The 71,799-nt window shown below is 39.9% G+C and overlaps 1 protein-coding gene and 1 pseudogene across 1 annotated transcript; one reads left to right on the top strand and one right to left on the bottom strand.

The window, feature by feature from the left end:
* Nucleotides 1–18,941: 18,941 nt before the first annotated feature.
* On the top strand, nucleotides 18,942–56,655 carry LOC142396105 (glycerol kinase-like; annotated as a pseudogene).
* A 5,004-nt stretch (nucleotides 56,656–61,659) lies between these two features.
* On the bottom strand, nucleotides 61,660–69,947 carry ddx18 (DEAD (Asp-Glu-Ala-Asp) box polypeptide 18). The gene is made up of 14 exons (XM_075479114.1): nucleotides 69,785–69,947; nucleotides 69,301–69,483; nucleotides 69,052–69,204; nucleotides 68,272–68,407; nucleotides 66,653–66,753; nucleotides 66,336–66,535; nucleotides 66,099–66,213; nucleotides 65,606–65,745; nucleotides 64,391–64,552; nucleotides 64,144–64,296; nucleotides 63,922–64,035; nucleotides 63,696–63,752; nucleotides 62,820–62,997; nucleotides 61,660–62,099 (listed from the first exon to the last, which is right to left on the bottom strand). The coding sequence occupies exons 1-14, from the start codon at nucleotides 69,888–69,890 to the stop codon at nucleotides 61,954–61,956; spliced, it is 1,944 nt and encodes a 647-aa protein (XP_075335229.1). The 5' UTR covers nucleotides 69,891–69,947; the 3' UTR covers nucleotides 61,660–61,953.
* Between the last annotated feature and the right edge of the window lie 1,852 nt (nucleotides 69,948–71,799).

The raw sequence follows: 71,799 nt of genomic DNA, 5'->3' as shown, positions 1-71,799 counted from the left end.
CTACTTTTTTTTTCAAATCAAGTCCCATATACAAGATAGCTGGAGCAGATTAGGATTTTAAAAGCTATTCATCATCATCTCTCTCTCTCTATGTATATATATGTATATAAATATAAATGTGATGTTTTCAAAAGTGTTGAATCACAGAGATAATTTTACAATACCTATGATTACTCTTGAAATGACAAAGAGTAGGAGGAACATTTCTTGAAAATAATAAAATGGCAAACTGCCTCTGCATTCACGTAACCCACAACTATACCAAACTCTTCCACAAAACTAAAAGATGCTGAGCACTATTACTCAGTTTTATGGTTTGCAAATACAATGCTTTAAAAAAAAAAGCAAAAAGAAATTATAATAGTGATATTGATTTTGGAGAAAGATACAAAATATATTTTAAAGTAGGTAGACAATGAGGGTTCAAAGTTTAGGTGGTATAGCTGAGGCGTTTGTTGTTTACAATGATGATGGATAGACTGATAGATGAGATCAGACAAGAGCTCTATGGACTGTGATTGCAATTCAAAATGTGATCTATAGTGAGGGCAGTGAGCAGGTTTACTCTGTATGTGTTGGGGAAAAGATGAAGTTAACAGGAAATGCCACACTAGAAGAAAGGAGCAAGGACAACAGAGAAAATTGTGGCTGCGCGATGAGTTTCGTGCCAAAAATAGTGATGTTACTGGAAGAAGTAAAATAAGTAGAATAAGTGTGAACATTTGTAATATGCACCCATAATTATTATATAATATAATATGATATTATAACCCATAATACTGTGAGCAACCATTCTTAATGTGACAGTAATTCATTTCACTTTTCTGTCAAATAGTGTTTTCCTGGTAAGGTCAGGAAAAGTAATTAGTAAGAAATTCTGGGACAAAACTTCCCTGGTTAGTGTGGTTTACTGTATGCTTGAGTTGTTTATATCTTTAGTCATATGTTAGCATAGGATTTACTGTCTTCATGGCATTCCTGACCCAATATAGTTTGTTAAACACATAATGTATACATGTCACAAACTGTAAAATGAGTAATAGATGCAAAACAAAAGTAATTTGGCAGCATTTGTCAAATAACTGTGTTAATGGAGGTGTGGCTTTCCTTTGTTTTTCTCAAGGTGATGATTTGTTTCCATAGAATGTTAGCGCCATGGATTACTTCTAAACAATTTCAAATTCTCAAGAACACACATATTCAAGTACTATAGCTGTGACATCGGTTAGAATTTAATGATCAGACCTTAAGAGGGAGATTGTCTTTGGACCTTTAAGAACACAGGAAGAAGTAATAATAATAATGTTCATACTTATTCTACTTATTTTACTTCTTTCATTTACATAACGATTTTTGGCCCGAAACTCATCGCACAGCCACAATTTTCTCTGTTGTCCTTGCTCCTTTCTTCTTGTGTGGCATTTCCTGTTAACTTCATCTTTTCCCCAACACACACAGAGTAAACCTGCTCACTGCCCTCACTATAGATCACATTTTGACTTGCAATCACAGTCCATAGAGCTCTTGTCTGATCTCATCTATCAGTCTATCCATCATCATTGTAAACAACAAACGACTCAGCTATACCACCTAAACTTTGAACCCTTATGTCAATCCACACCTCAACATTGTCTACCTACTTTAAAACATATTTTGCATCTTTCTCCAAAATCAATATCACTATTATAATTTCTTTTTGCTTTTTTTTAAAGCATTGTATTTGCAAACCATAAAACTGAGTAATAGCATCTTTTAGTTTTGTGGAAGAGTTTGGTATAGTTGTGGGTTACGTGAATGCAGAGGCAGTTTGCCATTTTATTATTTTCAAGAAATGTTCCTCCTACTCTTTGTCATTTCATGAGTAATCATAGGTATTGTAAAATTATCTTTTACATATTAACATTACATATTAATATTAACACTTTTGAAAACATCACATTTATATTTATATACATATATATGCAGCCATGAATGGCAGGAGTCTGTCACTAAGAGGGCTAAGTGGTTGGCTTATCAGTGGGAACAGTGAATTATTCTTTATTTTTGCATTTAGATCCACTTAAAAGTAATCAATAAAATATATATAGATGCAATGGGCTTCACAGGTTCTGTGCTCTGTGGGGGCTGCTGGGGGCCTGGGTCTTGGGGTCTATTGGATGTTCATGCACACACATTAATTCGCCTAGTCGCATGCTTGCTATGCAGTTGCTTTGTCGCCCTAGCCTGGGAATTCCCATGCTGCTTTGCGTGCGATTTCATTCACACTGCAAAGGCAGCCTGGAAACCACCGCCCTTATTTTTGCCTCAGTTAGGGAACCAATCACAGAATGGGGGGGGGGGCAGCAAGACGATGACGATGTCTATGCGCGACACCGAAGCTTGTAGAGTGTTAATCCAACATGGCAGCGGAAACAATGTTACCGTTCGATGCAGCCTTAGAAAGTGTTTTAAGTAGCTTAGAACGCAAGTTTACTTTTAAAAATAATCGTTAAACGCCATTGTCTTCTCATACACAGTAAAGCGTCTTCTTCTTCCTCGTCGAATTTCTGTTGCTCTACATACGTCATCTGGTATAAGTGATACAATTGGCTATGAATCGCGCGCAAAGCAGCATGGGAACAACCAGACGCCATTTGATAGACATTCGTAGCGCCCAATCAACGTCTCTAGGCATTTGTAAACCACGCCTCAAATACGACAAAATGCACACCTAGTTCCCAGACCACCATCTCATCGAGATGTGGACGCGTCAGCCAGGCTAGTGTCGCCCTGTGGTTTCAGGCTATCTGTTGTGTTGTATGTGCTTGCGGCTGGTGTTGTTGCTGCTTGTGCTATTTTTAAAATTTGTTTTATTTATTTATTTCTGTTTGTCTGCTTAAAGGTGCTCCTGGTGGTTCTCCGCCTGGAGGCCGTGGAATGTCCTCTGTAGCAGCTGGTTGTCTGGTTTTGTCTTGTTTTTCTTTAACTGTCTCGTTTATTTTTCTTTGTGTTGTGGCCACCGCCACAAGACAGCCCCATCCATAGGCCACCAAAGCTCTCAAATTAGCCAAACACATAGCTCCCCAACAACGGACTCTGCTCTCCGTTGTTGGTGAGGAGGCTGTGCAGCAGGAGCTCGATGGCGCTGTGCGAAACGAAAAAGTTTTCCAGCTGATTGCTGCAAAAATGGCAGAGAGTGGTTTCAACCGGATTAAAAATTGGACTGGATCGGGTTCCTCGCAGTCGGATTAAGACCCTGAGATAACTCGGTTGATAGTCACACTAAACGTGCTTGTTTATGGTTGGACTTTGCGTTCTGCGAATGCTCGAGATGTTTTCCCGGGGTTGTGACCCGGAAGGAGACGATATTACTGTTGTTGTCGCCGCTGTTGGAAAGAAATAAACAAAGTGATGGAAAATGAAAGAAGCAACACGCACTTCTGGACGGATGAACAGACTCGGTTCATGCTGAACATATTCTTAATATTTCTTGTAAATAAAACACTTAACTACAACTTTAGAATCCTATTTGAAACTGCTGGCTAAGGATAAGCGTAAATACGGGAAAATAGTTATTCACATCAAGGGTAATGACACCCGGTTACGCCAATCGGAGGTAACTAAAATTAATGTTGCATCAGTGTGTAATTTTGCCAAAACAATATTGGACTCTGTAGTTTTCTCCAGACCCCTGCCAAATCTGACCAGCGATGACATGTTTAGCTGCATGTCCTTCTTCAACCGCTGGTTGTCTAGATGGTGTCCAGCAAACAACGTGGGCTACATAGATATTTGGCAATCTTTCTGGTGAAAACCAGGTGTGATGAGGAGATACGGCATCCATCCCACTTTGGAAGGAGCAGCTCTCATTTCTAGAAATATGGACGAATTTATTAGTCATCTAAAAACATGACAACCCAGGGTTGAGGCCAGGATGCAGAGTTGCAGTCTTACACACTTCTCTGCAGCTTCCCACCTGCTGCTACCCCCCCAAAACCCCATAATGACTGTGCAAATCCAGAAAACCTAATAAAAGTTCAAACTATAAATTTAACTGAACAAAAACATAAAACTATTAAATGTGGTTTGCAGGATATCAGATCTCTCCTTTCGAAGTCTCTGTTAGTGAATGAGTTGATTTGTGATCATCATATTGATATATTTTGTCTTACAGAAACCTGCCTGCAGCAGGAGGATCATGTTAGCATAAATTAATCAACTCCTTCTTACTATTCAAATGTTCACATTCCTCGAACCACAGGCAGAGGAGGAGGAGTGGCAGCTATCTTCAGATCAGGATTTCTCATCAGTCCTAGACCCAAGATTAGTTTGAGCTCTTTTGAATCTCTGATTCTCAGTTTTTCCCACCCAAAGTGGAAATCACAGAAACCTCTTGTGTTTGTTGTTGTGTATCGTCCACCTGGCCCTTATTCTGAGTTTCTGTCTGAATTCTCAGAGTTTTTATCCCAGTTAGTGCTGAGTACAGATAAAGTTATTGTAGTGGGTGACTTTAATATTCATGTAAACGTTGAAAATGACAGCCTGAATATTAACTTTAATTCTATATTAGATTCCATTGGATTTTCTCAGCGTGTTCACAGACCGACTCACTGCCTTAATCATACTCTTGACCTTGTGCTCACTTATGGTATTGAGAGTGAACAGTTATTCCCTCATAATCCTATCTTATCTGACCATTTTTTGATAACCTTCGAGTTTACATTACTTGACAATACAGCTTCTGAGAAGAAATTTACATTCAGAAGGTGTCTATCAGAGGATGCTGTAACCAGATTTTAAGAATTAATTCCATCATCCTTTTCTCCACAGCCATGTGCAAATATGACAGAGGACGGCTACCTAAATTTTACTCCAGTAAAACTTGACTCTGTTGTTGACAGCACTACAATTTCAATGCATACAGCACTGGACAGTGTTGCCCCTCTGAAAAGGAAGGTAATCAGTCAGAAGAGGTTGGCTCCTTGGTATAATTCACAGCTGCGTGCTTTAAAGCAGGCTGCAAGAAAGCTGGAGAGACAGTGGCGTTCCTCTAATTTAGAAGAGTCTCAATTAGTCTGGAAAGATAGTTTATTAACGTAACGGAAGAGAATAAGAACAATCCCAGGTTTCTTTTCAGCACTGTAGCCAGGCTGACAAAGGGCCAATCCCATTTCTATTTTTCTACCCCTACCCCTTAGCCCTACCCCTCGCCCCTTCAATCGTAGGGCTTAGGTGTAGAACTTAAAACGTAACCCATAGTATTGGGACAGCCCTTCACACTCACGTACGTCATAAGTCCGCGCCGTCAGTTGTTACGTAACCAAAAGCGACAGCTTTAGCCAGAAATAAACAAACATGCCTGCTGCTGTGGTGTTCGCGCTCTCCTGGGCTATTTGTATATTTTTAGAAATATCTGCGTCGAATCCCATCAGGCGAAGGCATCTTCGACATCTGGGAGCATTGCTGGATCTTGTTACGGTATGTAGAATGAGAAATTAATGCAAATAACGCGTGTGAGTGAGCAGCTGGTAGCTTCCAGAGCCGGCGTGTGAATATGATAATGTGTGTTTGAAAGTGCTTCTAACTGTACATTTGTGATATCGTGTAATATAGAAACAATTTGCTTGTCTCGTTGGATTTGCTGATTTGGTCAACTGACTTGGTTGACACGCCTCTGCAGCATCGCGTGGACATCGGGGGCAGTGCCTCTGGACTGGCAGATCGGGGTGGTGGTCCCCCTCTTTAAAAAAGGGGACCGGAGGGTGTGCTCCAACTATAGGGGGATCACACTTCTCAGCCTCCCTGGTAAGGTCTATTCGATGGGGTACTGGAGAGGAGGATCCGCTGGATAGTCGAATCTCGGATTCAGGAGGTGCAGTGTGGTTTTCGTCCTGGCCGTGGAACAGCTCTATACCCTCAGCAGCATCCTGGAGGGGGCATGGGAGTTCGCCCAACCGGTCTACATGTGTTTTGTGGACTTGGAGAAGGCGTTCGACCGTGTCCCAAAAGTTTGGTCCGCATTGCCGGCAGTAAGTCGGACATGTTTCCTGTGAGGGTTGGACTCCGTCAGGGCTGCCCTTTGTCACAGATTCTGTTCATAATTTTTATGGACAGAATTTCTAGGCGCAGCCAGGGCGTTGAGGAAGTCCGTTTTGGCGACCTCAGAATCGGGTCTCTGCTTTTTGCGGACGATGTGGTTCTGTTGGCGTCATCGGGCCGTGACCTTCAGCTCTCACTGGAGCGGTTTGCAGCTGAGTGTGAAGCGGCTGGGATGAGAATCAGCACCTCCAAATCTGAGACCATGGTCCTCGGCCGGAAAAGGGTGGAATGCCCTCTCCGGGTCGGGAATGAGATCCTTCCTCAAGTGGAGGAGTTCAAGTATCTCGGGGTCTTGTTCACGAGTGAGGGACGAATGGAGCAGGAGATTGACAGACGGATCGGTGCGGCGTCTGCAGTGATGCGGGCTCTGCACCGGCCCGTTGTGGTGAAGAAGGAGCTAAACCAGAAGGCGAAGCTCTCGGTCAATCTATGTTCCTACCATCACCTATGGTCACGAGCTGTTGGAAAGCCTCGGGTTCCCCCCAGAAGAGCTGGAGGAAGTGGCTGGGGACAGGGACATCTGGGTTTCTCTGCTTAAGCTGCTGCCCCCACGACCCGACCCCCGGAGAAGCGGAAGATGATGGATGGATGGATGGATTGGTGCTATATAAATAAACTGGATTTAATTGAATTGAAAGAAGTTTACGATTGAAACCTGCTTAGACATGGATAAGTCATGTCTAAAATTCATTTCATAGCAAAATTTGTTCATATCTCCTCAAGAGAAGCTCATTGTTGAAGCTCAAGAGTGGCATGTCAAGAAGGAGAGAGGTGTATCTGAGCCAGCAAGCAACAGAAAGGCGAGTTTTTTTTGCTAGAGTAGAATGATAGCAACAGAATTGTGAACCAAAACAGTCAAATCATTATAACCTGCAATGTCTCGTAAGCCCACAATAGCCTTCTCTGCAGCTGCTACTGCTCGGAGGGAGCCGGGAAGACCAGCAGCCACAGGGTCAAATTTAGCAGAAAAATAAGTCACCGGCCGTTGCCTGCCCCCATGTTCCTGTAAAAGATTTTTTTTCGTCAAAAGCTTGAGTTAAAGGCTTATTAGGGTTTGGAATGCCAAGTGTAGGAACTGTTTGAAGAGCCAATTTGAGCTGAGTGAAAGCTGACTCAGGAGGTAGAAGTCCATTGAATGTGATCAGCTGACTGGCAGACCTTTCGTGAATAAGACTCCCTTGAGTAGTTAGGAATGAAGTTCCTGCAGTAAGATGTTACACTTCACACTGCCATTTAGATAGGCTGCATAAAAGGATGTCATCAACATACTGCAAAAGAGCAAAGCCTTGGGGTTGGTTGGAGAGGATCCAGGCTGGCTTAAAGGACAGCGTTATAAATAGTGGGACTTTCCCAGTACCAGTTAAAAGTCCAAGATCTCCCTTCAAAGTCAAAAGAAAACCAAAGCTGGCTGTCAGGGTGCACAGGGACAGAGAAAAATGCATTGGATAAGTCAACAAGTGAGAAAAACTGTGCATCTGATGGGATCAGAGACAAAATGGTTTGGGGATGGGCACAGTGGGAGCATGTGGCTGAACTGCAGCATTCACGGCTTGGAGGTCCTGTACAAAGCACCATTCATCTGGTTGGCCAGCATCTCTAATCTTTTTAACAGGAAATAATGGAGTGTGCACAGGTGATTTTTCACAGGGAACAATGATGCCTGTTTTCTGAAGAGATTCAAAAACAGTCTTAATCTCTTTAATCACTTCAGGCTTCAAAGGGTATTGTTTTTTGACACAGGCGATAGTCAGATTTGTTCAGATTAAGATAATGTTTCAGTCCTGGTTCTGTTGGATGTCAGCACTGCGTTTGATACTGTAGATCACAGAATCCTGTTGCAAAGGCTGGAAAACTGGGTTGGACTTTCTGGAGCGGTCCTTAACTGGTTCAGGTCCTACTTAGAAGGTCAGAGTTATTTTGTTACAATTGGTGGCCATGACTTGTGGAGTTCCCCAGGGGTCAATTATTGGACCTCTTCTGTTTAACTTGTATATGCTCCCTTTGGGTCAGATATTACAGAACTTTAACATCAATTATCACAGTTATGCAGACGATACACAACTTTATGTGTCTCTGTCACCAGACGACTGCAGCTCAGCAGACGTACTGTGTCAGTGTCTGGAGGAAAGAAACACCTGGATGAGAGAGAATTTTCTACAATTAAATGAAGACAAAACTGAGATCATTCTGTTTGGGAGCAAAGTGAAGAGTGTCAGCATTGGTAAATATCGGGCCTTTACAATCACTGACCAAGTTGGTAACCTCGGAGTGTTGATAGACTCAGATCTGACTTTTAGCAGCCACATAAATGCTGCCACCAAGGCAGCTTTTTACCATCTCAGAAACATCAACAGAATTAAAGGTTTTCTCCCAAAAAGACCAGGAGAAACTCATCCATGCATTCATCTCCAGTAGACTCGATTACTGTAATGCTCTTTTAAAGGGGCACTAGGTAGCATTTTCACCTAAAATTATAGCCTTCAGGAGTTTACCAAAGGTTAAACAAGTCAATGGTAAGCAAATGAAGCCTGTCTTGCTCCCAACAGGGGTCTGTATGCTGAAAATCCCATATGTAACTTCGGCAGGAGCAACCCGCTTCTGAAGTGTCGTGATGCGCGAGAAGCGTCGTTTGTGTTTACGGCACTTAGCTAGGTACTGTATGCTAGTTGTAGTTGTAGGCTATGTGTTCGCTTGCGTTGAAGAGCCAACACCAAGCATTTCATATTCTGCCTTTCACAGACTGAATATGAAACGTTCGATGTTGGCACTTCCCATCTTTGTGAAATTTCTCCAAGCGTGATCTTGTTCATCTACCATAGTGATCTGCGTTTTAGATCGTAAAGAGACAGGTGATGATGGTGCTCTAATTCCTCCTGAGTTCGAGACGTAGCCTAGCTTCAGAAATACACGGACTGACCTGATTAGAATAAGAATAGCGTTTTGATCCGAACAAGAATTGTTATCTACACATGAAAATGGATTCATAAAAAAAAAAAAAAGGATCAGACTGTAAAGGGATGTAACCTCTGATAAATAATATGATTGACAGGTAACGATCCTAAATAAAGACAAAATTAAAAAAAAAAGAAAATGGATTCATTTGTTCGGATTATGATTGTAATGGGAATAGTGTAGAGCTAGTCTGCGTTTATTGCGGCGTTTATGTTGGTAGTGCCTGCGCGCATCAAGATGTAACTTTTGTAAGTGTCTGCTAATACAAAGGAATCACTCCACGAATACGCCATGATGAGGGAAGAATCCTATTCAAGATCAGCAACAGTCCATCCATCCATCCATCCATCCAGCCATCATCTTCTGCTTGTTGGGTCGCGGGGGGCAGCAGCCTGAGCAGAGAAACCCAGACGCCCCTGTCCCCGGCCACTTCCTCCAGCAACAGGATTATAGCATATTATCTTGAGTTCTCTCTTCAGAAAATCTCTGATTATAGTATCTTACGTGGGCAGTCTACACTTGTGAATCAGATGACCTAACTGCACTGACTAAATAACACAACGGCAGCATTCGCCACGATGTTTAGTTAGTGGATGTGTATAATACAAAGGTGGGCATTTTTACGACAGTGTAGAATTTCAGGTTGACCAATAGAGATCGCTATACTGCCGCTAAACTACCTTGTATCCCTTTAACTGGACTTCCCAAAAAGAGCATTAAACTTCTGCAGTTCATCCAGAACGCTGCTGCTGGAGTTTTAATCCGGATTTAGAGATCTGAACATATCACACCAGTTTTAAAATCTTTACTCTGGCTTCCAGTCAGTCACAGAATAGATTTTAAAAGCCTACTGATGCTTTACAAATCCCAAAACGGTTTAGGCCCAAAATACATCTGTGATGTGTTCAGAGAAAATATAAACCCAGCAGAGCTCTTAGATCCAAGGACTCAGGTCAGCTGGTCCAGTCCAGAGTCCAGACTAAACATGGAGAAGCAGCATTTAGCTGTTATGCTGCAAACAAGTGGAACAAACTGCCAGTGGAGATTAAACTTTCACCAAATGTAGCCATTTTTAAATCCAGGTTAAAGACATTTCCTTTCTCATGTGTCTATGCATGAAATCTGCATGCTATCTTTTAACTTATCTAGACTGTTAATTGTTTTTTAAATCCATCCATCCATCATCTTCCGCTTGTCCGGGGATTGGGTCGCGGGGGCAGCAGCTTGTTTTTAAATAAATTTTAATTATTTTATTTGTTTCTCTTTATATTCTTTTATGTATTTTTAATGCTTCTTAGACTCCCCACTGCAATGCTTTTATTTTATGTAAAGCGCTTTGAATTGTTTTGAACATGAAATGTGCTATACAAATAAATTTAACTTTGACTTCATTCTTCATCAGGCTCTGGTGGGCCTGAGTGCAAGACAGGGTCCGGTTGAGCAAGTGTAGGTTGACAGTGGTGGGGGAAGGCGTCCAGGTCTGGATCAGGCACACAGAGAGCGCTGAAATCCGGGTACACAGAAGGGGAAACAGAAGAAGAAGGAGTTTTATGTTTAGTGTATGGAGGAGCTCTTTCAGATACAGAAGCATTAACAGTCTGCCCCCCTATTGCCCCAGTATTATCATTTCTTATCATATATTCCATATATTCAAAGTTTCATTCAATATATTCAAAGTTCCATTCAATATATTAAAAGTTTCTTTCCATATATTCAAAGGTTCACTCCAGATATTCAAAGTTTCATTCAATATATTCAAAGGTTCACTCCATATGTAGGAGCTATTTGTAAAGTTAGTCTTTGTTTTTTTGTTTTAGTTATAAATTTGATTAGCTAATTATGAGTAACTTTGTTTGATTAACTTAAGTGTTTGTTTTATTTAGATTAGATTTTTTGCCAATATTCTTCGTTAGTTATTTGTTTAGGATATTTATATTTGCATGGTTAGTATTTTGGTTTAGTTTTTAGTAAATGGGTCACACTGGGCACTTGAGGTTATTTGGGTAGGCAGGCACCCAGAGTACCAGCATGCACCTGGGTGAGCCTATGTTTTTTTTTATCAGCGCAAAGGAGGCAGCAGCAGCCATGGTTTTCTTTGTTCTTTTGTTTGTTTAACTATTTTGAAATAAATAATCAGAAAACGCAAGAATTCAGCTCGGACATTCATCTTCTTTTGCCTGCATTAAACCACATTCCCATGGTGCATCAGTGGCCTTTTGATGGCCACTACAACAAGTAAAAAAAAATATGGATTGATGATCAGCATGGATTGTTTATTTCAACACCTTTCGACATGCCTGCGGCTCAGATGAACACAAGTGCTCAGCCTTCTCACAAGAAACCGGTATGTAATACTAGTGCTGTAATGGACAATAGACAAACGAGTGGAGTTTGAAAGTCAGTATTTCATACCAAATAGGAAAAGTTTGAACGGCGCTGAATTGCCGTATGTCAGTGCACACTTTACACATAACTATCAATGGCTTCCATTCATAAAATTGCTCGACCTGCAGTGTGTGGTGGTGTTGTGTGTGTGATGAATTGGATCTAATCAGCCAATAATTTAATTGTTTTTGCTATTTTTATCTGCACGTTTGTCCATTGTGGATTTTGGTTGCTGCACAACAAGCAGTTTTTGAAGAATCAATAAAATGCCTGATGATATGCTGAAAGAGGTTGAAATGTTGCCAACTAAAAGGACATTTAAATTCACTTCTAAAGGATTGAGCTTCTATATAGAAATGAGCCCATTGTTGGCCTTGTTGCTTCCAACAAGCAAAAAAGTCTTTGGAAAAAAAATCACTGTGTTAATGGAATCAAATGAAAATGTCAATTTAGTGACCTTGGAGCCTGCAAATCTTGTCCAGTGTTGTCAAGACGCAAACGAGCAGCATGCATATCTTTTATAAACTTACCTTTGCCACAAGATGACATTAAAAGACAATGTGAATACTTCGAGGCAAAGATGATAAGGTTGAATGATTTCACTCAAACGGTAAAACAGTGGCTTTCCAAATTGGGTCATCCATATCAAAATCAAATCAAATTTATTTGTATAGCACATTTCATGTACAAACAATTCAAAGTGCTTTACATAAAATAAAAGCATTGCAGCAGGTAGTGGAAGAAGCATTAAAATCAGGGGCGATTCTAGGGTATTTTTAGTGGTGCCAAGGCACCACCGTGAGATAGCTGGGCACCCCTTGGCTCAGCACATTTTTAAAAAATCATATTATGCAAAAAACTTGCTCTGCCCCTGCGCAATACTTTGGTGCGACTGGCCAATCTGGCAACCTTGTGTGTCTGGCAACCCTGGCAAAATGTTGAGTTATCTTCAATATTTGTCTCAGGCTCTCTGTTATCCCTGTCAAGCCACAGTCTTTTGAAATGAAGAGGTCAAAATTGAATGTTGTAGGGGAAAACACTCCTCAAAGCAAAACTAATACGGCTCCAAAATTTATAAATGTACTAGTTCGCCTCAATTAGTGAGAAATAATGTGCCTCTGTGAGCACTGGGGGCTGGGCACCCCTAAAGACCAGATCCTAAAATCGCCCCTGATTAAAATACATAAAAGAATACAAAGAGAAACAAATAAAATCATTTAAATGAATTTTAAAAACAAGCAACAGTCAAGATAAGTTAAAAGATATGACATAAGTGTATCAAAATGTTGAATCTCAGGATCAAGGTGTCACTGATGAAATAAATCCTGACGATAGCGCTTCCAATGTGTCAAGTGTAAAGGCAAACTCTGTAAAAGCACTCTCAGTTATCACTTACCTCCTCGACCGCATCAGCGCGCATTCAAGCCCTGCAGGAAAGGCAGCGCTGATGCAGCGTGTTGCTGCGCTAAAAGGGAAACATTTAATCGATGCTAAAGAGGAAAAACGGAGGAGAAAATAGGAACAGCTGGAACTTGAAACTGAACTGGCTGCAACAAGCGCAAAACTGAAAGCAATACTATGTAACATTTCTACCTTAAAATAACAGTTTGAAAAAAATTGTGCGGCTAGAATGAGTTTTAATATTACGATTGGCCTGTCTCCTATGCCCTTCGGGGGTCTGAGTTGGAAAAACTGCGCTATGTAACTTTGCTGGACCGGCCCGGGAGCTGAGCGGAAGTACTTCAACTTGCTTTCTGGCACACCTACCGCAAAAACAAATAGACCCCTCTCACGCTCCCAGGTACATTTGATCACTCTTACCTTCTCGGTCGACATAGCTTGCACCTTCTAACTCTTCGCCGGTTCGTCAACAAACGTGAAACGTGAAAGCGAAAGGGTGTTGTATTTACGACAGTGTAACTGTACATTACCTCCAAGCCTGTAGGGGGAGCTCCATAATGGGCTTTTTGAGAAGTTACATTGTATTACTTTAATGTTGGGGGAGATTAATTCATCTGTGTGTGGCTCAAAACGTTCAGATGGGATGAACTCTTATTTTGAAAGGAACATTTCTCAAAGAGCAAATCTATTGAATCCTGATGCTGACATGTTTGTACCAGTAACCTTGGATGAAAAGGTGAATGTTACTGATGTGCCTGTCATACCTCAGCCACAAGTTGTTAGGCCTAAACAAAGCAGAGAAACCCAAAGGGATGAGATCTTTTTGGATGTTGGTGAACCAGTCAATTTGTATCGGCTGCTGATCAAAATGAAGCAGGACTGGTACAGCCTCAATGTCATGCTCTGACAAATGGTTCTCAGGATTAAATTGTAAACATTATGCAGAGACAAAATGACATCGCTGCTCTGCTGGTTCAACAAAATCTAAGCTCTGTCCTTCCATCAAGAAATATCCCTGTGTTTTGAAAATGGAGTGAAGGAGAAAACGTCTAATTGGAATGATCGTTTACATTTTCTTGAACAATACACCAGGGGGGAACCAAGGAACGGTGCACAGTTGTCAACACTTACCTTCAGAGATGGGATATAACAAGGCCAAAATTCTTCTAGCAGAGCATTTTGGAAATGAATACAAAATTGCAAGTGCTTATATGTAAAATATTCTTGACTAGACACCTGTTAAATGTGAAGATGTCTCTTTCAAAAGAGTAATACATTTGCATCACAAAATCGTTCTCCAGGAAAAAGTCAGAGCTCACAATCGCTTGGCGCTATTTTCTCTCCCTTTGTATCACTGCGTGCTGCCGACAGCCCGCCTGTTACGGTGTTTATTCTTTTGAACGCATATTGTTTTGAGAAACAAAATGCTTTATTTTTTAAACCCCAGCCAACTAGCCGGACTACCTTCGTCAACACTAAAATGAGGCTGGAACTCGGCTCACAGGACGCAGCGGGGTGTAAGAAAATGTTCATAAATGATATTGCTAATATGGGATGTCATACAGCTTCATGTCAAAAGAGGCGAACTATCCCTTTAAGTTAAGAACATCTGTGGCTTGATATGTATGTATCCACACTCATTTTGTGCTATATCCATAACCAACTGGTGCATTCGGGGAGGAATCGCATGCTGTCCAGGTTACGGCAAAAATACTGGATCAGTCACGCAAACTCTAGTAAGGTAGTAAGGTAATATCCGACTGATTGAGCAGAAGATGGCTGACTTACCTGAAGAGAGGGTGCTGCCTGAAAAGGCTCCTTTTACAAAGGTGGGAATTGATTATTTTGGCCCTATTGAGAGGCAGAAGTCATCTTAAAAGATATGGAGTGCTTTTAGCCGTGCTGTGCATCTGGAAGTAGCTTATACAGACTCCTGTATGAATGCAATTCAGAGGTTTATCTGTAGACGAGGTCCAGTCTCGGCTATCAGACCGGATAATGGCACAAATTTTGTTGGAGATGAAGGAAAGTCTGGCTGCTCTGAATCATAGCAAAATTCAAAGGGCTTTTGTTCAGGATGGTGTTAAAATTGGCTTTGTTCTTAGACATTATGAATGCATATTAAATAGTCCATGTTCCTAGTTTGCACTTTTTCACTCTGCGCATATGGTCACACAATATATGACCTTAAATGGTCCAAGACTCTAAGATAGCATAGCGAGACTAAACAATTAGTCCGGGAAAGCAGATGCACGTTTAAAACAACATTCACACACACACACACATTGTTTGTCTTATCCAAAGAACATGATGAAGACGGTGTTTAACCTGCTCATGTCCAATTATCCTCTGTCCAGTGTAAGTCCTTTGTGAAATAATATTAATAATAATAATAATGTTTCCGGAAATCGGGGCTCGGTCTCACGGATGTCCTGCGAGAGCTCTGTCCCTCCGAGTCCAGCGCTGCTATACTTCACTTGTGACCACCAATAAATACTTTGTTTAACTTAAGATTTCTCCAGCTTGTTCTTGGGCTTCCAATGAAAGAATCGAGCTAACAATGGCATGAAATGGAGCTTCAACACACCAGCAGCTTCCCATCCAGGTGGTGTTTGGGAACATCTGATTCGTTCAGTGAAAAGTGTTCTCACTTCAGTACTGAAACAACCAACTCTGGATGATGAAGGGCTCCAGACCGTCTTCTGTGAGGATGAGGTAATTTTGAACGACAGACCCATCTCAAATGTCTCAGATGATCCAGATGAATTAGAAGCTCTTACACCAAGTCACATTTTAATGTTGAAAGGAAAACCGATCAAGCCACCGTTCATGAGAATGGCATCAAGGCGTAAAAAGAACAACTTTACAGGCTCTGCGGTTGAAGTTCTGCTTTCAGAGATCCAAAAAGGAAAATCTGTCATTTTTAGCAGTGTCAGCAGTGGAATTATAATTACAAGTACTGTTAATTCTGTGTCACCTGTCATTTATAATGTCACGGAAATGAAGAAGAAGTGGTTTGATATGAAAATGGCTTAAAAAAAACAACATCTCGCCATATCAAATCAGGTTCTAAAGATACTTCTAAAGCTGCTGTACTTGATGATACATTATTGATAATAGTGAGAAGGATGCCATTGATCTTCTCTCTGATTTAAAAAAAAAAAAAAGAAAAATTTGTAGTATCCGGGTAACAAAAGACTTTGGGTTCCGGGGGGAGTATGGTTCCAAAGCTGAAATTTAAAGAAATAGACGGAAGGGCACACAGGAAACTTCACCCGGCCCGGACACGGAAAGGATTGACAGATTGATAACTGGAGTTTTGCTGGAGTAAAATTTAGGTAGCTGTCCTCTGTAATATCTACACATGGCGGTGAAGAAAAAGATGATTGAATAACTCTTTAAATCTGGTTACTGTATTATCTGATGGACACCTTTGAAGACTCTTTAGCATTTCTTCAGTGGTTTGGATTGTTTTTTAGTGATAGTATAGTGTGTCTTGGCAGGAGATAGATGTTCCAGCCCTCAGCTTTTCCATATGAATACCTAAAAACTGGAATGAACTACCCTGAGAGCTTGCTAGGAAAAAAAGTCCCAGTCTTGGCCAGAGTTTGACTCACTTGGCTCCTAAACACCTTAAGAAAAACACCTTCAAAGCACTGGAAGCAAACACACTGGACATAAGGAGAGTTTGCTGTAGTAAAGTTTATTCAGAAAAAGGAATGGAAAAAGTATGGTACAGCATGGTACAGCTTTTATACATTCAATTTCTGGTTAAGCCCTGCCTTTTCTCCCTGGCAACAATTGGACCACAACCAACACTTTTCCCTTATTGGTTTGGTTTTTGGCCAATATCTCAAATTCTTATCTGAGGTAATGGTGTCATGTGACAAAACTGGTTCCAACCGGTTCCAACCTGTACCAAGCAACTCCAAACTGCCCTTAAACTGGTTTTTCACCACAGTTTTGGGGCCAAAACCCACTGCCCTTTTTAAACTTGACTTCTCGTTTATTAATTCATATTTTCATAATCCACTCAGTACATTTTTATAATACATTTGAGTTAGAGAAATGAGCCCTTACTTCATAATAACAATAAAATGACTACCTTACTTCAAAATGTTGTGGAGTACACAGTATTACATCAGACAAATATAGAGCACACACTATAATGAGGGAGGGTGAACGTGTCGGCAGGAGAAATGGACAAGAGAGTGTACAGCAGTTTGTTGTTTTATTTAAAAATTGAAGAACCTATAAATGTAGTTGCCACCCCTTTAGTTTTACAATTAATGCTTTTCTCATTGCTCTGTGTTTTTAATAGGGAGATTCCTCACAAAGACCAATAAAGGTTTGTTCAATCCATATCATTAGAAATAGGAGGGAGACTGTGTATGAACTCCAAACCTATTGCAACAGCTGCATCAGGAAATTAATGGTACAGCAAGATTTACGCATACTCAAGGGTAGGCTGAAGGTATTATTTCCTAAAAGATATTGCACACTATATGATGTGTGAGGACTTTTTAAATATGGAACAACACACAAACCTATTAATGTGCTCATCAAATATAAAAACACTACAAAACTGTTTTTCTTTTTTTCTTTTTGCTGAATGAAGTATTTCTCTTTGCATCATGTCAAAACATGCACTACAGTATATAATAAAATAGTATTATATAATAAAAGTTGGCCCTTGAAGAGAGAGAGGGGACTCTGACACTTACATTTGTCTACTCATCCATGCATTCATCTCCAGTAGACTCGATTACTGTAACGCTCTTTTAACTGGACTTCCCAAAAAGAGCATTAAACATCTGCAGCTCATCCAGAACGCTGCTGCTAGAGTTTTAACCAGGACTAAGAGATCTGAACACATCACACCAGTTTTAAAATCTTTACACTGGCTTCCAGTCAGTCACAGAATATATTTTAAAAGCCTGCTGATGGTTTACAAATCCCAAAACGGTTTAGGCCCAAAATACATCTGTGATATGTTCAGAGAATATAAACCCAGCAGAGCTCTTAGATCCCAGGACTCAGGCCAGCTGGTCCAGTCCAGAGTCCAGACTAAACATGGAGAAGCAGCATTTAGCTGTTAAGCTGCAAACAAGTGGAACAAACTGCCAGTGGAGATTAAACTTTCACCAAATGTAAACATTTTTAAATCCAGGTTAAAAACATTTCTTTTCTCATGTGTCTATGCATGAAATCTGCACGCTATCTTTTAACTTATCTAGACTGTTGCTTGTTTTTAAATTCATTTAAATGATTTTATTTGTTTCTCTTTATATTCTTTTATGTGTTTTAATGCTTCTTCCACTCCCTGCTGCAATGCATTTATTTTATGTAAAGCACTTTGAATTGTTTGTACATGAAATGTGCTATATAAATAAATTTGATTTGATTTGATTTTAAGGATTTAGTGCAAACAGTTGGTTAATTTTGGATGCTGACACGAGCGTTAACTTGCCATGTCTGTTTTCCCTTCTGAGCAATTTCAGCTACACGCAAGCATTGACAATAATCTCCTAACTATGCTTAGGCGGTAACTGGTTACAATTTGAGTGATTTTGAAGTAGACCAATGGCAAGCATTAAGAGACAAGCCAGAAAACACTTAAGTGGGACATAAGGACATTATGTTCTGTATAACTTCACTGACATAATCTCAGCAGTGCTTCATTAATTCTTAGATTAATGAACAATCTATTGTTGTGATGTAATATATCAGTGTCCCCTGTCCTGTTTCAGTAGGTCGGTTTTGAGCAGCTACTGTCCAACTGTGGTTTATCTTATCACCAGCTTAAACAGAAAAGGCAGTCAGCTGGATAAAGTTCTTTACTAAGGGTTAAGGATCAACCGTTTGTGACTGAGGTTCCAGTCTAACATTATGATTCTGCCCCGAACCTGATTGGCCGGTAGTTGAACGACACCTACTAGCCAGCAGCCAATCGTTCCCCGAACAGGGTGCGATTCCGGTAAATTGGAGTGGCGTTAATAGAAGACAAGACACTCTTTCCGGAGAACTCAGGTCTCTACTGGTGGCATTCAGCGACCCCCCACCTCCCCCTCCTTTAATCTGTTTTTATTTTTCAATTTACGTATTTTCTTGTGTTTTATAAGCGAATATAAGGATGGAACCACTGGTTGCTGCCATTGACCAGGGCACGAGCTCGACGAGGTTTCTGGTGAGCGTCAACGTGCATATTACACAGAGTAACTCCCCTTAAAATGCATCTTCGTTTTACTTTCCTTCGGCATGTACTTACTTATTTTACCACACAGGTGTTGCCACAAAAGACTGAATGCAAGCGTAAACGGTAACTCCGTCAAACTTCGGTAAATTAAGTTGAGACATATTAGAATATTCGTAAATAGAGTATTATGAATCTGAATCCCTCCGGTCTAAAAGGACATTACAGATCTCCAAAGCGTCAGTCATTCTACTCAGTCGTCATATCATGTGTCCACATATGTTATTGTAAATACTAACAACGGGCAACTAAAAGTTTGTAAAAGAAAATATGGTAGCCTGTTGGTATGAAATTTCAAAATGTTGTTGTTTTACTGTTCTCAAAAATGATGCTATTTGACCAATTCAAAATAACAAATTTCTGATTCTGTACTGCCAGGGTGCTTGCGCAAGTCTTGAAAGTCTTAATAAGTATGGAATTTTGAAGCACTGTTTTCCAGACCTTGAAAAGTCTTGAATTTTGCGTGAAAGTTTTAATAAAGTATGGAAAATAAATGTATGGTAGAATTTTACAGTATGCTCAAAGGCATTGTGAAATGAGAAATAGGAAGGTAGGATATAAAACTATAATTTTACTAACTGGTCACGTACTGTATTAACCTAATGGGATGAGATGTGAGTGAAGAGACTGAATTCTACATACATTCATCCATCCATTCATTTTTTTAATAGATAGTTTTTGTGACACTTGTTTGATGTGAAATTCATGTACTTGTGATTTTCATGTTTTGAAACGTTTTCATCAGTAAAAGCATAATTTACTGTGAATAATGCATTTGTTCATTGAATACTAGCCTATAAAAATGAACATTTCTAATAAACACAGTTGGCACAATCTCAACCAATGAAGTAGGCAGTAGGCACACAAGTTACAAGTACATAAAGTTAAGGTCTTGGGGAAAAAAAGTATCAGTTTTAAAAAAGTCTGGAATTTTAATTTGGAAAAAGAGCAAGCTCCCTGAATGTGTAAGAGTTGGATAAATCAGAGCCATGTCCTAGAAGTGGGTTAATGGCAACAAACCGCTTTATGTATTCATAGTTTATTTTTAAACTTTGAATACGTTGAAACTACATCTTATCTAAAGATGGGAATTTAGAAATTTTCTTTCAGAGTGACAGAAAAATAACCTTATGAATCTCAATTAGTGATAGTGCAATTGTACCATCTACTTACTTAATTGTGCCTATACTTGTAAATAATGAATGCAGCTGCCAACACATTCTGATTCCCTAACAATATAAAAAAAACAATACTTCGTTCCCTCACAATAAAAAGAACAAATACTTTTAAATTGTGAAGGACTGTCATTTAACACGAAACATCTTAAATAAATAATGATAATATGTAGATTGAGCCATATTAAAAAGACGAGGTAACTACTGAGCAAAGTTTGAAATGTATAACTTGGGGTGGCTTTATAGTTCAAACTGTGAATTCTTGTGTTGACAGGGTGCGGTTTTGGTGATGAAACAGTGGGACATGTGGTTGTGTTCAGTATGGGTCTGGGATGGTGGTGATACTGACTGGAGGGACTAACATGCACATTATGAAACTCAATTGATTACATTTCAACAAGTACCACAAGATACAAACTCTATAGCAACAATTAACAAATTATGTTATTAACCATTAATATATAATATGAACCATTTTATCACAACCATATTATTTACAAAAATGGCCTGATGGCAAAAAACCTTTGCAAATACACGTATCCTACAATGTCAGATAAGGTTCAATAGGGTGACACTATTGAACGTGTTCTAACTGTAATAACCGCAACTGGATTTTCATCATGACGTTTTTGTTGCGACAAACATACAGTACATCCTAATTTAAAACAATAAGTAACCCCAGTAAGAATAGCTCATTTTGGAGAGACAGACAGGTAAAATAGAAAAGGTCAAGGAAATGTGTGATGTTTTTTGACAAGTGCACAGCCTTGGGCCTGACTTACTTGAGGAAAGATTCACATTGATGATTTTTCTGTGAGGCAAACGGCTTCATCACAATGTCCTTGTAGTTAGGTATTTTTTTGGGGGGGGCTGTTCAATAGAGAGCAGAGCCAAGATGTTCAGTTTGTTCAGTTCCATATAAAATCCATTACAGCTATCACTTTAGCGTTTGTCCATTTTTGGATATTTGAATACCTATATTGGTTTTAAGGAGTTTAAAAGTGCCTCAGGCTGGGTTGAGAATAGAATACCAGGACCACAGACATCCTGTTGATGTGGTATTGTGTCTTCCAAATTCAAGCAGCCACCATGACCAACCTTTTTAAACTAATGTAAAAGGGATGTATGCTTATACTGACCAAGTTTCAGGGTGATATATTGTGAGTATAGGATGATATTATATATCTATTGGAGCAGGTTTGTTAAAATATGAGGCCTAAAAATTGCACCTAAAATCAGACTTCAGATCTAAATGGCCAACTTCCTGTTTGATTTAGCCAATGGGTCCAAGAGGCTTTGTTGGCATGTTTTATCATTGTGCCAACTTCCATACCTGTGGGTTAAACAAGGGGACAGAGCTGAAATTTTGTAATATTGTCGAGGGCGCCATTTTGGCATATCCCCAAAAATATTTGCATTGGCTTTTATTCAGGGTGTATTATTCATTAAAAAATAAGTTTGGTAAAGCTTGAAGGTCGTATGCTTGAGTTATAAGGACTTTCTGTTCTATGTCGTGGCATGAAATTCACAGGGATACATTCAGTGTAAATGCACAATTTTGATAAGGTTACATCATGAAAGGGTTTTGCATATTTTGACAATTTTAGTGTCATGAGTAAACTGCTCAGAAGTTGCATGTCTGAATGTAAAAGATATCTCCTCCTTTTAAGTGGGCATGGCTATGGCATTGGCAGGACATATGCATATAGATTTGCTCAGATCATGACAGTGATTAAATTTGGCGCCATTCAGATTAAAAATGGTTGATTTATAATGATTTTTGTGATATGTAAATTCACCATGGCCCGACTGACGCACCATTCAGCGAAAATTTCGTTTTCTAAAGAAAGTGTAATCATCTGACTTCCTGTTGCCAGTTGGCAGCGCTGTGGCAATGAAAAAATATTGATATAAAAATCTGTTCAGGACCTAAGTATGATATGTGACATTTGGTGCAAATTTAATTTGAAATGTGGCAGATATTTCAACTTCCTTTTTCATGGCAAAACAAAATTTTGAGGAGCTGCCACGTCTATGCGTATATGAAAAGAGTATATCCAGGCCTCTGAGTTGATATCGAGAAGGAGTGTATTCAAATATAACTTCTCTGAGGTGCCAAAATGGCATCTTTCAATCAAAATAGCCGATTTCCTGTTGGCCATTTTGGGACAACGCTCCAAGGGGATTTATGTGTTCTACAGGATTGCCAAGTTCCATGAGACTTCAGGAGTTGCAGTTACTAGGCCAAAAAAGGTGGCACTGTTGAGTAATTTTTTTTCCCTGAAATGAACAAGACTCCCCAAAAAGACATAATTTTACACATTCCCTTGGGGGCGTAGGCAAAATTTCTGAGTTTTTGAGTATTTTCAGGCCCCCAACAAGCAATTAATTTAGGAACGGAATGAGACGAAAAAAAAATAAGAAAAATGATAAACACTACAAATACAATAGGCCTTTGCACCGCCACTGATGTTCAAGCCTAATTATAGTAAAGTAAAATAAATATTATGATGTACTATAGATGTAATTTCTGTATGCTTCCTATCATTTCAAGCATTTTTATTATCAGTATCGCTGGATTTGCGCATTTACTGTTTAAACAGAAAGGAGACAGACACGGTGAAGCAGTAATGAGCTTTGCCTCATCTCAGATTGTGCAATCCCTTACAAACTTGTTTGAGTGTATGCCTTTTACTTTCTCACCATTTGTCACCATTGTAGTATTTGTTTTGTTGTATGTTCTTTTGTTTTCTTTTGTGTAGAACATATATAGTCTTGCTGATCTACATAACCACACCCTACATAGGGCGGTCGTGGCTCAGTTGAGTCGGTCGTCCAATATCCGGAAGGTTGGCGGTTCGATTCCCACTCTCGCCACTCAAAGATTGGTGGAAATGACAACTGGAGGGGTTTCAGTCCACCTCCTTGTCACGGCTCAGGTGCCCTTGAGCAAGGCACCATAACCCCATGCTCCCCGGGCGCTGTGAATGGGTGCCCACCGCTCCAGGTTGGCATCTGTCTCTTGAGTGTGTGACCCTGTGCATGTGTGTGTCAACAGGTGCCAACCTGGATGGGTTAAAAGCCGAGGACAAATTTCGTGTGTATGACCAATAAATCGGATCTTAATCTTAATCTACATAAAACTGCGCTGCAAAAGCATGAGGGAAAACAAACAGTATCTCTGCCTCAAACAAGGAAATGTGCGAGAGTCCACAGGTCGGTTTTATGACATAGACTTTATGCTTGCTCTGCAGTTGCTCTTCTGTATTACTGTAGTCTGTTTGTTTTACATTTAGCTTTGACTGAAAAATGGACGATTCTATATCTAAGCTGAAATTTTTTAAAAACAATAATCAGAATCAGAATGCCTTTATTGTCATTGTACATGGTACAACGAAATTTAAAGCCACCAAAACAGTGCAAATAGAAAATAAAAATATTAAAAAAATATATAAGTATGTACAAAAAGGGAAGGGTGTAAGATGCAACAGTTTTTTGTTACGGTAAATAAAATAAATAAAATATGGTGTAAAAAGCTGCCCCGGCTGCACACCAACCACACAGTCGCCCACACCTCTCGTACATCTGGGCGAGGTGGTGGAACGGGCCTGCTAATTTAATAGAAATACAAACAACTGCTACCCATAGCTAAATACAACACCTTTGAAAACTATGCCATCTTGGTAACTGCACCAGTCAAAATCTACATGTTTGTCGTATATTGCCCACCAGGACAACTCGGTGACTTTCTAGATGAACTAGACACTTTGCTCTCTTCCAAACTCACACATACCAGGTGGACACAATGTACACTGCTAATCCATATTTTCAAGGCAGAATTCCAGTCATCTCGGCGATTTGCAGCAATCCTCTTGGTGCTCTTCTCTTAATGTTTTGTGGTGCAGTTTTTTTTCTTTTTTATATAATTACAGGTGAATACATTAACATTGTGATATTTCCACTGATACAGTTGCTGACTAACTTTTTCTCACCTTGCCCAACTTCTTAAATCACTGGTTGCTATGTTGCATTTATATTAGTTGTAAAGCTCTGGGAATACTCCAGTGTTCTATGTCTGACCTCTTTCTACGGAGGCTGTAGGTGTTGTTCTAAATGTGCAAAGAAGAGATCCACATCCAGATCAGAGTAGCTTGAGTGAGATGTCTAATTCTGGGATATGCCACCCATTGGGGATATTCCTCGGAAGCATTCATCTCATGATGCCAAACCTGATTGGTTGGTGATCATGATGCTCATGTCACCTATCCTTAAGTAGCTTACACTACAATATAACATCATTTGTGAAAATGTCGTGAAACATCTCAGTCATGCTACTCTGTGAACTGTGTTTATGCAAGTGACCTATAGTTTTCATTCATAGCCCTAGTTTCCATGTCTCACCATGGGATAAAGATACTCATGTACTGGCACACAAGCTCATCTCAAGTAACCACGAGAGCTTCAAAAACAAGATTCTTTTCCAGCGAGAACCCACAGCATGACCCACGGACTGAGTAAACTGAGTAAATGTGAGAGGGAAATATCCTGGATGAAGACCCCTTTAAACAGGACCCAGGAGACCAACCAGACCAAATGAAATGTTGAACACCATGTGTAAAAAATCTAGAGCGAGTCTGGCATTTCATCTACTAAATCAAAGAAAAAAATTGACATTTCAACATGGATGTAAAGTTGTCTGTGAATACTACCCAGTGTGCTACATGGAGCTGAATTCACAATCAGTGCTTGCTGCAAAGTTTTTAATTTGCATTTGCAGCTGTTTTTATTAACATTGTCAGGTGTTTTGATATTGTCAGCTGGCATTTATAGATCCCGCTGGTAATAGCATGTATAAATCACGTTTGTATCCCAGTTCACAAACACTGGTTAGCATTTGGCATTAATAAAGTAGGATGGTGATGTTAAGACATTAATTTGCAGATAAAACAAAAGAAACACTGTAATTGCTGTTTTTTTCATGCACTGTGGTCCTTTCAAACTAATTGAGGATGTGCAAGAGGGATAGTCAAAAAAGTGTTTGAAGAGTGACATAATGACTTTGTGGAGGTTCTCTGGCTGTGGAAAATCATTTGATAGTTCTTCTATTGAACCAATTTGGATCTGGCTTCGGCACAAGCCCGTAAGCAGCCGTTTAACTGCTGTGGTCAAAGAGAAATATATCATCAACATAACACCATTCCTTGGGAAGATGTTCCTCTGAAATGGATCTTTTGGTCTTGAAGAAACAAACGAGAAATAATATTTGTTACTTAGTGTCTCCAAGCTGTGTGAAAAGTCAAATTATTCTTGTTAAACTAAAACTGGGATTTCTCAGTTAGGTCTGTTGGAAGATTCAGCTTTGGCACAGTACTCAGCAACATGGGGCTCTGTGGATATAAAAGCTCTGTTAAATTTCCAGAATTAATAGAGTATAGAATTGATGTTTTATGTTAGAGTAGATATAAGAGTTTTTGAAAAAGAAAAGCTATTATTTCACTTTTTAAAATGACAATTAGTCACTATGTGTGAAAAAAGTTTCTGCTTTGGTTTTAAACCCTGTTAAGATTAGTTTTTACAACAGGGTTATATTTAAGAAACATGACTGAGATCAGCTGAGAAATGCAGTTTATCTGCATTTCATGTAAAACAAATCTGCTTAGGAATGCCGTGAAGCTTATTTTGAATTTATGTGATGAATATTTTTAGAAGTCTAAACAGAAATGATGGTAAATATTTCACAGAATACTTTGTTAATAAGTGATTTGTACTTTCCAAAAAGCCAATGACCCTTTGTGAGGCTGCTCATGTTTATAGGACACTTGTAGCTCTTTCGAGAAGTTAAATTTGAACTTAATTTGTTTTATAGTTGGCTGCTTTTAAAGTTGTATTGTAATACTCTACTGACTATACACACAACTCACAAAAAGTTAGGGATATTTGGCTTTCGGGTGAAATTTATGGAAAATGTTAAAAGTTCACTTTACTGTGATATTATATCATGAAAGTAGGGCACTTAAAGGGATAGTTTGCCTCTTTTGACATGAAGCTGTATGACATCCCATACTAGTAATATTATTTATGAACATATTATTTATGTCTGGAGTTGAGTGGCATTCATCATCCAGTTCCGCAGGGCACTGTTCACAGTGAAGTGGTCATCAGTGTGGGATGTGGGCAAGGGACTTCCACTTCTATGCCTTTCTGTGACTCTTCCAGTCTCTCTATATGGCTGTTGCAACCTGATGTTTGTGGACATCCCACAGCAGGGCATGCCTCAGAACATCCATGTGGGCCACCTTGTGGTTTAGCCCATGCAAGGCCCACATCTGCTAAGTCCTAAAAACATAAAGACCTAGGTGCCTGATTTCTCTGCCTCAAAATTCAGACAAAACTGAGGTCAGGTTTGGCCCCGCTGTTGGCTTCCTATAGAAAACTGACATGGGTGCCCAAAAGAAAAAAGCTGCTGTTGGCCCCACATAGAAAATTCCACATGGGGCCCATCTGGATGAGTGAGCTCCTCACCCTATCTATTTGGTTAAGCCCAGCCATCCTCCAAAGGAAACTTTCAGACTACCTTTTTCAATCCCTGTCCAGATCTTTTGACCACAGGTTAGGGCCAGTTCCCAGCATTGCAAACTGGGCTCTTCTTTATTGATTTTTATTTTTATTTTTAAATTTGGGTGGTCTTGGGGCATTATGGGGTTTTGAGGGGTTGGTAGCAGGTGGGAAGCTGCAGAGAAGCATGTAAAACTTCCACTCTGTGTCTTGGTCTCAACCCTGTGTTGACATGATTTAAATAATTTCAGCCATATTTCTGGAAACGAGAGCTGATCCATCCAAAGAGGGATAGATCCTGTCGCTTCTCATCACAGCGACAGGATCTATAGTAGTTGTAGAAGCTAAGCCAATGCTTTAAGCCACTGAGGTGTTTCGATATTAAAACCTAGTTGACACGCTTGGACCATACCATCACGGATGAATGAGAATCCTGTTGCCTTTGAGTTTGATACAAACAACTCCATTTATTTCGCCTCTCATGTTCTACATCACGTCTCATGGTTATAAATAAATACAGCATGTTTTTCAATTATTTTTTATTTCGAGGCTGACCAAAGAAAAGCTGCAGTCTTTTGTCCATAATTTGTATTGTGTTTTGCAAATAATGTGTGGTTTTACAAATTAAGCTTAACTATTTTCCTGTTAATATAAGTTCTCTTAGATATTTCTGTCATCTTTAATGTTCTAGATTACGTCTTGTATCAGTTTTTGCCTCTTATCAAATGTTTCTCTTTGCAGGTGTTCAATGCTAAAACAGCAGAACTGATCAGTCACCATCAAGTAGAGATTAAGCAGAGATTCCCCAAGGAAGGGTGAGTGACTTGAACTTCACAAAACAACCATATTTGTAAATGCTGGGCCTCTAAGTAACCCTTAAAGTCTATTCATCCAAGTTCTTTGGATATTCGTTTCATAGATGTATATGCACTTGCTTATCAAACTTTGGGCAACGTTGTTGTTGTTGATAATGGAAGAAAAAAGATGGAAATATAAACTCTGACCAGAGAACGTTTTTCTTTGTATTTGTTATTTTTTATTTATTGGATACATTTCTTCTTTGCACATTGCCTCAAATTCTGAATTCTGGTGTATAATATGGCTGTCCACTCTGTTAGATATTTGTTGTTTAAAATATATACACAGATTCAGAGCCACTTTTAAATTTTTATGGTTTCCTCAGGCTTATCGGCTCGCAAAGGTTGATGCAAGTAGTTTTAACCAGAGGAGTTATGTCTCTGTTGGATTTTGTGGATTTTGACCAAAGCTTGCCACAGGTATTCACTCAGGAAAGCGTGCTAGCTTATAAAATGAGATAATATCCTTTAAACCTTGTTACCTTATTAAATAATACCCCATTTTTGGTTTAAAGTCTTATTAGTTTATGTTTTATGACAGCTACATGCAGGTAGAAAGCAGAATGTTACCACGTTCATGCTGAACAGTTGATTTTCTTAATAAATAATGCCTTTTTTGGTCCATATACTCACTGTCTATATTTTCAAAACCATCTTGCCTTACTGCTGTGCTTTTTTTACATAATTTAGTGATTCACTTTTGTTGCAAGATTGCGGTTGAGACTTTACTGCAATGGCCTCAGTCTTGCAAGGATTTCCCTTTCAACCAGTTTAGCTTTTATCTGAATGTTTTTTGTTCTTTAACATATTGTCTTCCACCATTTTTTCTTATTACTTTAATTTTTTATTGGCATTTTGGGCAGTAAAAGCTGGAAGCTGTGTTTTGACATCATACTAATAATTACATTTTTTTTTAAGCCTTCGGCCTTTTTAGATCCTATCAAGAATCAGAGCATTTACTTTAGTTGTCAACATCTGATAAGTGAGGTGAATTTTCATCTTTTCACTTCAAAAACTAATCAAAAAATGTGTGTTTTTTTTAGTGTTTTTTTTTTAAAATGTGTTTATTGATTTTCCTTTATCCACAAAAACAAACACAAAACTCCAACACAACACTCAAGCAACACACAATGACTCTGTTACACACAATCAGTATCCATATCGGTAAAGACAGTAAAAAAAGAAGTACATAAATGGGTCAATAAGAGAAAAGAAGAATGGGTGCACAACAATGTGTCCCGTTGTTATGACCTTCCAGAGAATCCCTGTAAAAGAATGGAAGATACATTGGGATCCAAGTAATTCAAATACGGTTTCCAAACCTCATAAAATTGGTTGGAGGAGTTTGAGTGTGATACGCAGGTCAGGTATTCCAGAGGCACCAACTCAAACAGCACTTTATGCCATCCCTTAACATTTGGTGGCTTATTGCTAATCCGCTGCAATAAAATATTCTTCCTCGCCGCAAATGTAAGAATACAAAATAATCTTTGATTTGTTAACCTTACACCTTTAGTAGGAAGGCCTAATATAAGAGACAGTGGGTCCATCCCCAGCTTTAATCCCAGTATCTCTTAAAGGGGAACTCCGGGGCATTTGAAGCGTGTTTCCATTGCTAGAGGTTGTCAAATACTGCCAGTAGGACACAGAGAGATGCGTATCTGCGCTCCCTGTGTGAAGATCGCTCTGTCCGCACAGCATGTCATGCGAGGCTAATACGTGGTGGCTAAGGGGCAAGCGCTAACCCTTCCACGTAAAACAACAACTTGCACACAGCAGAAACGTCACACCACTTTATAACCCATCCGACAATAAAGTCACAAGCCTTACCATCAAAACCATATGCATGGTTCTCACATTACTGGCATGGGGACGTTACAAAACAACTTTATAAACAGCATGTCACTCACCGGCTGGTTGTAGGCTCGCGCATGTGAAAGCCCAAAAGAGTCGATGAAGAATAATCCCATATACAAAACAATTATATTCTCTAGAAAAACTGCGTTCAAGTATTTAAAACATTACAACAATACATGCCCAGTAATATTGTTGTAATGTTTTAAATACTTGAACGTAGTTTTTCTAGAGAAGATAATTGTTTTGTATATGGGATTATCGTCCATCGACTCTTTTGGGCTTTCACATGCGCGAGCCTACAACCAGCCGGTGAGTTACATGCTGTTTATAAAGTTGTTTTGTAACGTCCCCATGCCAGTAATGTGAGAACCATGCATATGGTTTTGATGGTAAGGCTTGTGACTTTATTGTCGGATGGGTTATAAAGTGGTGTGACGTTTCTGCAGTGTGCAAGTTGTTGTTTTACGTGGAAGGGTTAGCGCTTGCCCCTTAGCCACCACGTATTAGCCTCGCATGACAGGGTGTGCGGACAGAGCGATCTTCACACAGGGAGCACAGATCTGGACCTCTCTGTGTCCTACTAGCAGTATTTGACAACCTCTAGCAATGGAAACACGCTTCAAATGCCCCGGAGTTCCCCTTTAAATTTCGGTTAAAACATTAGACCAATATTTCTGCAGTTTATGGCATGACCAAAGACAATGAGTTAGAGTGCCAATTTCTGTTTTACATTTAAGACACATTGGAGACAAACTAGGGTTGAACTTATGTCTGCGATTAGGGGATATATGCATCCTATGCAAAATCTTAATCTGTATTGATTTGACACGGTTACAAACTGAAATTAATTTAGCATAGGTCCATATACTTTCCCAGTCGGGTGCCCACTTTTAGTTGGCAAGTATTCCTCATTTTCCGGAAATATTGAGTATTTAAGCTCATACTTGAAAAACTTACATCATATACATATAATAGCCAAAATGCTACATTGTTCTTCTCATTCTCTCCTATGTTTTTTTTTTTAGTAGAATGCTGAGTTGAAGTTTAACTGCATTTTAAATTCCCCTTTTCACTTTTTTTTTTTTTTTATGGCATCAAAAGTCCAGCTTTTATTTATTTGAATGATCAACAAGCTGGCAGGGAGGATGCATACTAAGATGTGAGAATTTACACATGTTCAGGGTCTTTTATGTGTTTCTGTGTCAGATGGGTGGAGGCGGATCCATGTCAGATAATGCAGTCTATCTATGAATGCATGGAGAGGACATGCGAGAAACTGTGCCAGCTCAACATTGATGTCTCCAACATAAAAGGTGGGGCATTGATGGTGTGCACGCTGATTCACAGGTTGGAACAATAAACTATGCTTGGATATGTGCTAATTGAATTTTGAGGTGAAAAATAATTACATTTGGAGAGCATTGTGTGGGAATACAAGTTGTGTTTTTTTTTTTTTTGCATTTAATTTGTGGTCCACCTTTAGCTGTGGGCGTGACCAATCAGCGAGAGACGACTCTGGTTTGGGACAAAGAGACCGGAGACCCACTCTGCAATGCAATTGGTCAGTGCAATAAATTTCAAACTAATTCCCTTTATTACATCTTTGGTCACAATCAAATCAAATTCAGTTTTATTTATTTGCGCCAATTCACAAATGTCATCTCAAGACTCTATACAAGCTGCATAACTATGGGATGTTTCAGGTCATCTGACCCATCCCTAACTATACATTTTATCAAAAAAGAAAGTTTAAAGCCTAATCTTAAAGGTAGAGAGTGTTTGCTTCTCAAACATATACTGGCACCTGGTTCCACAAGAGAGGGGCCTGATAACTGAAAGCTCTGCCTTCCATTCTTCTTTAAGAAAGTCTTGGAACCAGAAGTAAGCCTGCACTTTGAAAGTGAAGTGTTTTCTTGGGAAAATATCAAACTATGAGATCTTTAAGATATGATGGAGCTTGGTTATTAACAACTTTATATGTGAGGAAACATTCTCTTTTTATTTTATTCTGGATCTAACAGGGAGCCTATGAAGAGAAGCAAAATCTGTAGAAATATGATCTCTCCTGCTAGTTACACGATACTGCCAAAAGTATTTGCTCATCTGCCCCTTTACACGTCTATGATCTTAAGTAACATCCCATTCTTAAGCCCACCCTTTGCAGCTATAACAGTTTCAACTCTTCTGGGCAAAATTTAGGAGCGTGTTTATGGGAACTTTTGACCATGTCAGACACTGATGTTGGACGAGAAGGCCTGGCTCGCAGTCTCCACTCATCCCAAAGGTGTTCTATCGTGTTGAAGTCAGGACTCTGTACAGGGCAGTCAAGTTCTTTCACACCAAACTTGCTCATCCATGTCTTTATGGACCTTGCTTTGTTCAAGGCGTCTCCACTGCTCTGGAGTCTCATGCTTTACAACACTGCATCGACGCTTTGCGTTGGACTTGGTGATGAATGGCTTGGATGCAGCTACTTGGCCATGGAAACCCATTCCATGAAGCACTGCACACTGTTCTTTAGCTAATCTGAAGGCCACATGAAGTTTGAAGGTCTGTAGCAATTGACTAGAAAATTGGCGACCTCTGTGCACTATGCACCTCTTTATCCACTGACCCCACTCTGCCATTTTACGTGGCTGAGTTGCTGTCATTCCAGGGTGGCCGCGGGGCCTTAAAAAGTCTTAAAAAGGCGTAAATCAATTTTCCTGAAAACAAGACCTTAAAAAGTATTAAATTGTCTTAAATTCAGATTGCATGGGTCTTAAATATTTGTGTATTTTTCTTTTTGCTCTAAAGGAACAGTATTTTCTTTTTGAATATATTTACATGATTTTATAAGCATTTCTTCATGGGACTTAAATGTTCTGAAAATATTGTAATAAATTTAATTTAGGACAGTGATGACATTTTTGTGATCTTTTCGCATGACACACATTTAGCCGATGACCATACTGTCAGTGTGTTTACTTGGAAATACTTGGTATTTCCATCGTACGTTTGGTCTTAAATTTCATTTAGAAGTGGTATTAAAAGGTCTTAAATTTAACTTGTTTATACCTGTATACACCCTGCATTCCCAATCGCTTCCACTTTGCTATAATACCACTGACAGTTGACTGGAATATTTAATAGCGATGAAATCAAGGTATCATCAAGAACTTGTTACGTTTACCATGTACCGTCCATCAGTACTTGGTAAATGCACCAGTTTTTCTGCATTACTATGAGCAGTGGCGGTCCAACACTAGCCCCTTTCACACTGAGGAATAACCCGCGTTTAATCCGCGAATTCTGCCGACCCGGGCTGCCGCGTCAACTCGACTCGCCTTTCGACCCGCGTCGGACCCTAGTCTTTTTGCCGAGCCGAGTTTAGTGTGAACGCAATTGACGCGGGTCGGACGTGGGCGTGGCGTGACGTGAGGAGTTTAAAAGACAGAATGGACAGCTGACTCAGAACAACAGCGACAGGTGAGGACAAGTTTCACTCTGTTTTAAATCAAGTTCGAGACATTTTTGAAGACGGCCAACTGGGGAGACAAGGAGGTCCGCGAGCTCCTCAGCCTCCGAGCAGAGGACGTTATTTACCGCCACATGTCGGGGACTATAGTGCTCTCGTATTCTCCGCATATGTTCTTCGGCGGCATCCCACATTGTAACCATCCACACCCCGTAAAATAACATCTCCATGAACTGCATATGCAATTGCAAAAACAGTCCTCAAGGTGTATTTAACCCTACCTCCGACGCATGGCTTGTGCCTACGTCATTGTACACGCCCAGCATTTTATGTGTTTCGTGTGACGCTCTGCCACTAGGCAACTCCCCCTGAACTTGGCTTCAGGCGACACGGGTCACCAACACGCCAAGCGTTCACATTGCTCGACGCGGGTCGAAGGTGCAATTTGGACCCGCTAAGGTAGCGGGTCGCAGTGTGAAAGGGGCTACTGATTTACGCCCCGGGCGAAACCCGGTGCTGGCACACACCTCATCCTGACTGAACGCGAACGAGCGAGCAATTGATAAAAAGTGATTAGAATGCGTACTTTTCAATCAGCCTGTCCTGACATGCCGCGAGCGATGTCGCTCCATCCAGCGATGACGCAGACCCCTTATAAAATCGTACATGTACATAATGTCATTTGAGAAATTAAATGGGGGGGGAAAGAGAGTAAAGTGAGGAAAGGTGTGACAGATGAGCTCCCCCAGCAGTCTAGGCCTATAGCAGCTTAACTATGGGATGTTTCAGGATGACCTGAGTCATCCCAACTATAAGCTTTATCAAAAAGGAAAGTTTTAAGCCTAGTCTTAAAAGTGGAAAGGGTGTCTGCTTCCCAGACATTTACTGGCAGCTTATTCCATAAGCCCGATAACTGAAGGCTCTGCCTCCCATTCTACTTTTAGAAACTCTGGGAACCTGAAGTAAACCTGCAGTTTGGAAGCGAAGTGCTCTGTTGGGATGAGATCTTTGAGATATGATGGAGCACGGTCATTAGGAGCTTTATATGTGAGGAGAAGAATTTTTAATTTTATTCTGAATTTAACGGAGCCAGTGAAGAGAAGCCTAAATGTTGGCAATTAATATTGCCAACAATGTCACAAAGGTGAAAGAAGGCAGCCCTCGAAGTGTGTTTTATATATATGTGCCGAGCCTGTCAATGAAGATAGTTTGATCAAATCCAAGCTGAAAGGGTTAATTAAGGGGAAAACCTCCCTGAACAGCCTGGTTGGGGATTGTGTCTAAAATACAAGTTGATGATTAATCTTGGGTTGAGGACTAATTAGTTACCCATCTTTGACGATTGCTGCCACTCTTTCTTCCCAGCCTTTGTGAATGTGAAAATTTAAATAGCTGGAGGGAGTTTGTTCATTAATGCTACAATGATCCTTCTGCTGCAGCCTGGGATCTAAAAGACACTTGTGTATCAATATGATAATCACCAATAAAGTTATTTATTAACTTGGACAGTAGATATCTACAAGATAAAGCTGTTCCTGCAGAACAGCTGTGAGAATTCTGATCATTTGAATGAAGGCAACTAAAGATGCTAAGGAATTTACATTTTAGGAGTTTGAAGGTGAAAATGCAATAGTGGAAAGATTTGAAGCTGATGGAAAAAATTGAGTAATTGATTAAATGGCAGAAAAATTGCAGAAGTCTCAGCAGAAAAAGATGAAGGGTTAAAAACAAGGACTTAAAGCAGAACAAAAATTTGTGAAAAGTCTTGAAATTTTGCTTCTATAAGTGTGAAATGTAATGTATATGTCAGCTTAATTGGAACATTAGATTAAATTGTAAAAGTGCAAAAGGGACAGCTGAAGACCATAAAACACAAGAGATGAACAGTTCTCATGAAAAAAGTCAAAGGTTTCATGGAACACCAGAACACTGATCTTAAATGGGAAACAGAAACGCATAGAAAGAAAGAACGAAAGAGATGGTTTAATTCAAAGCACTTTTTTGCACATTGGCCTGAAATATATGGGCTCATATGGGCTCATATTTTACTTCAAGGTTCAGGTAGAAATGAGTTGGACACTGGATAAGCCCAACATGAAGTAGGCTAAAGCAAATCCTGTCAGTGTCAGTGCTTTGGAAGTCACATTGGCTGAAAGAGGACAAATGTACCTACATTTTGATGGATAATTGTATATGAAAGTTAAATGATGTGGCAGTAGGAGCAACCTGTTTGAAAAGTATTTGAAATTTAGAAGCAGCTGAAAATGTACCCATGTATCACACAACCCTTTGATCTCTCCGCTCTTTGAAATATATCAGAATCCTGAAGGAGCAGAATGTTTCATATTTTTTTTTTAGACTGATATTTCAAAATTGGCTGAAGACTTTAAAAAGCTGAATCATTCATATGAATGAATCATATAGTTTCAGTTGAACCCCAAGACGATTGATAGGGAAGCTTCTTCAAGTTCTTAAGTCTCTTGATTGATCTACAGACAAAATTCAAGTGATATACTGGGGTTGGGATGTTATTTTATGTGAAGAGATATACCAAACAAGAAATGTCTCTCCACTCTTTGAAATATATCAGAATCCTGAAGGAGCAGAATGTTTCATATTTTTTTTTTAGACTGTGATATTTCAAAATTGGCTGAAGACTTTAAAAAGCTGAATCATTCAGTAATAGCTGAATGTCTTGTGACCCATTAATAGTTTGAATGGTATCTCTAGCTGAAAGTATGGCGAAGTAATTCGGTTTGAAGGAACATTTATTAGGTTCTGAAGCTGTTTACATTTATTTCAATGATGGGTATATTTGCATAAAAAGATTAATATTTAAAAAATGAGTCGAACATACCAAAAGTCATACAATAAATCTCCTAAATGAGCTCAACATTTTTTATATATAAATTGTTCAATTTACTGAGAGTATGTGGAAGCAGTTAAGTGCCGAATAATGTATGGAAAATATAATGTTGAATTTAAAAAAACAGGATCACATGACATAAGACATGTCCGGTGAGTATGCTGGCCATGCAAGAACTGGAATGGTTTCAACTTCCAGGAATTGTACAGATCCTTACAATATTGGGGCTGTGCATTATCATGCTGCAGTATGAGGTGATGTTCATGGATGAATGGCACAACAACGGGCCTCAGGATCTTGTCACGGTACCCGTGTTCGTTGTCCATAACAACTCAAGTCGGTTACAGCGAACTGCAGTCAGGTCGAGACCCCGATGACAAGCATGCAGATGAGCTTCCCTGAGACGGTTTCTGACAGTTTGTGCAAATATCCTTTGGTTCTGCAAACTGATTGTTGCAGCAGCTGTCTGGGTGGCTGGTCTCAGACAATCTTGGAGGTGCTGGATGTGGAGGTCCTGGTGTGGTACACATGGTCTGCGGTTGTGAGGCCAGTTGGATGTACTGCCAATTTTTCTGAAACACCTTTGGAGACGGCTTATGGTAGAGAGATGAACATGAACACCTGTGCAATGATCATGCTGTCTTATCAGCATCTTGAACCAAACCTGTGAGGTGGGATGGATTATCTCAGCAAAGGAGAAGTGCTCACTTACACAGATTTCGACAGATTTGTGAACAATATTTGAAAGAAATAGGTCTATTGTGTATGTAGAAAATGTTCAGCTCATGAAAAATAGGAGCAAAAAAGAGTATTGCGTTTATATTTTTGTTCAGTGTATGTTAAATTTGGGTGGTCAGGGAGCAGACAGCCATTGTGGGGTTTTGATAGGGAAGCTTCTTCAAGTTCTTAAGTCTCTTGATTGATCTACAGACAAAATTCAAGTGATATACTGGGGTTAGGATGTTATTTTATGTGAAGAGATATACCAAACAAGAAATGTCCAGTTAACTAGTCTGCAGCCACACTGACGAACAAAATGTGATTATGAAATACCACAAATTCTAGTGTTATAAATTTGTTTTGTAGGAAATGGAGACATATGCAAAGAAACAATGCTCTCCTTCTGACAGTTAGCGCTGTCTTCATAGTTTGAGTACACGTGTTTTTACTTGATTAACCATCTTGGGGTTGGCATTTCTTAGGAAAAATCGGTAGCGATTATCTGCTGGAAACCATATGTGTGTGCCAAAGACAATGGCCATTCATGCAGTTGTTGGATTATTTATTTCAGTCTTGATGATGGAGTTACTTTGGCATCCATAGAGCTGCTCAAAATGCATTTATAATGCCAGTGCAGAAAAGTAAAAACATCATGTCAGGTGTGGTCTCAAATCACTCAAATGTGACTTTTAGTTCTTTATAGCTTTAGTCTATAGTTTTGTTTTTTTTGTTTTTTTTACTGAAGTGGAATACCTTGTAAGCTAGTTTGGATCTGAACCAATTTTTTTTTTTTTTATTTAAAATGGATGGAATTTCACATCATAGTTTTAAAGTCTGCTTTCCAAAGACACTATTTGATTATATTATTCATTGTTCTGTGTATAGTGTAAAGTATCTTTCTCACAAAACTGATCAAGATGTTTTAAATTCTTCTCTGCTTTCTTTGTAGTCTGGCTGGATGTGCGGACACAGTCAACAGTAGAGAGACTCATTAACAAAGCTCCAGGCAAAAACAAGAACCACCTTAAGGTGAGAGTTAATGGACAAGAGAGCCACATTATAAACAGGTGGTGCTGCAGTTTGAATTACAAGTTTGCAAGATTCTCTGTTTTGAAGGAAATCATGAAGCAAATGACAACATTGTGTGGGTCTCTCTGTAATTTTCTGATATTATGTTGCATATCATTGTATATATATTTTTTTATATATACTTTGTATGTTTCCAACAAATGCTCTAATCTGGGTCTTTAACTTTTAACATCTCTCCAGTACAAGACAGGACTCCCAATCAGCACCTACTTTAGTGCAGTAAAGCTGCGTTGGCTGCTGGACAATGTGCAAGAGGTACATGAGGCAGTGTTAACAGAGCGAGCCATGTTTGGTACCGTGGACTCCTGGATCATCTGGGTAAGACCTGTATGAAAACATCTTCTCTGTACTTTCTTATTAACAAGCCTAATGTGGAGTTTTTTTTCTTTTTCTTTTCTTTTATTTCCTTAGTGTCTGACGGGTGGAAGGAACGGAGGGGTCCACTGTACTGACGTGTCAAACGCCAGTCGCACCATGCTCTTTAACATCCATACTATGAACTGGGATCCTGAACTATGCCGGTAAACTAACACATTTACTCACACATGGACAATTAGGCATTTGTTTAGCAGATGACCTGCTACATATAATGCATTTATTGGGACAGGCCAGTTAAAACCCACTGGCTTTCTTTCACATCCATAAAGGAACACTTGTAATCTAACATGTGATTTCAACTGTAACCATTTCTTAATTTCTCCTTGTGCTTTAGGTAATTTAACCTAACGTTACAACAGTTCATGTAATGCAAACAACTACAGCTCAATGGTTCCTGCTGTTTGTGTGCCAGTGTATGTTTGTGTGCAAACAAGTTGGGTATTCACACAAGTTCAGCTTCAAGTTTTAGGTCAAGTTCCCATTATCAAAAAAGTACAAGAGGAGTCGGGCAAGTTTATAACATACAAGTTCATTCTGATTGACGCCTATTCTTCTTCTTCTTCCAGATACTTTGATATCCCAATGAAAATCCTACCCAAAGTCAGAAGTTCCTCTGAAATATATGGCTGGATGGTAAGTTCTTACTAAGTTCAGAACTTACTGTGTGTGTTTGTTTTATTTTTGCCTGTTATTGCCTGGTTTGAGGTAGACATGTCATCTGCCCTTCTGTTCTTCTCAGCTTATTCGAGAGCTAAAGAGATGGAAATGTTTAGATTTTTTTATAGGCGTCAATCAATCAGCATCTATAAAATATAAACTTTCTTAAGGGATTCCCCAAGGCTCAATTGTTGGTCAGATTCTTTTTAATCTTTACATTAATCTTTACATGCTGATCCTTAGGGATGTCATTAGGAGACATGGCATACATTTTCGTAGTCACACTTACACTTACTCATGGTGACTGTAACCCTATATTTTTAACTTTAATAGAGTTTTATATATATATATATATGAACTATATCATATCCCACCTTTAGCCTTCCTTTGTTCTGCCAAGTCTTAATTTCTCCTTTATTTCTTTGTTTATTTCCTTTTTTTATATATATCTTAATCTCTGTGCCCTGACTAATTGTTTAATTTTTATGGAGTTTTGTTATTGATCCTTACTGTTTCTTACAATTTGTTTTTACTCTACTTTTACCATACATACCAGTGTTGTTGTTATTATTTTTTTACCAATACTGACTGGGTTAAGTTGCCCTTTCTGTGACCAATATTGCACTCACACTGAATATAAATATAAATCCATGTGTACATGTTTTTGTCTGTGCGAGAGTCGATGTGTATGCTTGTGGGTTTGGGGACTTGGGTGGAAATGTGGATGGTAGGAAGGTGTGGCTGTTTTATTCTATCTTTGCTGTTTTTATTTCATATGTTAAAGCACTTTGTGCTACATTTTTATGAAAAGTGCTATACAAATAAAGATTGATTGAATGACAAATTAGTTGGTGTGGTTAAGAACTGCTGGAGTTGGACTTGTTGGATATGTTAATGTTGCTGTGGATAGCCTTCATCAAACCAGTTAACTAATTATTATTACCTATAAACGGTATTGATCCTGTCTAAATGTTTGGCTTTCATGCTACTGTTCTACTGTACTACTGAATGCAGATACTATAGAGATGTTTGCAATAAGTTAACATGTTAGAAAAGTGGGCTGCACAGTGGTGTGGTGCTTAGCACTATCGCTTTACAGCAAAAGGGTTCCTGGTTTGAATCCTGCCTGGGAACTTTTTGTGTGGAGTTTGCATGTGCTCTCTATACATGCATGGGTACTCTCCTGTTACTCCGCTGTGCTCCCACCGTCCAATAACATGCATGTCAGGTTGACTAGTGACTCTAAATTGTCTCTTGGAGTGAGTGTTGGCGTGCACGATTGTTTGTTTGGTCTCTGTGTGACCCAGTGATGGACTGGCAACCTATCCAGGGTTTATCTTGCCTCTTGTCTAGAGACAGCTGGGATAGGCTCCGGCTCCCCCGCAATCCTGAATTGGATTAAGCGGGTATATAAAACTTTATAAGGTGTAATAAGAAATGCGTTAAATTGGCAGATGAGATGATTTCCATCTGAAGTACTTTAATTTCTACAGGATGGAGAACAGGTTTCAGTATAACACGTAGCTCCAAGAAGAATGATTCACAGAATGTCTGTTGATATGTTTATAAGAGGAGTAAACATGTCAATAGTCTGCCTTTTTAAAAAGATAAATAAATGCTTTGTTTTCTTGTGAAAAATACAGAAATTTAATTTTAAGTTATAAAAGAATATTTGGTTAAGTTTTAATTCAGGGTGTATTGTATAATTCTATAGTCCTCAGGGTAAATGGCCTGATGAGCTTCCATGATCTTTTGTTACGTTGAACGATGGTACGATAGATCAAGAAACTGTTCAGTTAGATGAGTCCATATCACAAGCAGTTTGATGATTGCGATGTCATCTCAGTGGTCACGTTAGTGTGTCTATTCGTCTGTGCTTATCTTATCTTATGCTTATCTTTTGACCGCAACATGATCTTTAGTGTTAAACCTTATTATGCAACAGGCCCCTTGTACTGCAGTCCAGAGGCCAGTAGCTTTTTTTTGTTTTTTATTTTCTATTTTCCTCACTGCCTCCACATGTCTAGAGATTCTTTTGCTCATTGGAAGAGTCCCATTGCCCTGCAAATTGCCAAAGATTTTTTTGGGAATGTATGTAAATGAATGTAGAAAAATAAGAACTGATTAACCTAGAACCCTTCTTTGTTAACTGTCTCTGCAGAAGTTAACATAGAAAATGAGGTTTTCTGTGAATATGTCCTGTGAGTTTTGACACAATGTAATTTTCTTGAAACCGGGAGAGTGGGAAAACATCCCAGTGGTAACTCTGTTGCAGATTGCATTGAGTTTATCATTAGGAATTTGGACAAAATTGTCCTGCATGACCTCTGAATGTTGCCTAAGTGGTCAGTCTGAATGCGTCCTTTATTCAATCAAATTGATTAACCAATAAATTCACTTTTTTTAAATCAACTTTTTTTAAAAATGATTGTTGAATGTTTTTTTCATGTACATTTGCTGAAGGGAGTCCTTCATGAGGAAACCGTGTTTGTCCCTGATGGTGTATTATGTTTTAATTTGTTTGATATCAGGTAAAAAGCCCTCTGCCCTGACTATGATGACTCTTTGATTACTTTATGTAGTTTGGACAATACTGTGAGGCTTAGTTATACTATGCTAAACATTTAAATCGATAAAGGCTTTATCTTTAAACTCTGGGTATGATTACTGTTCTACAACTTAAGAGCAGTGTGTAAAGACACTTGGTGGTTTTTCTTTCTTTTTTTGGGCGAACCTGGTGAAAACCCGAGTTGATTTATGAAATGGTTGAAAATATTATTTTGTGGTCAATTATCTTAAATTTAAGGATGTGTCTGTTTCTATTTCAAAAACAGAAATCTGGCTCGCTCGCAGGAGTTCCAATCTCAGGGGTAAGAAAGTTTTTCCATGACATACAGATTTGATGAATCAGTTGGCCTGTCCATATTTTGTGCTAAAATGCATCTTGGGAGATCCTATCAAATGTGGACAGTACCAAGTACACATTCATACCTGGCATTAGAATGTTTAACCGCTTGGGTCTCAGTTACTCCCTCTGTATGCGATTGACAACAAAGGCTGTCATACGGTCTGTCAGCTGAGCCACAAACAGAGCCTCAGCAGGTGTAGTGACATTTCAGTAAAATCACAAATACATTTAGGGCAATTTTGTAACAGATCTGTGTGAGAGAAGTAAAAAAACGATACGATGATAACAAATTTGTGATCTCCAGAGCTCTCTATCCCACTACTGCACACAACAAGTGTACTAATTGGTAGGCAAACTCTCAATCACTTCAACAAAAGCAAAATTATATAGTAACCTACAAGTCCTTTATCACAAATACATTTCCACAGACTGCTGTTGGATTATTTAAATGAACCATCAGCTGTGCCTAATCTTTCATGTATGCTGTCCTATAAGTCCAGATGGCATGCAAACATTCTTGATAAGGTGAAGCTTTGGACTGTCACCTCATTTGAGCTTTTCATGTCAGGTCTACAAGCTATCATGGCCAACTGTGCCACGCAAAAGTGCACTGCTGTGTTTACACCAAGCAAGCTGTAAATGAGCTTGTTCATGTAGCAAGCTGTGGAAAGGCAAGTCCAAGGACTAATAGTTAACAATGAAGCTGTGAGCACAGCATCAAAGCTCCAGTTCTTTCCTGTCTCTGCAGAAGTTAACATAGAAAATGAGGTTTTCTGTGAATATGTCCTGTGAGTTTTGACACAATGTAATTTTCTTGAAACCGGGAGAGTGGGAAAACATCCCAGTGGTAACTCTGATGCAGATTGCATTGAGTTTATCATTAGGAATTTGCACAAAATTGTCCTGAATGACCTCTGAATGTTGCCTAAGTGGTCAGTCTGAATGCGTCCTTTATTCAATCAAATTGATTAACCAATAAATTCACTTTTTTTTTTTTTTAAATGAATGTTAAATGTATTTCTCATGTATATTTTTCAACTAAAATGTCCTCAGTACACATATTTCTGTAGTTAGCTATTTGTGAAACTCATGTAAAATAAATGTAAAGCTTGATTTTTATTTTTTTAAATCCCACATTGATCAGTATTGCACTAAAAATGGATGCATTGATTGGTTCCTAGTTACCAGAATAAGACTGACTTATCTTATATATTGGGACTGAATTTGCATCCTTTTTACTGTGTACTGGACAGTAAGTCGAATTGTTTGACTGACGTACCATGTTTGGTCTCTCCATCAGTGTCTGGGTGACCAGTCAGCTGCCTTGGTTGGTCATATGTTCTTTGAGGAAGGACAAGCCAAAAACACGTAAGCCATCTGATTTTTTTTTTTTTTTTTTTTTCTCCGCGTTGTAACTATTTTCAGTAGTTGAGGATCATTACCCACCATTGATTGTTTATACATGAACTTTTCATATATGTTTTATTTTTATTTTTTATGCAAAGGTATGGCACTGGTTGCTTTTTACTCAGAAATACAGGGACCAAGGTAAGTCGTTTTAACTAATGACCAAAGCAGTTGCAAGACGTATATTACCTTTTTTTCACCCCGTTAATTAGATTTTTTTTCGCTGCAATTCTGTCAGCGTGTGATGTCAGACCATGGACTGCTCACCACAGTGGCCTATAAACTGGGGAAAGATGAGCCTGCCTGTTATGCACTTGAGGTGAGAGATTGTTTCTGTTTGTCCCTCTCCCATTTTAAACTAAGTTTTGCTTCTAAGTATGTGTATATATTACAGTCATGTCTTCCATGGTCCATTCTAATTGGTATATCTAATTAGTATATTAGTGAATATTGTGAGCCAGGATGTGATGTTTTTCCTTGTTTCCTGCAGGGCTCAGTTGCCATTGCAGGGGCAGTGGTACGGTGGCTAAAGGACAACATGGGCATGATACAGACGTCCTCAGAGATTGGTACTTGCACTGTAGCATTTTACACCATACTATGTATAATTCAGTCACTCTGTCAGGAAACCAAGTATACTGTATGTAATGCAGAGATTAATGTTTAAATAACAACTCTCCCATCTGTCTTTCCTCACCATCTCATTTTAAGAGAAACTAGCTGCTGCAGCGGGCACATCTTATGGCTGTTACTTTGTACCGGCTTTTTCTGGGCTCTATGCTCCCTATTGGGAGCCCAGTGCAAGAGGGTGAGACCACTGATTTAAGATTTAAGATTCTTGTCTGAGGATTGGAGTTCATTTTTTTAAAGCACGCAATACTTTAAGAAATTATTTTTTATGTGTTACACCCTACACAAAATACTAATAATCTAACTAAGCTACAACAAATTGTCATCATGAGAGCATTTCATTTCTATATTTTCATTCATTTCTCTCTGTTTTCCAGCATAATTTGTGGGCTTACACAGTTTACCAACAAGAGCCATTTAGCCTTTGCTGCCCTGGAGGCTGTGTGCTTCCAGACCAGAGAGGTGAGCAACATCTCTTTTTTTGTATTATGCAAATAAGGAGTAAATATCATAGAAGTAGCAATGTTCTGAACTTAAGCCTTTTTAAGCTACAGCAATACACTTTTTGTGATGTAGAATTTTACTGGTAAAAGGCAATTGATATGCAGTTTATTTAATCTGCATTTTGAGTTTGCATGGTTTGAAAAACCTGTATGGTGTGTATCAGATCCTTGATGCGATGAATCAGGACAGTGGCATCCCTCTGACGCAGCTGGGTGTAGATGGAGGCATGACAGACAACAGACTGCTAATGCAGCTACAGGCTGACATCCTCTGCATACCTGTTGGTAAGAACACTGATCACACACAAATATACACACACATGCATGTACTTAGAGACATGTAGGTTTTTCTACACAACTCATACAGACATGGGTAGGCTGTCTCAGTATAATTACGGATACCCAAATGCTTTTTGCAAGGCACTAGCATATTTTTAGCATTCACTATCCAAATAGCAAAATCAGCAGCTGCAAAGCTGCATTCAGTGCTTCGATTCAACCCCTCACCCTTATCTCTTTCACATACAGATGTATCATGGACCCCTCTTCCATTAATACACGCATCACAGATCAATAAACCATTTTGCAATAGAATAACCTTTGGAAGAAACTTTAATTATTTTCCACAAGAAATTTCCTAGGAAAGACTTTGTGTCAATTTCTCATGTTGAACATAATTTGGTTATTCTCCTGATAAAACGGAGCTAATATGACCAAGTAAATGTTGTGGCTGGCCACTCAAATGCAGTTTGTTTAGTTGGTGGCAGATTGAACAAAAACGACAGCTGACGGGACATAAATGATAGTGAGCATGAAGAACTAAATCACACAATAAAAACAAAAACCCCATCCCGCTCCCCCACTGACTACACTGCAGATAACTACCAGTACAATCGGATCATCTTACATAAAACTACAACCAAAATTGATGTGTTTAATCTCTTTTAGAGGGGCGTATTAAACATTTTTATTTATTTATTTATTTTTAATTTTTGATCGTTTTTCATTTTGTTATAGGAAAAAACCTGATACATTTCTATAAGTGAATTTTACTTGTTTTAAGTTTTGTTTGCATGTCTTTCCTGTGTTTCATTTTCATCCAGTGCGACCTACAATGTCAGAAACCACAGCCCTGGGGGCTGCTATGGTAGCAGGTGCAGCAGAGGGGGTAAATGTATGGAACTTGAGCCCTGGTCAACTCCCACATCTCACGTCTGAGAGATTTGAACCTCAAATCAATCCTGAGGGTAAGAAAAACAACAGCAATTGTGTTTTTAGCAAACCAGACAGCACGTGTGTGATTAAAAGTTCAGTAAAAATCTACACTTTACACAATCCAGTATTTAACAATACTGCCCCACACAGTTGGTAAGCTATAGAGTTTCATGGTGGATAGCTTGCTGTAAACAACAATGAAAAAAGTTGCAGTGCAGTCCTTTTATGTACTTTATTGCTCATGATATTTTTCAAAAAAGCCAGTGAATTTGTAAATAAAGTTTGTGGATATTTAGCTCATAATGCTCAGCACTACAAACAGTTGGACTGTTTTCTGATCAGTGTCAAGGGCAAAGTAGTTCAATGAGAAAATGGACTTGGGATTACTAGTTACATTCCGTAACACTGTTCACACACTTCTTTCTGTCCAAATATTACCAAATATAGTATTTATTTTATATTGAAATAATGTGATACATGTATTTACATTTTAATACAGTTACGTGGTTTACTATATTCAGTAAAGCTAGCTGGACGAAATTAACAAAAGTAAAGAAAAAAGTTTATTTGTTTCTTTTTATAATTTTCTCTATTATGGTACTGCCTTTGTAAAGTTTGGGTAGCAACCCGGTACGATGATGATGATGACCTTTTTTATCTTTATTTTTTTGTAAATTTACTTTACTACTTTTTCTTGATATAGAACAAATATGTTACCCTTTGCTGTTGTAGGCAGGCCCGCCGATAGGGGGGCACAAACGGGTATTTTGTCCCGGGCCCAGGAATGGGGGGGGCCCAAAGAAAAAAAAAAAAAAAAAAGGAATATGCGCATTAGTCCGCAAATATGTCCAAATGTTTCAGGCACGCACGCCAATCAGGCTGAATTGATTTGAGAATCATCCCCGGTCAGCTGAATGACAGCCAGTGTAACGCGGCTCTGGTTTAACCTTATTTTGTTTAAAATAAGCCAGTATAGACATGGCAACGTGTGAAATTGCCATTTAGCTAGAGTTGAATGTAACAAATGGGTTATAAACGTGACGTTTTGGGGTAGCCTGTAACTTTCGTTTAGACTGATTTAACTTGACACTCGCCAGATGAATGGGCTCCGCCTTGTTCCCCGAACATTCTCAGAAAGTTCAGCGGACATACACGCGGGTCTGGCGATAAATAAAAGTACCCTTAACATGATTCCCTTGGTCAAGGGAAAAATGGTTGATGAAATGTGCAGTTTATGAGCTCTAAATGAATAAAATAGCGTGAGTTTTATTGTGGTAGGATTTTGAAAGCTATAACTCCACTCAGTCCATATCCATATCCAGGCAAAGTGGTAAATAATCCTTTTGGTTTATCTAATTAATTAATCTAATTTTGTCCCGGGCCCAGCCAAACCTGTCAGCGGCCCTGGTTGTAGGGGTTCCTTTTATTTATCTTTAATTTATTTAAATAGGAACATACCAAACTGAGTAAAATGGCTTAGAAGTATCTAAGAGATTGTTCAAACCTGTTGCTAATATGGATTCTGGGTGATTAGATCACAAAACATTCAGATTCAATCACTCAGGCCACATTTAGCAGTGGTCAAGAACAATTCTACCCTCTTTCATCAGCATTGAGATAATTTGAAACCAGTTTGTCTTGGAGACATATTCTGGGATCACACCTTGACCTGACATGACTCCACGCAACTAATGGCATTACCAGCAGGAGATCTTTTTTCTCTCCCTGACTCCATTTATTCTATTCTATTCCATTCTATTCTTTTCTCTGGAAAAATTATATTTATGAAAAAGCAGCATAAAATCTCAGGATGTTTCGTTCACCAAAAATCTCCGGCTCATTTTTTATTTTACCCAGCAAACATATAGTCCACTAAAGGTCAGTTACATTTTACTGTGTAGGATTCTCTTTCTTTTACAAAATATTGAAACCCTGAATGTCAAAGGTTTTTGCATGGCCTAGGATTGAACCAACTTCTCCCACAGCACATTAAAACACATAACTCACAGAATTAAATAATACATTTATGAAACCTTGATATAGCTGCGTTTGAATTTTTTTTGAGAGCTGATATGGCAAAGTTGTTTTGTTACTTTTTTCTACATCTACTCAGTAGGTGATTCTTATGAATATATAGATGAACACACATAACATGTATGTCTAACAAAACCCTGAAACGTCCTGATGTTCCCCTACACTGATGGTAAAATATTAAAACATTATCTGGGGGACCAAAGGGGGATGTACCCTGAGGCCTGGTTTATGTCCGATTCAGAACATCACAGCAAGTCCAAAAGACTACATTTAATGGGCATGAGTTGTGTAGCGGCCAAAGAAGACTTTATGTTTATATGAATAGGAATTAATGCTTAAAAAGATAGATCATACATTTTGGATTTATAATTTAATAGATATGTTTATTTCATGGTAAAAATGATGACTATTACATAGAAAGGTTAAAAGAATTATAATTTATGTTCTTAGTATATTTGTTACCTATAGATTAAAAAGGTGTACTGTCGCTTTAAGGACTGACCGAGCCGGCCACCTTAGAAAATGCTTTTGCGCTTCTACCTTCAGATCGCCAGGAACTATTGAAGCAAACAGTTTTCTTACCTGGAGCTCTGCGCCTCCGGCAGATATTAGAAGCCTTGATTTCAGCAGTTTATATTTAAGTTAATTCATTTAGATTTTTGTAAGTGTCAAGAGGAGGAGTAAAACTTCAACTTCTCATTCAAAAGTTGTGGAGTGGATTTATTTCAACTACATGGATATTCACAGCTGTGGAAACAGGAGCAATTGGGCTGGAGAGGAGTTTCAGCGTAAGAAGTAGCAATTTCCTAGTGATCAATAAGAACAAGCCTCTACAATAGTAAGAAAACTTGCTTGACATTGGATTACAAACGCTGGAGAGGTTTGCTGAAACTGGAAAGAAGATACTTGAAGGATTTACCGAGGAACTTCAGAAACAGCATGATCATGGGCTGCATTCGTGACTGGTGAGTGGACAAGTGGCTCGTGGCTGCTACGTGACTGTCGCAAGTGGAATCGGGAAAAAACCGGACTGACATTCAAAGAGCAATCATGACGGATGATGAAGAAAAGACGGTAAGCCCTCCGGGGGAAAAACGTTTGGTTAAACCAACACAAGTGTCATTGGAAAATAATCTGCAGACGAGAATCAGATCCAGAAGAGCTAAGCTAGGCAAATTGACTGAGAAAAGAAACGAATTGCTTGCTTTAATGGATGATGATGCAAACGTGGAAATTGTAACACAGGAATTGCTAAATAAGTATGAAGAGCTCATTGGAGGATTCATTAAGATAAATGCTGATGTTAAAGACCTGTACATTCAGCTTGGATGTGTAGAGAACATGAAGGCAGATCAAAGTGATTGGTTTCAGCCAAGATACGATGAGCACGGTAAATTTGTGCAAGAAGTAAACTCGTGGATACAGGATGTAATGCTTCGCATTGAAGAGTCTAAAAAAGTGAACAGTGAGGTAAATCCTGAAGATAGCGCTTCAGCTACAACCAGACAGAGTAAAAAAGCTAAGTCTGTCTCATCTGCCTCCGTAGTGTCAGCAGCTCGCGCTGAACGCTTAAAAGTTGAATTGGAGCAAGCTACTTTGTTAAGCAAGACAGCTAAATTGAAACAAAAAAGAGCTTTGGAGGAAAAAGAGCTACAGCTCAAAGCTGAAAAGGAACAATTGGAGTTACAAGCAGAGCTTGATGAATCAGATGCAAAGTTAGCCGTGTTAAGAAGATATGAAGAAAGCTCAATTGTGTCACGAGGCTCTAAGGGCAATAGAGCGGATTCACTGATGGCTACTCAGAGACAACATGTCAGCCACAATAGGAGCAATGGGGCTAGTAATGTATCTCAGCACAGCCATGGTGGTGGAATAGCTGTCAATGCATCCAGCATTGCAGCGCCTGCTGCACGACCAGCGTCTGTTTCACGACAAGTGTATGTCACTTCAAAGGGCAATTCTGCAAACACAGATAACCTGGTTTCTGTTATGCAACGCCAAAACGAAATAACTGAGAGTTTAATAAAGCAACAAAGGTTATCAACATTGCCATCGCCAAACATTACAGTGTTTAAAGGAGATCCAATGGAATACCGTCTCTTCATGAGAGCTTTCGAGCATCGCATAGAGAGCAAGACTGAAAGCAGCAAAGATCGGCTTTACTATTTGGAACAGCACACAAGCGGTCAGCCTAATGACTTAGTGCGCAGCTGTTTTCATATGGACGCAGAACAGGGCTACTCTGAAGCCAAGAAATTACTAAAGGAGCGCTTTGGTGACAAATATAAGATCTCGATGGCATACCTTGACAAGGCTCTAAATTGGCCTACTATCAAGTCAGAGGACGCTAAGGCACTTGAAGCATATGCTCTCTTTCTGATCAATTGTAACAACGCAATGTCGGACTTAGAGTATTTGGATGAGATGGACAATGCCGCGAACATGCGCACAGTCATCTCCAAGCTCCCATACAGGTTGAGGGAGAGATTCAGAAGCATCGCCATTGACATACAGAAGAAAGACCGGCGAACAAAGTTTGAAGACGTGGTGTCATTCATTACCAAACAGGCTGAAATGGCAGCGCACCCTGTATTTGGTGAAATTTCAGGTCAAACCAAGCGCCAACCTGAAAGGTCCGCTGGCAAGAAAAACATCACAACGTTAGCCACTGAAGCTAAGGAGCAGAAAGCAGTGAAAGATGTTGCTGGTGCTGACAAGAAAGTTAAAGAGAAGAAGCCAAACATGATCATGGCTTTCATGAAACCTTGTATCTTCTGTCAAGGAGATCATACAATGGAACAGTGCAAGAAACTTCAAAAAAAGTTGCACAAAGAAAAATTGGAATTCCTTAAAAGCAAGGGACTCTGCTTCAGCTGTCTTATAGGAGGACACATGAGCAGTACCTGTGAAGAAAAGAAGAGCTGTGAGGTGTGTTCAGCTAAACACCATACGCTGTTACACATAAAGCAGAAACCTAAAGACATACCAAAAGAGGAGTCTTCACAAGAAGAACAAACTGTGGTCAGTGGATTCGTGGATGCAGGGCAAACTTGCTCTCAGACTGGGGCCGGGGGTACAGGAACTGTCCTCGCCATCGTTCCAGTGAGAGTGAAGGCAAAGAAAGGAAAAAAGGTGCTGACTTGCTATGCGTTCTTGGATCCAGGGAGCAACGCCTCCTTTTGCACTAACAAGCTAGCCAACAACCTTAACCTGCAAGGAACAAATGTTAACATCCTACTTACCACCATGGGAGACCAAAAAGCAGTCTCATGCAAAGTTCTGCCAGACCTTGAAGTCAGCAGCCTGGAAAGTGATGACTTTGTCGAGCTCACTGGTGTGTTTACGCAAAAGGCCATACCTGCTAGTCAGGAGAATATTCCAACTCAAGAAGACGTGGATAGGTGGCCACACTTACGAGGCGTACGAATTCCATCGATCAAGGCGGATATCGATCTTCTGATTGGGACGGATGTCGCAAAGGCTTTGGAGCCCGAAGAGGTCATCCGCAGCGTGAAAGATGGGCCGTATGCAGTTCGTACAGTCTTGGGATGGACAGTGAACGGACCGCTGCGTGGAAACATCAGAAGCTGGTCAAACCATGGATACCCACAGATCCAAATGAATCGGATATCGGTGGCTCGACTTGAAGAATTGTGGATGCAACAATTCAAGTATGATTTTCCCGAGAATGCTCTAGGAGAGCAGCGTGAGATGTCGAAGGAAGATCAACTGTTTATGGACAGAGTTACCACATCCACTAAGCTGGTCAACGGTCACTACTCAATTGGTTTGCCGTTGAAGAACAAACATGTGAAAATGCCTTACAACAGAGCAATGACAGAGCAACGAGCGATCAACACGAGAAAGAAGCTTCAGAAAAACCAGACATTACGAGATGAATACGTCAGCTTCATGAACCAGGTGATCAGCAATGGATACGCTGTTAAAGTCCCAGACGAAGAACTAAACAGGAGTGATGGAAAGGTGTGGTTTATTCCGCATCACGCCGTCTACCACCCCAAGAAGCACAAACTTCGAGTGGTATTCGACTGCGGCGCTTCGTATCAGAGAACTACACTCAATGAACAACTACTGCAAGGCCCTGACATGACCAACAGTCTGGTTGGTGTCTTAACTCGATTTCGTCAGGAGCCAGTCGCAGTCATGGCAGATGTGGAGTCCATGTTCCACCAGGTCAAGGTCCCACCTGAAGATGTAGACCTTCTCAGGTTTTTATGGTGGCCTGACGGGGACATTTCAAAGGAGCTGCAGGAGTACAGAATGGAGGTACATTTGTTCGGAGCCACCTCCTCACCCAGCTGCGCAAGCTATGCGCTGAGAAGGTGTGCCAAGGACAACAGGAATACTTTTGATGCAACAGCTGTGGAGACAGTGTTGAACAATTTTTACGTTGACGATTGTCTAAAATCAGTCAACACAGAAAAGGAAGCGATCAAGCTACTCCGTGACTTGACGGCCATCTGTCAAACAGGAGGTTTTAGACTCACAAAGTGGACGACCAACAGTCGTAACGTGCTGTTAACCATTCCGCTTGAAGACCGAGCGACGGAAGTGAAAGATCTTGATCTCGACCAGGACACACTCGCCATCAAGAGAGCTTTGGGAGTACACTGGTGCATCCGGTCAGATCAATTCAAGTTTCAAGTGAACATTGAGCAGAAGCCTCTCACCAGAAGAGGTATCCTGTCAACAATGAGCTCAGTCTATGATCCACTCGGAATGTTGTCACCAGTCATACTACCTGCAAGAAACATTCTGCAAGAATTGTGTAGACTAAGAACAGGCTGGGATGACACTGTGCCAGAACACCTCGCACAACAATGGACCAAGTGGACTGAAGAAATCCAACAGCTCACTGACTTTGGAGTAACTCGATGCTTCAAGCCACCTGAATTTGGCAAAACTTTGCAAGCTGAATTGCATCACTTTTGTGATGCATCTGAAACATGCTATGGTACTGTCACGTACTTAGTTCAGAAGAATAACAGTAACCAAGTACACTGTTCATTCGTCTTAGGGAAGGCGAGGGTCGCCCCTCTGAAACCAACTACCATCCCACGGTTGGAGCTGACGGCGGCTGCCTTGGCTGTGAAGGTGGATGTCATGCTGAAGAAGGAGCTTCAGTTGCCATTGGCAGACTCCAAGTTTTGGACGGACAGTACTGCCGTACTCAAGTACATAGCCAATGAGAACATCAGATTTAAGACATTTGTGGCAAACAGGATTGCCATAATTCTGCAAGCATCAAACGTGCATCAATGGAGCTACGTCAACACTCAGTTGAATCCTGCCGATTGCGCCTCAAGGGGTCTAAGAGTGAATGCCTTCATGAAGAACGAGGTCTGGATTGCTGGTCCCAGCTTCCTTTGTCAACCAGAAAGGGAGTGGCCAGTCAAACCCGATGAGCTCAGGGCTGAGGATCCTGAGGTGAAGAAAGGCATACTGGTTAATGCTACCACAGTAGAAAGCACTGATGCAATGCAGCAACTAATTCAATACTTCTCTTCATGGATACGGCTCAAGAAGGCTGTGGCACGGTTTACGCGACTCAAGGAAATTCTGATGAACCTGTCTAGGAAGAGAAAAGAGTTGAAAAGATTGTTCAGTGATGAACAACAGTTGAACAAGGAAATGTTGAACTACAAAAAGAGTCTCAAACATACTTACCTGACTGTGGAGGACCTGCAAAAGGCGGAGATCGGAATCATTGGTCATTGCCAAAACAACAGCTTCCAAGAGGAGATATCTGCTCTTCGGAGAAAGGACTCCGTCAAGAAGAGTAGCCGAATCTTCAGACTCAATCCACAACTTGAAGAGGGAATCCTTCGCGTTGGAGGGAGGCTCAGTCGAGCATCCATGCCAGCCGAAGCCAAGAATCCAATGATCATCCCTAAGAATCATCACGTGGTGGACTTGATTCTCCAGGATGCACATGAGTGTCTAGGGCACAGTGGACGTAATCATGTCTTATCTCACGTACGCCAAAGGTATTGGATCATAGATGCCCCCTCGTCAATCAGAAAAATGCTGTCTCGGTGTACTACCTGTCGAAGACAACATGGGGCATCAGGTACACAAATGATGGCAGACTTACCAAGAAACCGAGTTCTACCAAATGAACCACCCTTTACCAGAACTGGTGTGGATCTATTCGGGCCATTCATCGTCAAGCGGGGAAGAGTGTCTGTGAAAAGATATGGGGTGATATTCACCTGCCTTGCATGTCGTGCGGTCCACATAGAAATGGCAACATCATTGGAGACCGACTCCTTTATTCAAGCTCTACGTCGCTTCATTGCAAGAAGGGGTCAGGTGAAGGAAATGAGATCCGACAACGGAACCAACTTCGTCGGAGCCAACCATGAGCTAAAAAAGGCAATAAAGGAGTGGAATGCTGCACAGATTGAGAACAGCCTGCTTCAACGTGACATCAAGTGGTTGTTCAATCCACCATCCGGATCCCACCACGGAGGAGTGTGGGAAAGAATAATCCGTTCCATCAGGAAGATCATGAATGCTACGTTGAGAGAACAAAGCCTGGACGAGGAAGGTCTTCAAACGTTCTTCTGCGAATGTGAAGCCATCTTGAATAGTAGGCCTATCACTACTCCTTCTAATGACATGAATGATTTGGAAGCTCTTACCCCACAACACCTACTTTTGCTCAAGACTAACCCCAACCTACCACCGGGTGTCTTCGATGAGGATGATACTTACGCACGAAAGAGATGGAGGCAGGTCCAATACATGAGTGATCTGTTCTGGAAACGCTGGACCAGAGAATATCTGCCTCAACTCCAGAAAAGACAGAAATGGAATCATCCATCGCGTAACTTCAGCCAGGGAGACGTAGTCTTGATCGTCGATGAATCAGCCCCCCGAGGATCATGGCTGATGGGAAGAATAGTGAAGATCGTGGTGGACGAGCATGGAGTCGTCCGCAAGGTTCGAGTCAAGACGAAGACGAATGAACTTGAGCGGCCGATCACCAAACTCTGCCTGCTTCAAGAAGCAGAATGAAAAGGACTGTTAAGTATTTTACTTCTATTTTTGTAATTGTTTCTAGGATAGAAAGCAATTAGGGGCCGGGTATGTAGCGGCCAAAGAAGACTTTATGTTTATATGAATAGGAATTAATGCTTAAAAAGATAGATCATACATTTTGGATTTATAATTTAATAGATATGTTTATTTCATGGTAAAAATGATGACTATTACATAGAAAGGTTAAAAGAATTATAATTTATGTTCTTAGTATATTTGTTACCTATAGATTAAAAAGGTGTACTGTCGCTTTAAGGACTGACCGAGCCGGCCACCTTAGAAAATGCTTTTGCGCTTCTACCTTCAGATCGCCAGGAACTATTGAAGCAAACAGTTTTCTTACCTGGAGCTCTGCGCCTCCGGCAGATATTAGAAGCCTTGATTTCAGCAGTTTATATTTAAGTTAATTCATTTAGATTTTTGTAAGTGTCAAGAGGAGGAGTAAAACTTCAACTTCTCATTCAAAAGTTGTGGAGTGGATTTATTTCAACTACATGGATATTCACAGCTGTGGAAACAGGAGCAATTGGGCTGGAGAGGAGTTTCAGCGTAAGAAGTAGCAATTTCCTAGTGATCAATAAGAACAAGCCTCTACAAGTTGTACTGCTAGCAAGTATAACTTTGCAGTGGCCGATATGGCATATGTACGTCCAGGGGATGTTCCTTGTTTGCTGGCTAATTTCAGACGGTGAACAGATCTGGTTCTGGTCTGTCAGTTCTGAGAGTCGCCACATTTACCGTTGGCTTTGTATGCAGAGGAGGGCCATTCAGTTTCTTGTAGCACAGTTGACTGTTGTGGACACAACATGGAACACAACATCCTTTATTCTTGAGTGAGGTGTCACTCAAAAGTTAAGGATGCTGGCTATATTTCAAATTCACTACATCAAGAATGTTAGCATGAGAGAATAAGTGAAAGATTAAGCTCAGCTATAAGTTAATTGGAAATTATGCAACAGATGTCTGTGGGCAGATGCTGCAGAAACAATGTTTTGGGGACTAAAGGTTTTACTGGCTGGATGCTTCAACCATCAGTAGGTTGATAAGAATTGTGTCTACTGAGGACGCATATAGAGCATTTTAGCACCTACACTGACTTAGGCCAATCTGAAACGTCTTGATGTCAGAATAGTGATACAGTTTAGTTAAAGAAGGTACAAATGTATTTGTGATTTCACAGAAACATGAGTTGATATTCTAATGTGCTGGTTGTTCTTCAGCTAACTGTGTGGTGTAAGTTACGTCTGTATTTGCATACAGAGTGGATAATTGAAACCTGATCACAAGTGGTCTTTCAAGTTTTACGTGGAGATGCATTGCAACAACGGGAGTAAATAAACACACCTAGTTATCTCCATTCAGGATTGGATCACCCAACATGCATGTTTACACCAAAAGTGGACGGCCTCTAACTGGTTGCCAGTATAAGAGCCGGTTGAATTCTGTAAATGCTATATATATATATATAAAAGTATAAGCTATGTTACCTCCTCGGAAATTCTGGACCACCCTTTTAAATTTCAAAGTGAAACTTGGTCCAGCTGTACTGCAGTTGATGTAAATTAATATAAGGACATGAAATGAGTGTGTGCAGTTTGACATTTTTCCACTTGTGTAGCATTTTCTTTACTCTTTGAATTACCAACCATTATAAGTTATGTTTTTTCATCTTTTTCTATGAATATAATAGATATGATTTAGCCTTTTTGAAAAGCATTTTTTGATAAGACGACAATAGACAAAGTATCTGAAGCAGTTTAGGTGGAACACTTTTTGCACTACTGCAGACCTACATCGCATCACAGTAAGATCTGTCTAATTCTAGTTGCAGTGTGGTTTTGTCTTTTCCTACCTCCTTACAGATTTTTCCAACAATCTTTCCTTAATTCAATGACATTTTCCAGTAAGAAAAAGTTCTTTACAAATTATACATGTATTTTCATCACAAACAGAGAGCGAGTTCCGCTTTGCTCGTTGGAAGAAGGCCGTCCAGAAAGCCATGGACTGGGAGACCACAGAGGTTTGCTACAGTGGCAAAGGTATGCAGTTGCAGTATGTTTTCTCAGAGTGATGGTGACCAATCATAGGAGTTTGACTTTGATCTATCTTGGATGTTCTCTCTCATTAACTGACAACAGGTTTAGGAAAGAAGATTAATGGCGCCTTCTGGGGTGGTCCCTTCCATCCCACCCCCCATCAGAGTGGACCCCTAAGGTCTGACATTTGCATGTCATGTGTGACACTGAAAAGACTTGTGACACCAACTTGTTTGTGTTGTGGCCTGTTGGCTTTGGCAACAGTGTGTTGACAGGTTTGACTGACACTGATTTATTTTGACAATGGCATCAAGATCATCACTTGAGACAAGGGGATGATCAATTGACTTATGATTAACAGCATTTATTTTTGGAAGAGTGACTTGCCAAATGACTTTTAAGTCAACTGACACAAAGCAGTATGCATACAATTGACTATTTAGTTCTTAATCTTGTTAACATGATGTTTTTTATGTGTTGCAAGACATATCAAGAATAATTAGATATTGTCTGTAATATCTATATAGTGTATAGATAATGACTATAATTACACACTGAGGCTTTTGCAGTCTCAGAAAGGCAAGGTCAGCCTTTATGTTCCACATCGGAAACTGTAGACGCCAACCCTGACAACTTGCTGAGTGGAGATCAAGCAATGTACAGGACAAGTTAGCAAAGGCTAGGTGGAGAAGCAAACTGGTCTGTTTTCCTCTGGCTGCAAAAAAGGGAGACCAGACATGTTCTGTTTATACCATGTGATGACATGAATCCGATTTTGTAAGCCTTCGTGATTTTTTTCCACAGATATTTAACTAAAACAGAAGTGGATTTAATTTGTATGGAGATATGGAGCCGGTATTACAGTGGAAAGCAAAGAGGAACATAATAGTAGACTTTGACCACCATTCCAAATACCATCTGGTGCATTTTAAATGCTGTTAGAAGTGTCGCCAGGCTCTAAATAAGCGCCATCTTACTTTAGAAAAGTGTAATGTGTCAATAATAAGGGAACATCTTACTTATCAGAAACTGATCTTTGCTTTGTTGTTTGTTTGCAGCCTAGACCAAATGTGAGAAGAGACGTGCAGCGTAGAAACTAAAAGATTAGAAAAATTTGATGCTTCTCATTTAATACATCAAGATTACTCAAACAAAACCATGACAAGTCATTGTCTGTCCTTAACTGTGGATTTAATTTGATGATAAATAAACATTTATCACGTTTATTGTGCTCATCAGAGGGATGGTGATTTAATTCCCACTTTCCCCGGACCACATTTCAAAACCTCACATTGCCTTTCATGCATTTGTCGGATGTATGAATGTGTGTGTAGCCTGTGTAAGTATAGAAGACATACTGTTTAAGTATTTGTGTTTGGGTGAATGTGGCTCGTAGTGAAAACACTTTGAGTCATCTACAGTAGAAAAATATACTGTAAGTACAGTCCATTTAAGATCGATAACAAGATGTGTAACACATTTCAGTAGTGACATCAGGAACTTTGGACTCATCTATAGAATCTAACCAATTGATAGAACACCCGCCACCTTCTCATGAAAACAAAACGGCGTTTCAAAGCATACACAACTACCCCTCATATAATGAGTCCAGGGCAAAGGACAGACTACCCACGCAGCACTGCCGGCATTTCTTTAGAAATGAAGGAGAAGCAGTTGCTTAATAGCTGTTTGTTTTTACAATACCAGCACAGAGTTTCACAGAGGACACTTCTTTCAGCTTCTAACTTCTTCTCAGATTCGTTCTCACGGAATGAGGAGGAAGTCGGAGAGCCACGCTCTACAGAATATTAAGACCAGATGAGATTGTTGTAGTTGAGAAGTTTTTGCCATGAAGACAAACGTTTCTCAGAAGCACAATCGTTTGACTTAAACATATCTAATGTTGGTGTGGATAGCCTTCACCAAACAAGTTAACTATTAACATTATTGGTCCAGTTTAAGTATTTGGGTTACACATTACTGTGCTCTCCTGAACTACTGAATGCAGATACTATGGAGATGTTTTGAATAAGTTGACATGTCACCGAAGTGGGCTGCACGGTGATGTGGTGGTTAGCACTGTTGCCTCACAGTAAGAGGGTTCCTGGCTTTAATCCCAGCTGGGACCGTTTTGATTGGAGTTTGTATGTTCTTCCTGTGCATGCGTGGGTACTCCAGCTTGCTCCACCGTCTAATAAAATGCATGTTAGGTTGATTGGTGACTCTAAATTGTGCATAGGTGTGAGTGTGCATGGTTGTTTGTTTTTGTTTGTCTCTATGGGGGTCGCAAGAGACAGGTGACCATCTAGGGTGTACCCCGCCTCTCGCCTATTGGCAGCTGGAATAGGCTCCAGCCCCACCACAACCCTGAACTGGATTAAGTGGGTATAGAAAATATATGGATGGATAGATGTCACAGAAGTTAGTAATATTGAAGCATTACATCGAGCAGCCATTCTGACCATCTGCCTAATATTGTGTGTGCTCTCATCCTGCTATAAGAGCTCTGACCAGTCAAGGTGTTGCCAAAGAACATCTGAAGGTGTCCTGGAGTGTCTCGTACCAGGAAAGGATCCTTTGGACCCTGTAGGTGGTGGGGAGGGTTGTTTATTGGGTTGGCTTTCCACGGAAGCTATCAGATTGGTATATAGAGAGTTTAGAGATGAGAACACCACAGGCTATTTAGCCTATTTATTAGGGGAGTGGTGTTGCTATGCTGTATGGCTGTAGGGGGGGTGATTGGTCTGCAGAAATATATAGGTAGGTATCAAACTGAAGTCCATGTGAGTCCCAGGATGCAGGTTTTGCCAGCAGAACATTGCATCAAGATGAGAAGTGTTGCTGTCAGTGGTCACAATGCTATGGCTGAATGATGTATGTAACACTACATTAGGATGGTTGCAGGTAGTGGTGTAGTGCAGGATATATCAGGTATATGAACATCTAAATCCCCACTTATGTGCATCATATGGAAGCGTGCTGCAGCACATGATGTGCCAATCTCTGCCTCTCACGGGATAGAACTAGATTCCCCTTTTAAGATGTGTTGGTGGGGTTTAAGCACAGTTTGAATACTTGTTTTCTACATTTTGTTTTGCACACTGAAGAAGTTTAAGTGTGCAAATACTACTCGCCCATTTTTAATTGATAGATATGGCATCAAAAATAATAAAAGCAGAAATTAACAGCATTGACAGTGACCCATAAAGGGAGCGAATACACCATTTTGTCAAAACTGAGGATAAATGTGACAAGACTTAAGCTGCATTCGCACTGTAGGAACCTTCTGCAGTTCCTATAACCTTTTCAGGAACGGGGCCGTTTTTGATCGCATTCGCACATACAGGAACATCGCCCTCAGTTCCTATAACCATTTTCTTTTTTATATATATTTTTTGGGGCTTTTTATGCCTTTAATGATAGAACAGTTGGAGAGAGACAGGAAGTAGGGGGCAGAGAGAGGGGGACGACACACAGCAAAGGGCCGCTTGGTGCGGGACTCGAACTGGGGCCAGCTGCAGCGAGGATCTAGCTCTGTACATGGGGCGGCTGCTTAGCCCACTATGCCACCGACCGCCCCCTATAACCATTTTCTGACGTAGGTGTTTGGTAGCTACGCCCCATGTCATGTTGTCACGGCTGAAACGTTTCCTCATACGACACGGACACAACCGGCGCGTGTTTAATAAGTTAAACTTACACGTGGTCTCCTGTATCTGTGGCGCTCTGCTCTCCTTCCTTCATGAAACGAAAAAATATCGCCTGCGCTCGATCCTTCATCTCCTGACTCTCTCTGTGAGCTCTTCCAGCCTCGATGTTAGACGCCTGATGTGATCGTCCATGATTAATATCACCATCATGCAGACCATGAACACGGTGGCCTCCCCGCTCTCCATATTAGCTTCTTTGTGCTGTTTTTTCTTCTCTCCTTACTTTTCGCAGGTTTTGTTTTGTTGAATGTGGCGCTAAGGTAACGTCACTGTCGCAGACAGTTACATCGCATCAGTCCTTATCAAGGTCCCGACTCATGTGCATATGCAAACTGAAACAGTTCCCCTGTGGAAGGGCAGTTATCAGAACGAAATTCGAGGACCGTTCTTAGAACTGCTCTGTCCGAATGCGGCTTTAGAGATGGGTGTGCACTGTAAAGCTGCCAGCATTAAATAAGCCATTGTTCTCATTGTCAAAAGTATTGCTAAAAAACATCGAACAGAATAGTTCCTATTTTTTTTTTTTAAATGACCCAATTGATTTTCCCTCCAGAATTCCTATTCAACAAGGAACACGTGTTATATTTGGCCGATTATCTCAATTGTGCTATCTGTAACATATGTCATGTCATCTCACAGGTGAACAGCAGTAATATGAGGAACCATAAAGTGGTGGAATATGGAAGACCATGGAGCAACAGTGCAAGATGAAACATCCGGTACCTTCAGCGAGTACCGGCTTGGACTGCTCCATATGACATGCAGCCTTCTCCAAGCTAATCATCCATCCTAAGTACTGGCTGAATTTAGAAGAAACAAGTGGAGAAATGTTTTCCTTTTTTTAAAAAAGGAAAGTGTTCTTAACCTTTCAGTAATAAACAGGTGTTTGTCTTTTACTCAATATACATAAGAATTAACGTTCAGTCATAGTAAAAAGTTTAACAAATTTACCGTATGACCAAAATAAGGACACTGTAATTTCATTTTCATAAACTATTTTTTCTTTAGGTGTTGAACCAATGTTTCATGTCCTGTGGAGTTAATTCAGCTTCTTAGAACTTGATCTTTACAGTTGGCCTCAAACTGAAACCTGACTGACTCATTGCAGGTTCTGAACAGCACTTTGTAATTTGTCATGTGTATGGAAAGTGTGCTTATAACTAGGTTCATAAGGAAATTGCATTTTAACCTGTTAAGACATGATATTCATGATCAGAACCATTTACATTTGATTTATTTTTTATAAACTCTGTGAGTCCTCTTATGAAAACCAGGAGGCCCACCGAACCAGACTGAAAACACTTGTGATGAGCACAATTTGATGTGTTCTGAAGACTGATTTAAGGTTACCTCAGCTCAACCTTTGTAATGTTGTACAGTTACCATAATTTCTTATTTACTGGTTAGTGATGTGTAACAAGTATTTTGGACCTGCCAATGTATAGACTGCATAATGAAACTGAAAACAGAGTCCTGACATGTATTTTATTCATTAGAATAAGCATATGAAAAGGTTGTGATAAGTAAAATAAACATGAGATTAATCAAAGAGAAGTGACCATCTGTCAATCAGAATTGAACTCAAGGATTCTTAAACACTCCCCCAATAGTACATTTACAGAAAACCTGTTATAGACCTCAGGAGGAAAACCAGATAAGCCTCATCTTAGGTAGAACGTAGTTTATAAAACTACACAGCTCCTGTTCAAAGAAGATGATTTGTGTCATACACAGGAGAATGGAGATGCAGTTTGTATGAAATGGCTTAGCGGGAGAACTGCCTCTTATCACCCTTTCCTTTGTTGATATGCTTAAAAACTTTAGATTTTTGCACATTCTTGAACTTCTGGTATCCAAAGCCACCTCCACCACCTCGCTTCTGCAGTTTTCCACCTTTATTGCCGTGGACGTCTGAAGAAGAGAGCAATTAAGGAGAAAAACTGTTTTCTTATGGATTTGTGGAGCAGATTTCTTTCATGGTGATCTCCTTTCAAACTGTACATGTAAAGCACTTTTCTAGTCTAGCTGACCACTCAAAGCACTTGAAACACTACATGCCACATTCACATTCTCATACAGCACGTCTTAGTCTATACCCAACTATGCGCTTCCTAGTCATCCATACACTGATGAATGCATCAGTAGGCAACGCAGGGTTCAGTGTCTTGCCGAAGGACACTTCAACATGTGGTCCGGGGAAGCCGTAGTCAAACCTTCCGATTGGTGGGCGACTGCCCTTTCTCCTGAGTTACAGCCGCTACAGGTAGCCCCAAAGAAGCAGCCCGTTGGCACAAACTCTAAGACCCCAATTTTAATTGCATCAATACTGTTAGAGAAGTGGAATATTGCATTTTAGAAGTAGCAGCAAAAATAGCTGTATTTCCACACTGAGTACAGAAAGTGCTGTCAACACCAAAACTGGTGCTTACGGACTCAGACTAAACCACGACGATGACCAGCCTGGGACAATGCAACAGATATACTACCTGTTAGACAACATGCAATGTATGTTGGTGCATATAAATTCAATGTTTTCCATTAGAATGTAATTTTTTTTTTAAAGCAAAATGAAGACCTGTGCAATTCTGAAAACAAATAATAGAACGTTAAAGTAACCACATGAAAGGATACTGAGATCAACGTAAGGGGGGACTTTGAAGCCGAAGGACAGAGCCACCATGGGTAGGTTGAGTGTGTTCACACTGTAGATCTGTTTGAGGGAGTGGGAGTCATATGCCCTCACATAAGACTTGTAAGCCTCTTGGGCCGACTTGTGGAGGTAGTAGTTCTTCTCGATCAGCTTCTCCAACTAAGAAACAAGAGTTTTGAAATCAGACACAAATCAGGAGCCATAAATGGGGTGTGTATATATATATATATATATATATATATATTCATGAAAGTTCCTAATGCAAAGAGCAGCTAGTAACGAAATTGTAAGAAAATTCTTAGAACTGTGGGCGTTCCCCTTGAAAATAAAAAGGTATTCATGAAGCATCTTAACCCTTAAACAAGCTCCTAAGGTAAAAAAAAAAAAATTGTTGGTAGGAGGACTTCTAAAAGGCTTAAGAGTTTCTCAAGCAGCGAGGGAAAAGGCTGAAAGACAGAGACGGACGAGATGTGCTCAAGACATGAATTATTTAAAGGCTACATATCATATTGTGCACAAAAGCACAATGCCAGAAATTAAAGTAATCACTACAATAAAATGTCAGGAAAGTGGGAAAATTCAACTAAGATAACCGGTGAATATTTTTGATCTTTCGCAACATTCTATAGGCAGAGTGATCAGACAGCAAGAGTTTAGTTTGACTCAAATAACTTATGCTCACATGGGGTCAGTCCCATCTCCTCACGAAGATAAGAGCAAAAACTTCAAGCAAGAAGTTTTAAGCCAAGTTAGGAGCCTTCTGAGAAAATTCTGTAGCTTTATGAATACAGCCCCAGATATTTATCTAAGGCACTTAATGCTACATCACTGAGCGGAGACTAAAGTAGTTTTCTCACCTGGGACTGGATATCAGAGATTTTACTCCAGGAAAACTCAAACTCACTCAGTGGAACCTAAACAGAACACATAAATAGAGGCAAACCTCAGAATTCATGATTTCAAAAATGACATTCAAATATAGAAAATGCAAAGATTTCATTTTAACCTGGAAAGACTAGAAGGCAATTTTATTAGTCAACTGTGTATGTAAAGAAAATAAAAACCAGAGTGTGAGACGGTCACCTTGGCTTGTTTCAGGAAGCGAAGGAAACCGAGTTCCTGGGGCCGCAGAATGAGGAGCGCATGGCCTCTGCCATTGATGCCTCGGGCTGTTCTGCCCACCCTGTGGATGTACTCCTGTTGGCAGGGAGGAAAGCTTGAAATCAATCCTATAAACTAATTAAAAACCATTGTTTTGCTTAATTTCAAGATTGAAAAACAGCTAATTTAGTAAGTTTTTCATACCTTGGGGTCATCTGGGGGGTCATACTGGACGATCCAGTCCACCTCAGGGATGTCGAGCCCTCGAGCTGCCACATCTGTACACAGCAGGATCCCCGAGTCGGCATTGCAGAACTGAAAGAATGTGGTGGTACGTTTGGTCTGCTTCTGCTTGCCCTGTGAGAAAGGAATGTAAAGGAACATTTCAACAATAGCTGGCTCGGCAGAGTCTGATCCAACCGTCTGACGGGTGCTGTGAAGGAGGGCTTACATGGATGGCCAGGACAGGTAGGTCAATGTAGTTGAGCAACTCATAGTGGAATTTGACAGACATGCAGGAAGAGAAAAAGACCATCAGCTTCTTCTTGCGGTTCTTCTTCAGGAAGGTGAAGAGCAGCAGGAAGCGTTTCTCAGATGGACACACCACGTAGCCCTGAAATACATGAAAAGATCAGTTTTTCATGTGTGATCATGACCACAGAATGAATCCATTTACTAAATGACACTCCACAATTACATTCACAAGTGTTGAAGTGAGACTGTGGACTGTTGGAAGTACAAGTTCAAGACATTCTGCCACCTCCCACTGTCTCTGTAGAAACCATCATTGATGCAAGTACAGTCGAATTCACAGCAGAGAAGTCACTTTTAAATGACTTAAATGGAAATTTTTTTTCTGATGAAGCTGCGGTTATAAATATCCAGACAAGTTGACACCTAGTTTATTTATAAAGCTCCAAATCACAACCAATGTCATATCAAGGCACTTCAAAGATACAGTCCAAAGTCTTCATGGGCTGCAGTTATATTTCTGCCTTGTTACAAAAGAAAAGTTACAAAAATAAGTGAATAAAAGCAGATTTTACTTTTAATTGGGCTGTATCTATGTGCTTCATTGTTTTTACAAAAAGTTGGCACTTCGTTGAATGTCCAGCGTGCTATGGCCCATTTGAATCTAGCTGGAAACATTCCTGCAGGAGTGTTTCGACCCCCAACTATCTGAGCAACTTAGTTCGGTTTTCAGAGCTAATTTCAATTTTGTACAATATTGGTTTGACTAACAAGTTTACATGCATTTTAGAGTTCCAGTCTAGGTAGTTCACAATTTATTTTTTTTTGTAGACTTACGTAAACTTGCTCGCTGAGTGCACATATTATAGGTGAAATTATATTCTGTTTTGGAGAACAATAAACATCCTCTCCACAGCATCCTGGCAGGACAGAGGAGCAGCTGCAGTGAGGCTCATCTCTCTGCGCTGCAGGACTGAGAGGTTCAGGAGGTCTATTGTCCCCCCAGCCATAAGGCTTTCTAACAGTGACTGCTGACATGTTTTTCTCAAATCTATTTTTGTATTCATTTATTATTAGTGTCGTTATTGTACATATTTAAAATACATTTTTGAGCTACTTAACTAATTTTGAATTTTTCCCACTGGTGGGTGAATAAAGTATTTTTTTTTTTATTCCATTCTACGTCAGACTGTACCTGCTCCAAACCATCCACTGTGGCGTTGTCTTTGTTGTCATCCACCCCGACATACAGGGGCTCTTTCTTCAGGGAGATTCGAGCCAAGTCCTCTACCTTTCGGGTCTGAGTGGCTGAGAATAGCATGGTCTGTCTCTTCTCTGTGGAGAAAATAAAAGAATAAAGTAGTTAGTTAGACCTGTGGAAATGGCTACACATTACCCTCTGTGACTATTACAATAACACTTATTACACTTGCCGTCTAGGTTTGAACACTTTGTTAAGAGTTGAAATGTACAAAATAGACCATGAATCCTTTGCCAGGAAGGATGGTTTCATTAAAAAAGGTTCCAAATGTGTATTATGGGAACTGGTATGAGTGAAAGATGAGACGAATGCTGCTTCAATTTTGATTAATCTTTGTCTAAACCTTTATCAAAGTGCAACATGGAGTCACTGAAGAAACCTTACATCTAAAGTCATAGAGGACAATATTTTAATAATAATAACATACTTGGCAGCAATTTGATGATCTGCTTCAATTCCTCTTCAAAGCCCACCTCTAAGATTCTGTCGGCCTCATCAATAATCAGACACTGCAAGTTCTTGAACATGAACCCAGGGGTATTCTGAAGACAAAGTGAGCACATGATTTTAAAAACAGTCTCAAAATACAGAGATTACAAGGATGAAACAACAATTTAAATGTATATGCCACGTATTATCCCAAGAGCCTTCTGTCCCAGCTCACCTGCAGGTGGTCCAGCAGGCGGCCAGGTGTGGCTACCAGGATGTTGACGCCATTTGCAAGTCTTTGGGCCTCAGCTGAGCGGTTGCTGCCACCCATGATCAGACCAAAGGTGTGCACGTGGTGAGTCATCATCTCCTTCATCACACCATACGTCTGCATTGCCAACTCACGTGTGGGAGAAAGGATCACAACACCAGTGCCTGGAACAAGAGAGGCATCTCAGGATTCAGTGAGTGAAGAGAAGATGAAGTGCAACCACAAAAGTATGTGGAGAAGGAAACAATACAAAAAAAAAAAAATAAGCAAAAAACACTTACCGTTCCTTGGCATAAACTTGAGTTTGTACACCAGTTCTATAGATGGGATCAGGAAGGCCAAGGTTTTACCACTTCCTGTCTTAGCAGCAGCAAGAACATCTCTACAGGAAAGCAAGGGTTTAACACAGTTCAACATATCACTCTCATTGACCAAACTGATATTTTTGACCAGTTAAGAAATTCTAACTTTAAGGTAAGACTAGAAAATTTGGCAAATATTCACGCTCCCTGTGCAGTTGAGGAATATGACACCACAGTCATAAAAACAAATCTTCATGCGAGCCCTAACCATGTACAGCCATACACATGAAGATTTTGTCATGGTAAAGGTCACAGATGTAGTGATGCTCCGATCGATCGGCCGATAATGCCCAAAAATCAGAAAAACATGCCGATCAAAAAACCGATCACGTGACGTAAATTACTAGCGACCACTTTCTAATGTGGTACGGGACGTGTGTACAGAACCGAACAGGCAAAACCTCTACAGTGCATCTCGACAACATGACCTCTGTCTGGAATTTCTTCAAAGTGTGTCAGAAAGATGTGAAACTTACTGCGGTCACGCCATCTGCGCTTCGGAGAGGCACGGTCACGCTAGCTACACTTGAAAATCGAGTGCCCGTTTACATCGCGTCGTACGGTAAAGCGCGTGAGCGGATTTATGGTGCATTCAATGCACCCCGTAAACTCAGAAATCTATATCGAAGTTGATTTTTCATTTGTTGGAATACATACACCTGTCATTACTTGGTTGTTTTTTTTTAATACAATCTTTTTAATGATTAAAACAAAATGATAGAACAAAATTATTGAAGCATATTCAGAATCAAACTCATTTCTGCATAGTCAGATTTGAAAACTTAATTTAGAACCAAATCAAAATGTTCTCTGCCGACTCCACCAGATTCTTGTTCTACATGTCCCCAGCTACCTCTGGCGGTTTAATTTCTATAAATGCTGCACTCTCTGCTAGATGAAAGGCATGGAAATGTCCGATTCCTTCCGTGATCAGCAATCGGGCAGATCATGATTTTGATGATAGGTGATCGGTCCAAAAAATGCTGATCGGAGCATCACTACACAGAAATGCCATCAAAACCCACAAGCAACACATTGTGGTGCATGGCTGGAAGCCAAAGTCGCAGCATCTGCGTCTCCAGGTGCTCTAAGGCAGTTTGAACCCCAGTAATGTGCTTAATAAAAGTCACAAGTACATAGTTTTAAGATTATAGACTGGTTTTAATGTGTTAGGAAAACCTATGTTTCAATTGAAACTAACTTTTTTGTGCAAGTATGCTGCATTATGCATTGTAAAATAACTTAGAAGTCGCATTAATGTACTATTAACAAGTTCTTTCACTACACTGAAGTCAGTTGGAGAACAGCCATCTCATAAATTCTGCAACTGACCAACCCTATGGCAATTGAACATTAAAAAAAAGAAGTCGGTTGAGAAACAGTGTCTGAAAGAGCCAAAGACAGGATACAGACATCCCTGTGAGGGTATCGTTGGCTCGATTTTTAAGATCCCTAAGACAACTGAAACAAAAACAATCATGCAATCATTATGTTACATCATTCTAAACATTGGACAAACTCAGGAGAATCAGACTTACCTTCCCTCCAGCAGGGGCCGAATACTTTTGTGCTGGATTTCAGTCATATGTTCAAATCCCATTTCCTTAATTCCCTTGAGCGTGTTCTCACTCACCAACCCAGCAAGAGAGGTAAACGATGTGTCCTCGAATGCTCCTGAACAGAAAATAGTTCATGAAATAACATGGTACCACTGCAAAGGACTATATGCAAAATAGAATGAATTGTCCCAGAGAATACAATCAAATCTAGCATGTCCTTGCAGTTACAACAAAGCAAGGCTTCTCAATTTCTCCATTGATAAAATAAATTCACAACTCTACAACATAAAAATTCATGTAGAATATAGCATATACGTTGTTGTCTACAGTAGTAGATCAACCCTCATCTTACTTTGAAGCTCCCAGATCAAGGAAGTGACGTCGACGCAGCTTTAGCTGCAGAGAAGCTATCAGGCTTGTGTTGATAATAATTAACTCCTGGACTATGTACAAACTTCCAAATGCATCGTTTTGTGAGTACAGACCGTATTTGTACTACTGTAGAAGTTTGGTGTCATGGCATGTGATTTTAGTGTGGTAATTTTGGAGATACTGCCAGGGTCCGTTAGCGCTTGTACTAAGCTATTCGGGATAACTCAGTAACTCGGCTGATGTTCAGCCAATATCGAAAAAACTTGGCTGGATGTCACGGTTCAAATGACCCCAGGGTCAATCTACTCCGAACCATCCCTTTAACAAAAAGATCACACATAATCCCAAAAGTGAAGATCAAGTCCTACAATAAGCAGACATCAATACCTGTTAAACCAGATGGCAATTCAGGCTCATCTTCCTCTTCTTCAAGTCCCGTCCAAGATTTGTCTTCTTCATCTGTTGGCTTTTCATTTCCCTCTACCCCAATCTCATTTGCCAACTCTTCCCCTTCCGTCTCATTCTTACTTTTCTTCACAGCTAGAATGCAAAAGATCATATTTATGATGAACAGCAAGAAAAAAAAGAAAAAAAAAACACTGTTGTTTCCTATAACTGAACCGACGTAGGCATTACCTGATGGTTTCTGAGCATCTGTTAACTTTCTTTTTTTTCTTTTCTTCTCAGGAGCATCATCAGTTGTGGTCCCATCCTCTGGTATCTTAACTTCACTCTTCGGTTTTTCCTTGGCCTCACCGTCTGTCCCACAGGTGGAGGATCCCTCCTCACAATGGTCCTTTTCAAGTCCATTGGACTTCACTGTAAATAATATTTAATATGAAAATCTGCGGGGAAAAGTCTGGAAGGCTAAATGTGCTACAGCAGTGGCTAACTGCACGTTATCAAAGTAGGCTTAACATCAAAACATGTGACAAGCTGGTGGCATACACATAAAACTGAGCAACAATAGCATGAGGAATAATAAGAGCGACTGACCAAACTTCTGTAATTTTCAACTAAATTAAATTGGTGCCACCACGAGCTAACAACGCTACAACAGCAAGTGACGTTCAACTCAGCTCCAGAAACAAACTGAGCGGTTTTATTTAGAAACACTCACCAGTCTCCTCGTCTTGTTTACACTTCTTCAGTGTTTTACGCTCTTTGTTTTTCTCATTTCTTTTCTGAAGTTTCTTGCGAAGAAGCTTCATCTGTAGGTCCGCCATTGTAACAGCAAATATCACACGTGTGTGACGCTAAGGTCCTTTTCGTGATTGTACAATGCCTTAGTGAAAATATAAAGGACCTCAGCTAAAAGTGCCTGAAGAAAAAGATTTATATAACACTGCCAAAGCTCACAAAAACACTTTTAATAAAACAATTACAACACAATAACCACGCAAACTGTTAATTAATACTCTTCAAGAATCAAAGCCCATTATGACAAAGAGCAGCAGTTGAATACATGACAGTGATTAACAGCATTTTAAGCTCATTACTACGGAAGCCGAGAACGGCCAATAATGTTTTTTTTTATGCACCGTTATCTCGTGATTTTTCTGTCAAAACCAAAAAACGAAAACGGAAACAGCTATCCTTTTTTAATTTTTCGTTTTAAACCAAAAATGGATTTTACTATCTTCATAAAAAAAAAACGAAAAATTTGGTTTTTGGAAATGACTTTTTTCATTTTTCGTTTCTTACACACGATACGAACATTACGGCGGGCAGACTGGAAGCGGAAGTGACGCGTAACAACGTCAAAATAAAAGTAGCGTGCTGATTTCACATCAAACATATTTACCGCTTTTTATACACTCATTGTAGGTAGTAGGCTGCATTTATTTTAGTTAAGTGAAACTACACCAGCTGGTTGTTTGGGAGAACGTGATAGCCTATATAAAATTATTATTTTAGCTGAGTGTGTGTTACATTCCCTGCCGAAATAAAGAGCGATCTACCACACTGGAGTGTGACACAAGGGGAGGGGAACCCAACAATAATCTGTGCTGCTTTGATTACCCCCTGAAGCCTCTTCTTGTCTGCCTCAGTGCAGGTCCCAGCAGGCTAGGTCTTCAGCAGTGTGGTGTCTAAATTGTTCAATCGGGACAATGTGGTGGTCCTCCTCACTGTTGGGCCCGTGTCAGGATTGCTGGAGATTACAGTAAAATACACCCTGACATAGCCTACATTTAAGAGTGAACATGTCAGACCCTGTAATGTGACCTTGCATTTTGCTAATTTGAAAACAGCCAAAAGGCTGCAGGTGTGCAAACAAAGTGGAGTACCATTTTAATGGTTTGAATGTGTTAAAACAAAACAACTCATGTCTGTGTGGCATGCGTTTAACTAATAAAACTAGCACTTGAACCCAAACGCACAACTGAGTGCAAAGGAGTACTCAGTAAACAAAATAGTACAAACAACAAAAAACACATTTATTCATAACACAATCTCAACAGAACTATATAACATGCACACACACTGGTAACAATTTAAACATTCCCTTTCATAACTACAACTAATAATAATAATAATAATAATAATAAATTTTATTTGTAGAGCACTTTACACTGAATGAACAGTCTCAAAGTGCTACATTAAAAATATGAACATGGAGTGCGAGCGTCTCCAGAGAAAAAAATAATAATAATAAAATGGCCTAATCAAAGGCTTTTTTAAAAAGGTAGGTTTTTAGGCCTTTTTTAAAAGTGTCCAGGGTCAATGGAGCTCTCAGGTGGTCAGGGAGAGCATTCCAAAGACAGGGAGCGGCGTGGCAAAAGGCTCTGTCTCCCATGGTTCGGAGCTTGGTCCTTGGGATCTGGAGGAGGTTTGCCTGACCGGAGCGGAGGTGTCGTGGAGAGGGTAGAGGGGTGAGTAGCTCCTTCAGGTAGGTTGGGGCAGTACCATGGAGGCACTGGTGGGTCAGTAACGAAATCTTGTATGTGATCCTGAGGGAAACAGGAAGCCAGTGGAGGGATTTGAGGACTGGTGTGATGTGCTCGAATTTTCTTGTCCTTGTGAGGATCCGGGCAGCAGTTTTGGATGTATTGGAGCTTCTGAATGTTTTTATTTGGGACCCCGATGAGAAGGGCGTTACAGTAGTCCAGCCTGGTGGAGACAAAGGCGTGGACA

Source organism: Odontesthes bonariensis, chromosome 12, assembly GCF_027942865.1.
Source record: "Odontesthes bonariensis isolate fOdoBon6 chromosome 12, fOdoBon6.hap1, whole genome shotgun sequence".
Classification (NCBI taxonomy): Eukaryota; Metazoa; Chordata; class Actinopteri; order Atheriniformes; family Atherinopsidae; genus Odontesthes; species Odontesthes bonariensis.
Note: the sequence above shows the minus strand (reverse complement) of the source record. Positions and strands in the feature narration are given on the sequence as shown.

What these genes read in the sequence shown, in the direction of transcription:
- ddx18 (XM_075479114.1), bottom strand. Translation starts at nt 69,890, where the DNA reads ATGGCGGACCTACAGATGAAGCTTCTTCGCAAGAAACTTCAGAAAAGA. An exon ending in CAAGTTTATGCCAAGGAACG is followed by an intron (nt 66,536 to 66,652) that starts GTAAGTGTTTTT and finishes CTCTTGTTCCAG; the next exon opens with GCACTGGTGTTGTGATCCTT. An exon ending in GCCTGCTGGACCACCTGCAG is followed by an intron (nt 66,214 to 66,335) that starts GTGAGCTGGGAC and finishes CTTTGTCTTCAG; the next exon opens with AATACCCCTGGGTTCATGTT.